We start from the raw sequence: 72,089 nt of genomic DNA on the forward strand, positions 1-72,089 counted from the left end.
TTATCAGTGGGTGGTTTCTGCCCAGGGCAAAAGGTCAAGGCTAGGACTGGGAATTTCAACTTTTTGCTCCTGTCTGGGGTTCAAAGGCAACACTTGGCCTCCAAAATTCAACAGAGAGAAATGTCAGCTTTGAGAACTTTTGCAAGCTGCATTTTGCCTGTGAACACACATGCCCTTTAGTGAGAATCCTCTCTGGTATGCCTTCCACCCAAGTGCTTTTTTTGTGTCTTTGTTTTTTGGTCCCTTAGAGATTCTTAGAGAAGTTTCCAGTATTGATAGACTTTTAAATGATGTTGCAGAAATGTCATGTTGCACCGCTTACACAGGGGATAATGTCGGCTGCTTCCCCAGTGTCCCATTTCTTCAAGTAAAATGCAGATAACAGCATACAGTATACAAGGAGATTATGTCCTGGTGAAGACAATTTAAATTCTTGATATTTTTAGTATTTGTACTGCCATAGAAAATGAGGGCTTTCTTTTTCTCACCAAGCCAGTTGTTCCCCTTGCTACCTTTCTGGCATAAACTACTAACCACAGGAGGACACCTGGTTGACGAGACACATGATATTTTGCTGTATGGCTGAAGAGTTCTTCCACACTTCAGTTTTTCCCCTGAAAAGTGCCCCATTTCAAGCTGTCTTTAGCTGTTCCTTCTGTGGATGGACCCATTTGCACCTGAGGTGTGTTGCATGGCACACCTATGAGAGGGGCCCCAAAGGAATGTCAACTCAGGCCTCACGCTGCTTCCCAGTTCCACTTTTATTGGAGAGGTGCAGAAGGAGTGGGGGTTGCCGTGGCCATCCTGCTGTGGGATCCCCTTTGCAAGAAACACCCAAATGTCAGCGGCTGACAGTGCTGGCGTGCAATGCCCCTAGACTGTCCTGGGGCTGCCTTACAGCCCTTCCCTTCAAGCAGGAAGCCCCCCACCCCCGACTGTGAGAATCCTCCCTCCTTGAGGCCTCCTTATTTCCCTTCCCTGAGGCTCTTTGTAAAGCTCTATCTGAGGGAATATGTAGAAATCCTCCCTAGATGGAAGAGGAACGAGGAAAACCAGGAGGAAGGGGGTGACCAAATAGAACCTCCATGTTCCCATGCATGCAGGGCAAATGTGGGGGAAAAGCAGTCATACCTCACTCCGTGCAATACGTGATTAGGCTTTTCTGTTTTGTCTGAAGTGTGTGCCTTCATCTGTAATCAGCAGTCCCCAAATTTTTTGGCACCAGGGACCAGTTTTGTGGGAGACAATTTTTCCACCGATGGTGGGGGGTGGAGTGGGAGGTGGGGGAAGTGATGATTTCAGGATGATTCAAGCACATTACATGTACTGTGCACTTTATTTCTATTATTACTATTACATCAGCTCCACCTCAGATCATCAGGCATTAGATCCCAAGGTTGGGGACCCCTGGTCTTTATGTTATTGTAAGGAAGTGAATCACCATTGAAGCCAGCGCTTGGGCAGCCCCTGGTGGAGGCTTTTAGAAATTCTCCACTTCCTGACTGACAGTACTAGGGTTGCCTGCTCCAAGCCTGTCTGCGCATCCAGAACTGAGCTGGCCAAATCAATGAATGGCAGCATTAAAAGGTCTGGGCTTGAGCAGAAAGGAAGGAAGAAGAGAGGAGAGGAAGGGGAGAGAACGGAAGGGAAGAGAAAATTCGTTCAGGATGATGCAAGGTGTTCAGAGACAAACGGGACTGGGACCAACTTGTTCCGTGATGAGCTGATCATCTCCCCTTATACAGGCCTTGGTGGAACATGTGACTTAGGGCAATGAAAGTCACTCAGTCATGTCCGACTCTTTGCGACCCCGTGAACTATACAGTATACAGTCCATGGAATTTTCCAGGCCAGAATACTGGAGTGGGTAGCCATTCCCTTCTCCAGGGGTTCTTCCCAATCCAGGGATCGAACCCAGGTCTCCCACACTGCAGGCGGATTCCTTACCAGCTGCACCACCAGGGAAGCCTGGAGCTCAGCAAATGTCAAGGCTGCAGTGGTGCCCAGTCCTTCTTCTGTGCCCTCATGTTCCACTGGGTTTTACTTCAGCAGTATCAGGTTCTGGTTGTAATTCAATTCATTTTCATTCCCTCCAGGAGTCTGCAGCTAGAAACCAGGCTGTGTGCATGCTAAGCCACTACAGTCCTGTCCTACTGTTTTTGACCCCATGGACTATATAGCCCACCAGGTTCCGCTGTCCATGGGATTCCCCAGGCAAGAATACTGGAGTGAGTTGCCATTTCCTATGATGGGGGATCTTCCTGACCCAGGGATCAAACCTGCGTCTCTCATGTCTCCTGCGTTGGTAGGCGGGTTCTTCACCACTAGAGCCACCTGGGAAGCTGCAGAAACCAGGCTAGTCCTGCTGTATCATCTACCTCCTGGCAGCCCAGATCCAGATCCATGCACCAGCCACTCCCCAGGCAGTTAGAGACCCGTCTAGCACATCCTGAGACAGTCACTGCCTGGAACGGGGCCCTTGGTGCCCAGCACTTGTGGTAGCAATTGCAGTCCACATCGGGCTCCTCAGATTCAGTTCACATGCCCAGAGACAAGGGTGCTGCCTGCTGCTCTGTGCAGGGTGAGAGCCCTCACTGGCAGCGCGCTGAGCACAATCTTGGCTGCTCTGCCTTCTCACTCAAGTACTTCTGATTGTGCTGCTCATCCCAGTGATTCCTTGAAATCCAACAAATTGTGCCAGCCATGTGCATACCCTGTGCACATACACAGTGTGTATACACTCACTGTGCATACAGCAGTGAGTGTAAGGGGCAGAGGCTGACTTTGAGGAGTACCCATCTGAGGACCCCAGATCTGTTTGAAACAAGCCTTAAATTCTCCCTGAATCCTCATCCTTCTGCTGTGGCAGGATATTTGGGGATGTTGACCAAGTTCCTCCATACTGCCTTTGGTTGCTAGAAGGCACCCTTAAGTAACCTCTTACTAAAGGATCAAGCAGGAGATAATTTTTTGAATTCTTGTATGTCTGAAAAACTTTATTCAATTCTCGTACTTGACAGTTTGGCTGTATATAAAACTTCACGCTGAAACTTTGTATACTTTTTTTTTTTTTAATCTGTACAAGCTTTTAGAATCTTTTCCTATCCTTGGTGTTCTGAACTTTCACAAACTATGCATAAACTTGGGTGTGTGTTCATTCATTGTGCTAGATACTTAATAAACCTTTTCAGTATGAACTGGTTTTTCTTTAGCTCTAAAGTCAAGATTGCCGGGAGAAATATCAATAACCTCAGATATGCAGATGACATCACCCTTATGGCAGAAAGTGAAGAAGAACTAAAAAGCCTCTTGATGAAAGTGAAAGAGGAGACTGAAAATGTTGGTTTAAAACTCCACATTCAGAAAACTAAGATCATGGTATTCGGTCCCATCACTTCATGGCAAATAGATGGGAAACAATGGAAACAGTGAAAACCTTTATTTCTAGGGGCTCCAAAATCACTGCAGATGGTGACTGCAGCTATGAAATTAAAAGACGCTTACTCCTTGGAAGGAAAGTTATGACCAACCTAGATAGCATACTCAAAAGCAGAGACATTACTTTGCCAACAAAGGTCCGTCTAGTCAAGGCTATGGTTTTTCCAGTGGTCAAGTATGGATGTGACAGTTGGACTGTGAAGAAGACTGAGCACCGAAGAATTGATGCTTTTGAACTGTGGTGTTGGAGAAGACTCTTGAGAGTCCCTTGGACTGCAAGGAGATCCAACCAGTCCATCCTAAAGGAGATCAGTCCTGGGTGTTCATTGGAAGGACTGATGCTGAAGCTGAAACTCCAATACTTTGGCCACCTCATGCAAAGAGTTGACTCATTGGAAAAGACCCTGATGCTGGGAAAGATTGAAGGCAGGAGGAGAAGGGGACAACAGAGGATGAGATGGCTGGATGGCATCACCAACTCGATGGACATGAGTCTGAGTGAACTCTGGGAGTTGGTGATGGAGAGGGAGGCCTGGTGTGCTGCGATTCATGGGGTTGCAAAGAGTTGGACACAACTGAGTGACTGAACTGAACTGAACCAAAAGTTATTTTTCTAATATGCCTTTAATTTCCTCCCCCTTAGTTTTTTTTTCCATTTCTATAACTTAGTAAGATCTTGCTCTTCTTAAATATCTCATATTTTATTGCACACTCCCTAGATTTTGTTTGCCTATGTTATTGAGGCATAACTTACATACAGTAAAGTGCACAAATCTTAGGTGTAGAGCTTAATTTTTTTCATATGTACTCACCCATATAATCACTAATCAGATAATATACTAGAACATTTCCATCACTCGTGAAGACTTCCTCATGGCCCACTCCTGTTCCATACCTTCCTCCAACTGCTGCTGCTGCTGCTAAGTTGCTTCAGTCGTGTCCGACTCTGTGCGACCCCAGAGATGGCAGCCCACCAGGCTCCCCTGTCCCTGGGATTCTCCAGGCATGAACACTGGAGTGGGTTGCCATTTCCTTCTCCAATGCATGAAAGTGAAAAGTGAAAGTGAAGTCGCTCAGTCGTGTCCGACTCCTAGCGACCCCATGGACTGCAGCCTACCAGGCTCCTCCATCCCTGGGATTTTCCAGGCAAGAGTACTGGAGTGGGGTGCCATTGCCTTCTTCGACCTTCCTCCAAAGATAACCACTATTCTGACCTTATCACCACAGATCTGTTTTGCTGTTCCAGAACTTCCTATAAATGTCATTGAACACTATATACTCTTTGATGTCTGGTTTCTTGCAATCAATGTTATGTTTTTGGAATTTAATTATGTTTTGCATGTATCAGTAGTTTTTTTTTTTCTTTTTATTACTGCATTGTATTTCATTTTGTGATGATATCGGTTTGTCTACCCAAATTATTGGATACAATCAAAGGACCTCTGGGTTGCTTCCAGTTGAAGGCTGTTCTGAATAATACTTTGAACATTTTTCTCTGTGTCTTTTGGTGGCCAGAAGTCTCACATCTGTTGGGCATACGCTTTGGAGTAGAATTGCCAGTTCATGAGATAGGCATACGTTTAACTTTAGCTTTTGGTAAATTCTGCCACAGAGTTTTCCAAAATGGCTGTATCAATGAACACTCTTACAATCAATGTGAAAGTTTGAACTGCTCTACGTTCTTGCCAGCCCTTGATGGTGTCCTTTACTGTATTTCTGCTCAACATTGTAAAAGTTTTTCTCAACTTGACTTTTCAATTCTTTTATTGAATGTTGAATTTTGCAACTATAGTTTTAATTTCCAAGTGTTCTTTCATGTTCTGTTGGAATTTTTCCATAGCAATGTATTCTTGTTCCATATATTCAATTGCTTCTTAAATCTTTCTGATGATGTTTATAAAAGGTATTTTTGTTTGTCCTTTCAAAATTATACTTGGAGGGACTTTCCTGGTGGTCCAGTGGTTAAGACATCACACTTTCACTGCAGGGGGCTTGAGTTCAATCCCTGGTCAGAAAACTAAGATCCTACATGCTGCACGGCATGGCCAAAAAACAAATAAATTAAACAAATAAAAAAACAAACAAATAAATAAATTAAACAAAAAACAAATAAATTATTTTCTGTGTCTTAGTCTTTTAGGGCCAGCTTTGTCGTTTGTTCTTGGTATTTCTCTGTCACCTTGTATTCCATCCTCAAATGTTTGACCTCTCTTTGTCACTTGATTACAATGAAGAATGAGGATGGCTGGAAACTCTGTGTACAGCGTGGGAACTATTCATTTGCAGGCTTTGTTTTAACATGAAGAGGCAGTGTGCTGAATGTAGAACAATTCAAACTTTTTGTTGTGGGTCCTCAAAATGTCATATTATGGAGAGATTTTTTTTGTGGTGGTGGTTTCAACACTCATTCCAGCTTTCCTAGCTTTGCCCCAGACAATTTATTAAATTTCTTTAGAGAAGAGCCCTTCTTTTTTTATGCTTGGGTTAAAGACTGATCTGGGGGCTTTCTGAGGGAGGTTACCATCCATATAGAAACCTTCAATTAATCTCTGGTTTATGTCCCGTGTCTTACCTTGCCCAGTATCATACCTGCTCTCTTGGAGTTGGGAGACTGACTAGGCTAAGTTTGTTCCTCATTTGTTGAAATCCCTTTGTAGGTATTCTAGGCTGTGGCTTAATTAGTCTCCATTGTGGCAGCTTCTAGAAACTTGGTGAAATTTTTAAGCCATTGCAGGTCCCCTCCTGTTTTGTTTGTTTTTACTTTTTAAAAATTGAGATAAATTCATATAATGTGAAATTAACCATTTTAAAGTAAACAGTCTAGTGCATTCACAACTGTTGTACAACCACTGCCTCTGTCTAGTTCTAGAACACTTTTACCATCCTGGAAGGAAACCCAGTACCCATTAAGCAGTTGCTCCCCATCCCCTCTCCCCCAATCCCTGGCAACCACCAATTTGAATTCTCTCTCTACAGATTTATCTATTTTGAAAATTTTAGAGAAATGGAATCATACAATACATGATCCTTTGTGTTTGGATTCCTTCAACTAGCAAGATACTTTCAAAAGTTATCCATGGTGTAGCATGCATCAGTATTTCATTCTTTTTATACGTCTATGTGATATTCCATTGTATGTATCTCCCACAATTCATTTATCTGTTCATCTGCTGATGGATAGTGAAAGTGAAAGTCACTCAGTTGTGTCCGACTCTTTGCAACCCCATGGACTATACAGTCCATGGAATTCTCCAGGCCAGACTACTGGAGTGGATAGCCACTCCCTTCTCCAGGGGATCTTCCCAACCCAGGGATCGAACCCATATCTCCCTCATTGCAGGCAGATTCTTTACTGACTGAGTCACCAGGATATTTGGCTTATTCTGCTTTTGGCTATTGGATGTGATGCATGAACATGTGTGTGTTAAGTTGCTTCAGTCGTGTCTGACTCTTTGACACTCCATAGACTGTAACCCGCCAGGCTCCTTTGTCCATGGGATTCTCCAGGCAAGAATGCTGGAATGGGTTGCCATGCTCTCCTCCAGGGGATCTTCCCGACCCAGGAATCAAACCCATGTCTCTTACATCTACTGCATTGGCAGGCAGGCTCTTTACCACTAGAGCCACCTGGGAACATGCATGTACTTGCATATATTTGTTTGGGCACCAGTTTAAGCTGGAATCAAGATTGCCAGGAGAAATATCAATAACCTCAGATATGTAGATGACACAACCTTAATGGCAGAAAGCAAAGAGGAACTAAAGAGCTTCTTGATGAAGGCAAAAGAGGGGAGTGAAAAAGCTGGCTTGAAACTCAACAGTCAAAAAAACGAAGATCATGGCATCCAGTCCCATCAGTTAATGGCAAATAGATCGGGAAACAATGGAAACAGTGACAGACTTTATTTTCTTGAGCTCCAAAATCACTGCAGATGGTGATTGTAGCCATGGAATTAAAAGACATTCCTTGGAAGAAAAGCTATGACAAACCTAGATAGTGAATTAAAAATCAGAGACTTCGCTGACCAAGGTCTGTATAGTCAAACTATGGTTTTCCCAGTAGTCATGTATGGATGTGAGAGCTGGATAATAAAAAAGTCTGAGCACTGAAGAATTGATGCTTTTGAACTATGGTGTTGGAGAAGACCCTTGAGAGTCCCTTGGACTGCAAGGATATCAAACCAGTCAATGCTAAAGGATATCAACCCTGAATATTCATTGGAAGGACTGATGCTGAAGCCGAAGCTCCAATACTTTGGCCACCTGTTGCAAAGAGCTGACTCACTGGAAAAGATCCCAATGCAGGGAAAGACTGAAGGCAGGAGGAGAAGGGGATGGCAGAGGACAAGATGGTTGGATGTCAACACAGACTCAGTGGACATGAGTTTGAGTGAGCTCTGGGAGATGGTAAAGGACAGAGGAGCTTGGTGTGCTGTAGTCTGTGGGGTCTCAAAGAGTCGGACACAACTGAGCAACTGAACAACAACCAGTTTTCAGATCTTCAAACCTTCTACCAAAGAGTCATATGGTCATTCCATTTAATTTTTGAGGAACTGAAATCTGTTTTCCACAGCAGATGAATCATTTGACATTCCTAAAAACAATGTATAAGGGTTCCAATTTTTCCACATCCTCATCAACACTTGCTAGTTTTAGATTTTTTTGGGGGGTGGGGATATTAATCAGCCTAGCGAGTGTAAAGTGCTACTTCACTGTGGTTTTGAGGTGCACTTCCCCAATAACGAATGAATTTGAGCATTTCTCCCATTCTATCTTGCTGTCAGGTTATATTATTTTGTTCTTTCATGATGATTTCAAAGGGCAGAAGAGATATGAAAACAGATATGTGCAACCTAAGACTCCTCTCAGTGGAAGCCTTCTTGCCCCAGTGGCTGAGAGGGTGGCGCTTCAGGGCCATATGCACCTTCAGGGCTTGCCTCAGTTACAGAGAACCTCCTTGCCCAAGGTCACAGCCCTCTGAGGGTAACCACATTCAATGACTTCTCAAAGTGATGTACAGATACTTGGACATCTGGCCGTAATTTGAGACAACTCTGAAGGCCAGTCCTAGCTCTAGACTGCCCCGTGGTATTTGCCCAGGCCTGTATCACTGCTCGATTGATCTTTCTGTCCACTCTTTCTGCCTTCCCACCCTTTCCACAGGTATTTTTCCTAAAAGCACTTCCTGATAAACATCCTGCACACTTAACTCTGTTTTAGAGTCAGCTTTCTGATGAACATATCCCATGCATGTTCAGTCACTTCAGTTGTGTCTGACTCTTTGTGACCCCATGGACTGTAGCCCACCAGGCTCCTCTGGTCCATGGGATTCTCCAGGCAAGGATATTGGTGTGGGTTGCCATGCTCCCCTCCAGGGGATCTTCCCAACTCAGGGGTCGAACCCACATCTCCCGCATCTCCTATGTTAAAGGTGGATTATTTACCCACTGAGCCACCTGGGAAGCCCAAACCCAACCCATACAAGACAATAAATGCATGTGTCTGGATAGTTAATTAGAGTTTGAAATTTAGTTAATTTAATTTGATAGTGTACCAATAATTATTTCTTTAATATTCCAGAAATGAATTTAAGATGTGCTTGTATAAACTATTTTATATAGAAAGATCTGGGGCTGTGTGCTTTGGATGCCCTTATGAAATCTCATGAGCTACAAAGTAGTGCCAATCTGAGACACCCAAGCTCTGATTTTATGTTTCCACCTAAATATTTTAGTTTTTAGAGAAACTAAGTTCAGTTCAGTCGCTCAGTCATGTCCAACTCTTTGTGAAACTAAGTCACTCCCTTAAAAACTGCTCAATGAACTGGAGCCACTGTATGAGTGCAGCTGATATGGAGGAGGGCATTTCACATTCTGGTCTGTTGGGGTGTTTAAGTGCTTAAAAAAATTAGTTTTGAAATTTTAAGTCATGAGAATCATTAAAATCAAGGGTGTCTACAGCAATGAAGGCTGCTTTGTGTTCCTGAAATTGGATTATGTGTTCAACAATGTCCGTCTTCAGCATTTGCTTTCACTTTCCTCCACTATCATCTCCCTTTACTTCTGCATTTCATTTTTCAAAGCACTTCCACACCTGCCTGAGTTTTTTTAGGGTCTCCCTAGGAAGGAATCTGACCTTGCAGTCAAAGGCCTATTCATTATATGAATGAACAATGTTGTATTTATCTTGTAATGTTTCACAAGTTACCACAAATTTAGTAACTTAAAACAACATACATTGGACTTCCCTGGCAGGTGAGTGGTAAAGAATCTGCCTCCTAATGCAGGAGACATGTGTTTGATCCTAGATCTGGGAGGATCCCACATGCTGCAGAGCAACTAAGCCCATACACCACAACTACTGAGCCTGTGCTTCAGAGCTTGGGAGCCACACTACTGAGCCCATATGTCCTAGAGCCTGTGCTCCACAACAAGAGAAGCCAAGACAATGGGAAGCCCACATACCACAACTAGAAAGTAGCCCCTACTTTCTACAACTAGAGAAAGTCCACGCAGCAACCAAGACCCAGCAGAGCCATACATAAAATTTAAAATAAACAAATAAATTTTAAAAAATTTAAAAACACCCCACATTTATTAGTTCACAGTTTCCATGGATCAGGAGTCCAGAAACAGCTTAGCTGGATCCTTTGCTCAGGGTGTCACAAGGCTGCATTCCCTTGTGGAGCACAGAGTCTTCTGTCAGGCTCACGTGGTTGTTGGCCAAATCCATTACCCTATGGTCCTATGACTGAGATCTTTTGGCTTCTTAATGAATGTTGCCTGGAGGTGGCCCTCAGGTGGCAATTTTCTAAATAGACACTGGGGTCCTTGGGTCGGCTCAGAGCTTCCTGAAACATTAGAGGCCAGACTTTGGGGAAGGAAAAGGCAGCCACCAATGCAAGGGCTACAAGGAGATCAAACCAGTCAATCCTAAAGGAAATCAGCCCTGTATTCATTGGAAGGACTGATGCTGAAGCTGAAACTCCAATATTTTGATCACCTGATGCCAAGAACTGACTCATTGGAAAAGACCCTGATGCTGGGAAAGATTGAAGGCAGGAGAAGAAGGGGACAACAGAGGATGAGATGGTTGGATGGCATCACTGACTCCATGGACATGAGTTTGAGTAAGCTCCAGGAGTTGGTGATGGTCAGGGAAGCCTGGCATGCTGCAGTCCATGGCATTGCAAAGAGTTGGACACAACTGTACTACTGAACTGAACTGAATGCAAGTGTAATGTCAGCATGCAGAGGGGCAGATGAGATGCCACCTCAAGCCTGGCAGCTTGGGCACTTGGCTGGGCTGGCCCATCCTAAAGGATTCAGCATGGTCTAGTCTGGTGAGTGCAGGTGGAAGCTGGCCCTTCCTAGGCAGGGCAGGCAGGGGAAAGCCAGCCAGGCTGCAGTGCGAACAGGTACCCTGCGGGGACCTGAGGAAACAGCAAAGCAGGTGCTGTGGCAATGGTAGCAGGCCTCCTGCAATGACTGCATTGTGGCTACCAACAGATTAGGTTCCTTATCATGGAAGTTCACCCTGTGCCTCCACTTCCTGGCTGTGTGATAGAGTGAGTGATTTAGCCCCTCTGAATTGCAATTTCTGGATCTGTGAAATGGGAATGATAGTAGCATCTAGCTCACAGTGTTCATGTGAGGAGAAAATTAGCACGTGTTCTGGGCATAGGAAACCCTCAGTAACAATACTAACATGTATGGATTATTGTATGCAAGAAAAGATCTCCAATCTGCCTGGCATTCTGCTAGGTTCTTACACTGGGAGAGGTGAGTCAGAGACAGAGAGAGGATTGTGACATCCTTCTCAACCCTAAGCCCCAGACAGACACTGAATGATTTTTGCCATCAAAGAGTTGTGACTGTCACTTCTCCCACCTCCTACCTGGTCCCCATCTCCTGTTTCCCCTCCAGCCACACCAACCACTGTGCCATTGGCTCACACTGTCAGCATGCTCTCCACAATGAATGGTCCCTCACTTCTTTCAAGTTTTTGTTCAAATGAGACTTTACTATTGAGGCTTTGCCTGGTCACCCCATAGAAAATAACACGAAATTCCCCATGCCCCCCCCCCAAATTATTTGGTCATTTATTGTCCACAAGCTCAACCAGGGTAGGGACTTAGAACTCACAAGCCGCCAACAGTGCTCAGGATACATATCTGGTGTACTTCATAAGTGTTGAACAAATGCATAGGAGAGGAGTCCTTTTAGATGGAGCAAGGTGGGCTCTCAAAGGACACTATGGAAGGAGAATGGCATTAGGGCTTATCTGCAGGGAGAAATATGACTTTTATAGACAGAAGAGGGAAGGGAAGGGCTTCTAGGTGAAAAGCATTGCAGGAGCAAAGGCAAAGAGGCGGGAAACTGCTGGTTGAGGACAGTGGTTGCAACGGAAATCTTTGAGGACACCTGGAAAGAGCCCCTGTGCTCCTGTCTTACAGGGGCGGTGGGCCACCGCGAGACGCTTGGCCAGGTGGGCGGGGCCACCGCTCCCCGCGAGGAGGTCCACCAGGCGGGCGGGGCCGCTGGGCGGGGCGGGCGCTGTGCTAGAGTCAGGGCTCCGCCCACTGTGGCCCGGATCTCGCGCAGGCGTACTCGCGCTCGCCCCGGGCCCGGCTTGTGCGGCGGCTACAACCGCTTCGCTTCTCTCCTGGGTTTCCGATGAGGGACAGGCGGCGGGGGCGGCCCGGCCCTGCCGAAACCTGTCGCCGTCGCCCTGGAGCGGCTGCTCTGGGGCAGAAATGCCGCCACCCAGCCGTTCCCTGCTATGGCTTGGCCTGGTCCTGGGTGCTGTCTGTGCCTCCCGCGGACCCGCGGCGCCAGGCAACGCCACAGGTGCGTCCTTCGTCCCCATTGCGCGGCTCGGTCGTCTCTCCTTCCCTGGCTACGTCCCTCCTTAACTCCCTCGCTCCTTCTCTCCTACCATTCCGTCCATGCTTCCTCCCCTCCCTCCTACGGACCATCGCTTCTCCCCTCCCTCCTGCCCTCCCTCCCTGTTCTTTCTCTCCATCCTTCCCTCCCTCCCTCATCCAGGCTTGAGGCCATGGCCAGAGCCTAACCTTGCCACCCAGGACTGGGGCTTCCACTGCGCGTCCGCTTCCACTCTCCCTGGCTTGGCTGACTGGGCTGTCAAGGCTCTGGTGCCAGCCTTAGGCCTCTTGGCACCCTAGCATCTGCCACTGGTGGGGGTTAAGTGTCAGTCCAGGTGATCTCACTGCAGCCCCTCCCCCGTGCAGATCCTCTGAATGTCCTTCTCATCATCGTGGATGACCTACGCCCCTCCCTGGGCTGTTATGGGAACAAGCTCATAAGGTCCCCAAACATCGACCAACTGGCCTCCCGCAGCCTTCTCTTCCAGAATGCCTTTGCCCAGGTATGTCTGGGCACCTCTGGGTGTGCCCCCCTCCCAATGTGCACTGAGGGTTGTGGGATGGCATCTCTTTATTAAAGGGGAGCATGGTCTGGAAAATGGTGGTTGAGAAACCTGGTTGTCCACTGGCAAGACAGCTGGTTGCCTTCAAGGGGTACTTCTCCTGGGGTGGAGGGTGTGCCCTGGTCCTGTCGTGCTCAGGCCAGTCCTGCTCAGCTTTCTCCCCCACATTGGGGATTGCCTGGTGCTGAGAAGGAGGGGGTGCTGCCATGGTGGTCCTCCCCCCTGTGCCCCCAAGACCCTGCCCGCTCCAGGCCCCCGAGAGACGCCATCAGGCAGGACACAGTCATCTGCTGGATGGAGGGGCTGAGGCCTTCCGTTCCTCTTGGGAAAGACTTCTTTCTGGCATGAGGCCCAAATCCAGCTGGTTGGCTTTGAGATTTGCATGACTCAGCCACCAAGCTGTTAGCTGAGGACCCGGGAGGTTGCCTGGTTACCTTTTAGCTGCCAGACGTTGTTTTCCTCTGAGGACGTGTCCTTCTGCTTCTGCTCCCTACCAGCAAGCCGTGTGCGCCCCGAGCCGCGTGTCCTTCCTCACTGGGAGGAGACCAGACACTACCCGCCTGTATGACTTCAACTCCTACTGGAGGGTGCACGCTGGAAACTTCTCCACCATCCCCCAGTACTTCAAGGAGAACGGCTACGTGACCATGTCGGTTGGAAAAGTCTTTCACCCTGGTACTGCTTGCCCTGCAGAGTCTGGGCTCTCTCTTTTTTCGTGCCTGGGGACTGGAGACCCCTCCTGGGGTTGGAGCTCTCTCTGCAGAGGCCTTTTTGGGCTCGGTGGACACCTTGTTAGTCACTGACATCTTTGTCCAAAGTAGCACTTCTCACCTTTACTTTGTGTTCTCACCCAAATGAGAAATGGTAGAAGAGCTTTTCCTTCCTTTCAGATACTGGTGATGGGGGGAAGGAAGCGGGGGCCAGCACTGCCTGTGAGTCCAGCTCTGCACCTGACCCCCTGTACTCCAGGCTCCCTGGCAGTAAAGTAAGATAAGGGCAGCTCTGTTGACTTGCCCAGTGAAGAGGCTGCAGTTTTGTGGGGGTTGTCTGCCCACTGTCTGTGAGTTAGGTCAGAAAGAGGAGAGTGAGCTGGTACCAGGGTCTCTGACTTTCAACACTACCTGGTGAACTAGCTCTCTTTAATGCCAAAATGAGAATGCTGAAGCACATACTTTATTTTTTTTTTTTACCTTGAAGTAATTCATGGTTATTTTGCAAAAAGTTGGGTGGAAAAGAAGGAAAGTATAAAGAATATAAATTACTTGTACTTGTGGCACATGGAGAAGAGCTGTATTTTGATGAGTGCATTATTTTTCTGATTTGAGATTTGCCTGTATATACAGTCATATACTGTGAGTGTTTTAAGCACAAACATTTCCCCACGTAGTGACTCTTCACACCATCATTTTTAATGGCAGCATGGTGGTCTAACAGAGACATGCACAGTAGTTTAGTCCCCCTTGTTTTCAGGTTCTCTCACTTCCACCTTCCATGGGATGAGCATCTCTGGAGGCAGAGTGAACTGCTGATGGGCAGTAGCACTGGGGTGCGGGCCCCTGGCTTCCAGTCCCAGCTCTGCGACTGCTTTGTTGTTGTTCCCTCATCCAGTCGGGTCCAAATCTTTGTGAGCCCATGGACTGCAGCACACGAGGCTCCCCTGTCCATCACCAACTCCCGGAGCCTGCTCAAGCTCATGTCCATTGAATCCGTGCTTCCATCCAACCATCTCATCCTCTGTTGTCCCGTTCTCCTCCTGCCTTCAATCCTGCCACTGCTTAGCTGTGCAGTTGACCTCAGGCAAATCATTCATCATCTTTGATCCTCCCATTCCTCCTCTGGGAAGCTGGAGTGGCAGCTGCCTTGATTCCCTTCCCAGGGGAGCATGGGGGTGCATTGGGAGCCCAAGCTCTGTCCCACGGAGCACTTATCAGGAGGGGCTGCAAAGTTGGGAGTTTTGAAGGCGAATCTGCCAGGAATCATGTTATGTGGCTGAAAGGCTCGCAGCACTAGAACTTTCTGCTCCCATCTTGACACCCTTGCCTGAGCACCACTGGAGGGAGAGTCCAGGAAAGGAGACACAGTGGAGGGGAGATGGTGCTTCAGGACGGGGGCCTCCTTCCTCCCAAGAATGAGCTCATGGAATTGTCTTAGTGGGGACGAGGAATGCAGCACTGCAGCCCTTCTGGAGACACATTTTTCAAGAGGGTCTTTGTTCTCAAGAACCTGTTCTGTCAGGGAGAGGCCTGCCCGAGGCTGACTTGGCCTCCTCGACTGAGTGCCTGGCCACCGCCCTGATCCTCTGGCAGGCTGGGGGCGGGCTTTTCTCATGGGTGTCACTTCCCCAGGGAGAAAACAGGCTGGGTAGGTCAGGTCACTCGCCCAAGGTTGCATGGGCATGGAGGGCAGCGCTGGGGTTTGGAGCAGGTCTGAGCCATGTCTCGGTGCCTGTGGTGTTGAGAAGCCCTCTGCCTTTGCCTCAGGCCCACCTTGCCCAGCTCGTCATGGCAGTCCCCTTGTGTGCCCGTGTTGCCCTCTCAACTCCTCCCTGCTGAGCCGCACAGGCTTTCCCTCCCTCCCTCTGTCCAGGGCCCTCACTGTGCCCCCTGCCCAGACCCATGTCCCGTCTGTGCCCAGGGCTCCCTGCTTCCACAGTGCTTCTCCTCCCCAGACGCCTGCCGTCCTTCCTGGGTGTTGCATGTTGTTATTTTGTTTTCCCAAATAGACTGTGGACTGCTGAGCTTGGGTGGGTTTCTGCGTCATGAATGAGCACTGGACCTGACGTCCTAAGGCAGGGGTTCAAGTCCCATTCCCCTCGCTTCCTGTCTGCTTGGCATCCAACAAGGCACCCCCTTCGTGGAACCTCCCCTGGCCTAGCCATCCCTGGTTATGCCCGTGCCTCTGCTGCCTTCCTCGTTGGGTGGGGAGAGGTGCCAGTGAGAGCTCTTCCGGGCCAGGTCCAGCGCTCAGGAAGAAGCCCAGAGGGACAGCTCTTGTGGGGACTTATTGTCATCTGGCCTAGCTCCTAATCTTATACATGAGGAGACTGAGGCCAGAAGAGGGGGTTGGCCCTTCCCCAGTTGTGTGCAAAGTGTACATTTTGGGTGGGGAGGGCATTGAGGGACTCGCTATGCTGTATTTAATGACTTTTCCTTTTCCCCCCCAAGGCATATCTTCCAATCATAGTGATGATTCTCCATATAGCTGGTCTGTTCCACCTTATCATCCCTCCTCTGAAAAGTATGAAAACACCAAGGTGAGGCTCTGAAAGGGGTACTGTTTTGAAGAGGAACCTCTTGTTCTCTGTTTAACAAAGTCAACTATTGCATGTATTCTATGTTCTTTCTAGCTGGTTCTATGGTGAGCTTTGTGGCTTTGGTTGGTGATCATGACTTGACAGAGACAAGTGTTAGGATCTTTGGCATTAGGTCCAGTGGAGAGGTGGCTGAGTTTTTAGAAGCTGGCTGGGATGTGTCACTCTAGAAGCTTCTGCTCTAATGTTCAAGACTTATTTAATGGCTCTTTTGTGTTCCTGGATAAAGCTCTGTGCAGAGGATTAGAGGAGATGCTGAGACATGGAAGGGAGAAGACAGACCTGTGCACTGAGTGTCTCAGCCCAGATGGGGAGAAAGGCTTTCCAACTGTCTGTCTTCTCTGTCTCGTGCCTAATGGATGTGTTCTGGTGCTGATACCTTTGATAGGGGCTTTAAAATTTTAGAGCATTATGAAAAAAAGGACTCTATAAAGAAACTTAATGATGGTTCAGAGGAACCACCCCCCCCCCCATGTATAAATGCAACTAAAACTCACATTTAAGAAATTCAGAACATCAGCTAGAGCACTGAGAAATGACATGTTTCTCAGAGGTTTTTAGAGCCACCATGTGGGAGAAGGGTATGGATTGGCGGAGATTGGTAGGGTGCAGAAGAATTTTCTAAATTTGTGACAACTTTTATTTCAGAATACAGTGAAAGCCAGAGGGCTCTGACCTTTGGCCGGTGGCTTGAGTGTTAACAGAATGAGGTTGAAAGACTGCATCTCAAGCCTTCTGTTGCCTGAGATCATCTCCCTCCTTTTAGTGGTCTCACAAATGCCAGGTCCCTGAAGCCATCCTTCATATCATTCTCACAGTGATGGGTCTGACTGCACCACATCCCCAGGGGTGCTGCAGACCATGTGAGCATGGCGGCTGAGTGGGTGCTGAGAGGCAGGTGGCTTCCTGGCAGGGCGGCGTGGGCAAGGCAGGCCTGTGAAAGGATGCTCTCCAGCGAGATGTGGCAGCAGCTGCCACTGCCTCTGCGTGTTTGTGAGGTAGAAACCATGGTCCAAACTGAAATTGGCCTTGTGGCCAACGTGGCCGCTTTAGGAAATGAAGCAGTAGTTTCAGTTCCATCCTGTGCATGATGTACATGAGGACCTCGAAATTCTACCAACTATCACTTTATCCAGTTAAGTGTAGCTCTGTCACTTAGAAGCTTTAGTCTGGCTTTGAGATTGAAAACTTTTTTGTTTTCATTTCCCTAATGACATTAAGTATCTCTACATGTAATTACTTTGGGGAAATATGTATTCAAGTCCTTTGTCTATTTTTTTTGTTGAGTTGGAGACAGCTATTTTTTTAATCGTTAGTTTACTTGGGTTTCCTTTAATTAATTATGGTGTAGAGACAGAAGATATACAGCAGGAAGCTAAGTGCTGGTGGACTTCTGGCCTCTGCCTGGAAAACAAGAAACACTTCTGTGTTTCGGTACTGCTTCCTGTGTGCCTGTCTAGTCTGGATGACTAATACTTAATGTTCTGGAGGTAAAAAAGCTGAATTGGTTGTGTGAAACTCTCATGGCTTCTGTTTCTTGCATTTACAAAGCTGATTTTGTATGTTTTGTTTTGAAAGACCTGTAGGGGACCAGATGGAGAACTCCATGCCAACCTGCTGTGCCCCGTGGATGTGGTGGATGTGCCTGAAGGCACCCTGCCTGATAAGCAGAGCACTGAGCAAGCTATACAGTTGTTGGGAAAGATGAAAACATCGGCCAGTCCTTTCTTCCTGGCTGTGGGGTACCATAAGCCACACATCCCCTTCAGATACCCCAAGGTGAAGAGCTGGCTGAGGGCTGGTCCAGCACAGCTGCAGTAGCTGGGTCAGCGTAAAAGTGGCCACATCTGGCTGTCCCCAGTCACCAGGGCTACCTGATGGCACTGGTGTACTCAGTGGTGGGATGCTGGGTTTCAGAGGTCAAGGCTAAGAAGTAGACTTAGGGTAGTAATCTAGTTGGAAACGCTGGGTCTTCTACTTCCTCCACTGGAGGGTTTTTTCCTTGGATACAGTGAGTCATGTAGTGGTGGATGGTGAAATCATCATGGAGAAGGGTGGCAGAGCCGGCCACCCTAGCCCGTGCTAAGCAATGATCCCTGAGACACCCCTCCAGGGGCTGTGCAACCCTGGTCAACTTAACTGCCTTTCCACCGAGCTTTGAAACACAGGGTCCTGTGTGGTTTGTTTGAGCCTAAAATCCTGTGCTTACATGCATATTATTTAGAGTATTTAGTCACTTCTTTTGTAGAATATTTTTCAGTTTTCCCTATCATGTTTTCCCCGGGCTTAAGCAGCCCATCCTTTTGGTTTCACAAAGCATGCCTGTCGTTTGCGATGGGAGTGGAGACCAGAGGCTGCTCTCTGATGCTGTGGTTGTCTGCCTTTGACTGGCCAGGGCATCGGGCCTTCCTCGCAGGACCTGTCAGTCCCCTTGCCAGAGGGGGACTCACTTCTGTGTCCCGTGGAGAAGGAGTTAGCCTACCCCTGGGCCTGCTCGTGAGGTTGGACCTTGGCCCAGCTTTGGGGAACCTGGCTCCTGGGAGTGAGTGTTCTCCCCTCTCCCAGAACTGCCAAGTTGCTCCCTAGGCCTGGACTGTCCACAGAAAGCTCTGTTTTCCTGCCTCAAGTCTGGGATTTTGATCTGTGCAGGCAGAGGGTACCTGGGTGACCAACCTCGTCAAGGCCCTGGGCCCTGAGGCTTTCATGAGCCTCCGCTTCCCAGCTGGCAGCGTGGCATAAATGTCAAATAACTCATTGCTGGGGGAATGACTCACATCCTGTGTGACTGAACTAGGGCTGTTCCTGGTGTCCCCCAGACTGTCCCCTTTGCTGTGTCTCATGTGCTTTCACTGTTATAATCGTAACCTGTGAGCTCTCCCAGTGACTGTCTGAACACGAGAGTGGTTCGGGGAGCTGGCAACACCTCTCCACATGTTTTCTAGTTGGAGGGGAGGTGGTGACAGAAATAGGAGGGCATCGGTCCCTATGAAGGAAGAGAGCTGTTACTGATTGGTTTGCAGGAAACCAGTCGAGTGATTTCATTAGCACTGGCATCTCGTGACAGTGACTTTCAGAGGGGGAGACACCTGTGTCAGTGCATCACAGATTGAGAGAAGACGTCCAGCATGTGCCTTTGCCAGAAGAGTGACATCCTGGTGGCTTTGTGTGCTTTTCCCCCAAGGAATTTCAGAAGCTATATCCCTTGGAGAACGTCAGCCTGGCTCCTGACCCCCAGGTCCCCACTGGCCTTCCTCTGGTAGCTTACAACCCCTGGATGGACCTCAGGCAGCGGGAGGACATCCAAGCCTTAAATCTCAGTGTGCCCTATGGCCCGATTCCTGCTGACTTTCAGGTACCAAGTTTCTATGTGTGAAGCATCCTGTGGAGCACAGGGGCCAGGGATGGATGTGCTGGGTGGATCAACAGATCTCCCCTTCAGCATCCCCATTCCAAAGAAGGGGATTGTTGGGAGACTTGGGAACTCACTGGCTGGGGCCCCAGGGTGGAGATAAAGCCTGGGTGACCCTCACTGATGGGAGATGATGTTGAATCCAGCTGACAGTCTGTCAGGTGGAGGGTGGTTGGCGACTCCTGTGCCAGCTGAAACTCTGGATTTGCTGGTCCTGGTGAGTCCCCTCTGTGGGAAAGCTGACACATGTCCCTGTTGGTGTCAGGAGGTGGCTTAGTGAATGGGGCCTTGGTGCAGAGGGAGCGGGGCACGTACACGGCCAGCGCTGTCCAGCTGCTGTGTCTGGGGTCCATTTGTCATGATGTGGGGGTAGAGCAATTCCAGAGTTAGAATCCTTGTGCTGACTTTCCAGCCCCCCTTCCCTGAAGTGCAAAGTGGATGTTGAGGACACTCTTTCTGGAATATTCCATATGTGGCCCTGCCCTTCTGTTACACATGAACACTCCAACAGGTCCTCTACATGGGAAGGCAGACAACAGTGTTTTCACACTGTCTTCCTGTTGGAATTGCCAGGTGTGCTTTGTGGGAAATGCAGGTTCTCGGACTCCACTCCCAGCTTCCAGCTCTCTGAGTCAAAGTGGGGCGAGAACACCATGCAGCCCACAAGTTTTTATGGGAATTCTGATGCAGGCGGCCCAGGAAGACACTGAAAACACGATCTCCTTCCTTCCCATGAAAAAGGCAGGGGCAGAGTCAGGCCAGCAGACACTTTCTGCTCCAGGAGCCACTTGGGCTGAGAGTCTGGGGAGGGTGCACCGTAGGCAGCTTGTTGGAGAGAATGTGGCTATGATCTCCTGCCAGGTGACAAACGGCCCAGAGGAGAGGCCTGCTCATGGCCGCCCTTAGGGTTGAGTTGTATCCCTCAGGAAGATCCGTGACAGTCCTGACCCCCAGGTCTTCAGAATGTGACCTTGTTTGGAAGATGTAACATGGGTGAGCTCATGCTGCCATAAGCCAGGCCCACATCCACTGTGACGGGTTCTCATTAGAAGAGGAGAGAGACAGGAGAAGGACTCCATGGGTGGCTAGGGCAGAGGCTGGAGCCCTAGAGATTGCAGCCACCACCCTAAACTAGAACATCCTTCTCCTGGAGCCTTCAGAGAGAGCCTGGCCCTTCCTATACGTTCAGTTTAGACTTCTGGCCTTCACAACTGGGAGACAATCCGTTTCTGTTGTTTCAAGCTACCAAGTAGGTCATACTTTGTTAGAGCAGCCCAGGATATGAATACAGCTTTATGGCATCTTTGGCGTGACTCTCAGAGTTTGGGATGGTAAAGCATCTGTCTACAATGCGGGAGACCTGGGTTCGATCCCTGGGTTGGGAAGATCCCCTGGAGAAGGAAATGGCAACCCACTCCAGTATTCATGCCTGGAAAATCCCATGGACTGAGGAGCCTGGAGGGTTATATTCCAGCTTTCCCACAAGGCTCCTCAGTCCATGGGGTCACAAAGAGTCAGACACGACTGAGCGACCTCACTTCACTTCACTTCAGAGTTTGGGAGGCTGAGGGGTCAGTTTCTGTGTACATGGTCATCTCCTGGGACTCATAAGGATATGTGAAGGAGACAGAAAAGAATAGTAAGAGGCATATCCATCCACTGTGATCTGTGCCCAAAAGTGAAAACTGATTTGGTGATTTGCCCTGAAAGTGGGAATTTGGCTGTGGCTGTGGAAGGCACTAGTGGTGAAGAACCTGCCTGCCGATACAGGAGACATAAGAGGTGCAGTTTCAATTCCTAGGTCGGGAAGATCCCCTGGAGAAGGGAAATGGCAACCCACTCCAGTATTCTTTCCTGGAGAATCCATGGACACAGGAGCCTGGAGGGTTATATTCCATGGGGTCACAAAGAGTCAGACACGACTGAGCAACTTATCACACACACATGTGGAGGCGAGGGTATGGGGAGGGAATGAGGGTTCTGTTCTTGTTGAAAATGTCACCAAGGGCACCAAAGGGCTGGGGCTCAGAGGGGCGCTCAAACAAGCACTGTATCTGGGTATGCCATACACATTAAATCGTAGTCACTTGCATTACTATTTTTATCTGCAGCGGAAAATCCGCCAGAGCTACTTTGCCTGTGTATCCTATTTGGATACACAGGTCGGCCGCCTCTTGAGTGCTCTGGACGACCTTCAGCTGGCCAGCAGCACAATTGTGGCATTTACCTCGGATCATGGTAAGTGTGTTGAATGGCCCTGGCAAGTCACTCAAAGCATCTGAACTTGTCTGTGAAAACTTCCCTAACTTGCGTGAAATAGGTGTATATTCTCTTCTGTGAATCAGGAGTGCCCTGAGTCGGCAGTCTTGGGTGCTTTTGTGTCTACCTTGTTAGACCCAGGACTTCTCTCCATGGAGGCCAGGCCTCTTTTGAGTCGAAGAAGTATCTTGGCTGGTGGAGGTGGGTGGGCAGGATGGACCTCATACTAACCTTTCTTTCTTGGTGAACTCAGCAGGAGCCCCCATTTCTCACTGAGAGGGTTGGAATGACTCTTAGTTTGTCTGAGGAGGGTGCAGAACAATGCTGGCAGAGCCCAACATGGCCTTCAGGCCTGAGCCTCGCTGTCCTCTCTGCTGGGATCCTGGGGTTCACTACTATGGGTCTCTAAGGCAGTTTCTCACTTGTTCCAATAATGAAAATATATTTTTAAAAGAATTCTTTTCTGGGGTGTGTTTGGGGCCAGTGAGCTCCTTTCCCCATGTTCCTGTGCTTCAGTTATCCACTCACAGCAGTCTTGTTGGTCTCATCCTCACCCACACGCCCATCCCCAAATTGTTTTGAAGCCAGGCTCAGGTAATTAAGTTTTCTAAACAGTATCTCTAATAAATTTGGCTCTTTTGAAGTTTGACTATACTACTATTGTCCTACTTAGAAACAGGAAAATAATTCTTTAATATTGTCAGATATGAAGTGGGACAATTTTAGATCATAGCATGTGTTCACTGTGATGAGAAAGAAGCACACAGAGCACACTGCCCTTTATCCTACTTGCCCAGAGCTAACTGGTGCTGACGGATAGCCATCCATCCTTCAGTCACGCATATACGTGGGACTCTATGTCATGAGTGTGTATGTGCATAATGTATAGCTGTAAAACATGGCAAGATCAATTGTGCTTGTGTCCTGTTTTGTTCCCTGGTTTGTTTTTTCCACTTAATGTCATAGACAGTTCTCTATGTCATTTCTCACAAGCCTACCTTACACCTCATAAAGACCCATATTATTTTGTTAAGTATGGAGGTGTCATAAGTTTTCACTGTTTCCCTAATGATCTGCCATCAGCTTCAGAACCCCCTTCTCAGTGCCCAGTTTCCTCCTCCAGTGCTACCATGGCCCCTGCAGCCCTGTGAAGCCCAGGCCAGCTGGAAGCTAGCTTCTGCTCTGAGGCAATTGCACTTGATGACAAATGGCCCTTCCCAAAGGGCCCTCCTGGGACTGCCTACATCTGAACCACAGAAGCCTTCTTGAACCTGTGCATGGCAGCTTGACGTGATTTTGTTTATTTTTTAATATGAAATACTTAATGTACTGCTGCTACTGCTAAGTCGATTCAGTCGTGTCCGACTCTGTGCGACCCCATAGACGGCAGCCCACCCAGCTCTGCCATCCCTGGGATTCTCCAGGCAAGAACACTGGAGTGGGTTGCCATTTCCTTCTCCACTGTGTGAAAGTGAAAAGTGAAAGTGAAGTCGCTCAGTCGCATTTGACTCGTAGCGACCCCATGGACTGCAGCCTACCAGGCTCCTCCATCCATGGGATTTTCTAGGCAAGAGGACTGGAGTGGCTTGCCATTGCCTTCTCCAACTTAATGTACAGTCTCTCTCTTTTATATTTTTTATATCAAAAATAGCACTCAAAGTGATTGGAAATTGCCAACTTGGGGTATTCAAGCTGTCTTTTACAAGAGGTATTTTAAAGGAGGCTTAGGAGTTGTTTTTAAATCAAGGTTAAGCATGTGGAACCAGAAGTTATTTTCTTTGGTCTGTGGTGTGTCGTAAAAATTGAAAAAGATACGCATGTCTTTTGAAATGTGAGAAACTGTGCTCCAGTCTCACAGATCTTGTTTTTGTGGTACACACTCACAAGTGCAGATCTGAGCTTGTGTGATTTGAGTCAACAATGACTCCACCTCCTACCTTTCTGTGTGGTAATTCTAGCAGAATTTCTTCTAGATGGTGAGTTTTTACTTCCTCTGGCTTTTACAAGAGGGAATGAAATGGTGTCTAACTGAAGTGAGCAAGCCGTGAGGTGCTGATTCATTTCTGTCATGCTCTGATTTTTATGACCAGGATGGGCTCTGGGTGAACACGGAGAATGGGCGAAATACAGTAATTTTGACGTCACTACACGAGTGCCTCTGATGTTCTATGTTCCCGGAAGGACAGCCCCGCTTCCGGTGGAAGGCGAGAAGTTTTTCCCTTATCTCGACCCTTTTGATTCCGTCTCAGAAGTGCCAGAGCCAGGTATGGAAATGCAGAAGTGATGCTACTTGACAGCAGGGATGCCTTTAGTTGGTACAGAAACCCCCTCACCACCCAGCACAGGCCTTTCTACCTAGGGCAGGGGAGCGGCAGTGCCAGAGTTGATGAGGGTGGCCCCTGTTCATAGGGGGCTTGGAAGGGAGAGGGGTAGAGCAGGGGCCACCCCAAGATGGGGAGAGCCATCATGGAGGTGACAGGAGTGTGCTCTGAGCTCAGGGCAGGGGGCAGGGGCTTCCCCCTTACAGGTGAGCAGAAGTTCATTACCTGCGTCCTTCTGGCTGGGACTCAGCCCTCTGCAAGGGAACGTTAGCCACCTCAGCTCCTCCATCTGGTGTGGTGCCAGGTCTGTCCCATCAGTGGCTCTTGTTTAAATTTTTCTTGGTTTTAGTCCATCCTTCTGGCCTTTTTGGATCTTTCCAAGTTTGCTCTCTACTGCCCAGTTTTTTCCTGAACCTTTGATTTCTGTGTGTTGCATGCACTGTCTTCTTTCATGTCATTGATAAAAATGTTAAACAGTTTGAAAACATGACCATAGCCCTTTATTTGCTGGGAGAAATCTTCTGACACGTTGAGAATCCTTTTTGAAACTTCAGAGGGGAGGTGTTGAGCAGCTTATAGATTGATGTTGCTGCACTGTCATCCCATTTCTTTCCAAATTTTCTCTCAAGCCTGTATATCTTCTTTGATCATGGACTTGGATTTCCAATAGCCAGTCTAACATGCTCAAAGCTGAATATTTGACCTTTGACTTTAAGCCTTTGACACTCTTCCCCTTCTCAGGAAATGGCAGTGGTTGCCCGGGCCAGAAAACCATGCTGATAGTGGCCCATCAAAATCATGCTGATAGTGGCCCGTCTTTTCTCTTACGGTCTGTACGTGATGAGCAGTCTTTCAGCCCTCCTGCCACCATTCATTCAGAATCTGTCTACACCATTTCTCCCACTTACCGCCGCCATCATGCACCACGCTGCCACCTTCTCTTGGTAAAACCTCCTGGCTTGTGCCCTTGATCCCTAGAGTTTTTCCTCAGTGAGCCTGATGTTAACAGCTTCAGTGAGCTTGTTAAATCCCAAGCAGGTGGCTTCAGAACCCTACTCTGGGGCCTCCTACACGCCTGTCTCAACTCTGAGTGAAAAGTTATTACAATGGCCAGCTGTCACCTGGGCTCCTTGTATCTCCCTGAACTCATGTTTTTCAAGTATCCAGGGCAGCCATCTTGTACAGTGTTCCGCAGTCTGGGTTTGTCTGACTGCTTTCTGAGAATTAGATTCAGGGTGAACCCTTTGGACACATGCTGCACACTGTGAGGTTGTGGGTTCCACCTGTATACCACTGGGGACACTTCATGGTGGCCTGTGCCCTTATTAGTGAAGTCAAGCTGGACTGTCTGGTTAAGGTGGTTGTGTTAGACAGGCCTCGCCATTGTAAAGGTATCTTTTAAAAAATATTCTTTACCTTTATTTTTATTTTACTTACAAACCAAATATGTTGGAAATAAAATTGAGCCATATAAAGCAAACTCTTAAAGATCCAAAAAGGCTAGAGTTATGGCCCAGAGTAACAGTAAATTTTAACAGGAGTCACAATAAAGTACAAGATTTAGCCTTTAAAGATAAATCGACAACAATGAGATATCATTTCATACCTGTTAGAATGGCCTTTATCAAAGCAGACAGAAAATGGCAGCACTGCCAAGGGTGTGGAGAAACAGGAGCCCTCAGGCCTTGCCAGTGGCGATGTGAAATGATCCAGTCCCTGTGTAAAAGTTTGGTGGGTCCTCAAAAAGTTAAACATAGAACAGTCGTGTGACTTGGCAGTTCCACTCTTAGGTATGTATCCCACAGAACTGAAACCAGGTACTCCAAGAAAACTATGCATAAAAATTTTCATAGCATTATTAGTAGCCCAAAGGTGGTTGCAACCCAAGTGTCCATTGACAGATGAATGGATAAGCAAAACATGGCACATCCATACAGTGGGCTATCATCCAACCTTAAAATGGAAGGAAACTGATGTGTGCTATGACCCGGGTAGACTTGGAAGACATGATGCTAAATGAAAGAAGCCAGGCACAAAAGGACAAACACTATGTGATTCCATGTCTGTGAGGTGCCTAGAGCAGTAGACACACAGAGACAGATAGTAGAAGGGTGGTGCCAGGAGCTGGAGGTGTCATTTCACAGGGACAGTTTCAGCTGTGCAAGGTGAAGATAGTTCTGTGCTGGGTGGTGGGCATGGCTGTACAACAGTGGGAACATCCTGAGTGCCCCTGACCTGGGCACAAAAAACTGGTCACAGCAGTAAATTTCATGTTGTTTGTAATTTACAATAATAAGAAGGAGATGGATGAGATGCAGATATCCAGAAAGGAGGGATCGGCTGGGCAATGCTATGAGGCTGGGAACAGACTGTCCTCAACAGACTTTCCCCAGCAGTCTGAGCCTTGCCTGAATCACCCAGACACTGGTGGGTCCTACATTTAAATCTTTGCTAAAAGTGCCAGCAAGCTGAGGGCACCTTCATTCTGCCCTGCTGTTGGGTGAGGACCTGAATTGGTTTTGTTCCTAAAGCTCTTGGGCTAAAAATAAATGCTGTAAAAGAACACAAGTCAGCGTGTGGGGCTGTAACCTGCTCCATGGGGTGGCTTCTTCTTTCAGGCCGGCAAACTGGGGACCTGGTGGAGCTGCTCTCTCTCTTCCCCACACTTGCTGGACTTGCGGGACTCCGTGTCCCTCCACGCTGCCCCATCCCCTCGTTTCACATGGAGCTGTGCCGAGAAGGCCGGAACCTCCTGAAGCTCTTTGAAGACCATGGTGAGGAAGAGGAGCCCCATGTCCGCAGTAATCCCCGGGAGTTGGTGGCCTATAGCCAGTATCCTCGGCCCGCAGACTCTCCTCAGTGGAATTCTGACAAGCCGAGCTTAGAAGATATAAAGGTCATGGGCTATTCCATACGCACGGTAGACTACAGGTATACTGTGTGGGTGGGCTTCAATCCCCAGGAGTTTCTGGCTAATTTTTCAGACATTCATGCAGGGGAACTGTATTTTGTAGCTTCTGACCCTTTGCAGGATCACAATGTGTATAATGATTCCCAGGGTGGAACCCTTCCCCAGTCATTCATGCCTTGAGTTCGCTAACCACAGAGACCATATATAATGCCAGTGAGAGAAGGAATTAGAGCTGGTTTTTCATGATTACCCATACTATTGGAATCAACCCCAGGGGCAGGGAGTTAAAACCTGCATCAGTAATTTGGCCTAAGAATATGTAACAGCCGCAACTTTTGATTTTGTCATTATAATCGGGCTGAACCTTTACATTTTATTATTATTATTTTTTTTTGGTAACAGTCATAGCTTATTTATTGAATGAATAAGCACAGAGTGAGCAAGTTGAAATTGTCATAGCTTCAGCTATCAGGAGCATAGTGACTGAACATAGCACTCTACTCAAGAAATATAATACTTCAATTATTTGTGAAATGTAGTACATTTCAAAATGTAACCACATGTCAAATTAGGTTTGACACTATAAATTCCTGGTTCTTTTGTTTATAATTTAATAATATATCTAATTTAGCCTGATATACTCAAAATATTATATCAACATGTACCCTAGGTTTTTTAATGTAAACTTAATAATGCTAGATGCCAATACCTGAAAGTCTAGCTCTAACTTTTCCAAGATTGCAAATCTTCAAATCCAAAAACAAAATATGCATGAGGTGATTACTGTGGAATTTCTATATCAAATAATAAATAATGCTAAGTAAACTAGAGGCATGCCATGTATGAGAAATTTAGTTAAAAATTTTCAGAGACTTTCTGGCACAGACAATAATTTGCTAGCAAGTAATATGACCCTTGAACACCACGGCCATCTTTAAAAGGCATCTTTATTCACAGTGGAAAATAGTTGAAGGCATAACTGTATCCCTGAACTGAGACATTCAAAACCATTAGTGTTCTTCTTCTCTGGAGATTGTTGGTTGCAGACATGTATTTATCCAGGAGGCAGGAAGGAAATAATCACTGTTAGTTGCTATTACAAATAGCATTAATTTTAGTAAATTCTAAATTCTTTTGAGAACTGTGAAAGCTATTCATTAATATCATATTAGGTGATTTCTAATTCCCCAGATGGTAGTTCTGTATTCACTAAATAAAGTTACCAGGAAAAGCAGGTGGTAGTAATAAGCTTAGCCTATGTCATCTTAAAAATAATGGAATATTCACAGGTCGTGTTCACTACATGTTGATCAGTCATCAGTAGTCATCAGAAGAGTGAAGCACTCTGTTAATAAACATTAATGTACTCCTGTATCAAAGTAACTTCTTGTAATTCTTTACATGTGCTGCTTTGGTGTTTAAAAGGTAAATGTGAACCAAAATACAGCAAATTAGTTTACTGCACTGTATTACATTGTAACCAAAAAGGCAAGATATTATAAGATTACTTCAAATCAGTAAAATTTCAAATACAGATTTTTGTTTTTACTAAGCCTACAGTGGACGCATATATGGTGGCAAAACAGTCTTCTAATTGAATCAGTGACTTCATGTTCTGCCAACAGTTTGTACTTGAGGAGTGAAGGGCCCTGTTCCTCTCTGCTGATCCCATTTCTCTTCTGGAAGCCTCCACTTTTGTGGATGGTGTCCGTCAGCCTTTTCTTTTCCCTTCTCCATCCTCTCTATTGCTCACATCACTTCGATGCAGAATTTTACAATCCAGTCCAGTTTCTCGTGATGTCTTTTCAGGGTACTTAGCTTTATCTCCTACTTTACAGTTACAAAGCTTTTATTTTGAAGCTTTTATTTCCAATTCCCGGTTGACTATCATCTGTACACTCATCGTTTTTTCTCTTTATTTCTTGAAGCACATTTTAGTATCAGAAAATCTCCAAATTGTCCTCTTGCTGAAGTTGTAAGCTGAACTGTGCTGAAAAGAGCAGAGTGACTGGCATTCTGGCTGTCTCTCACCTGCGTGACAAAAGCCTCTGCTGGGTCTGCTTGGGGGCGTTTTGCATGTAGATCTGACTCTGCAGGAAGAGCTTCTGTCTTCTCTTTTGTCGGTGAGGGTGCACACTCAGAATGCTTCTTCCCTCCTTAGGTCTTAGCTTTCCTTGGCCTCCCTTTACATATGTCTCCTTTTAGAAACTCGGCTGCATTTCACATGCAGGGGCATGCTCTTCTAAATCAGCTCACAGGTGATGGTTGCTTTTTGTGTTTTTGACACTGATGCCAGGGTGGGGCCATTTGTGCACATCTCCAGCATTCATCAAGACAAGCAGCTGCTCTCTGGTTTTCACATATCAAAGCTGACCACATTCCTTATCTTGACCAGGCTTAGGGAAACCACATCTTTGTTGCATCACGTAACTTTTCTCCAATGCTGCTGAACTGGACACATTTTATGAATGGTTCTCTAGTCATTCTTTGTGGAAATCCCTATTGCACTTGAGCCAGGGGGTCTTTCATGCAGTTTACTTGAAACCCAGACCAGTGATCTCAGAAATCTTGAGTGGCCCTAATTCAGAGGCTCAGATACATGAGGGGGCAGCTTTTGCTTCAGGGTGTCTGGGCGGGGGTCTGAGAGCCTGCACTTCTGACCTTCTCCTCCAAAGAGTGCCCTTTGAGAACTATGCCACGTGTGTGCTGACCAGTAGCCACTAGGCCCCAGTGACTCTAAATTTCAGTGAATGAAATCACAACCAACATTTTAAAAGCAGAATCTCTGTTGCACTTGCCCTATTTCAAGTGCTCAAGAGCCAGTGTGGGTAGGGCATTGGGGCACTGTATCAGACAGATGCTACAGCCTTTCCGTGTGGCAGAAAGTGAACTGAACAGAGGTGCCCTAGGTTAACTCTGAACTGGTTGACTTGATCCGCCTAGCTGTTGACAGGTTCCTCCTGTGGGCTGATTGTCTCCTGTTTGCCCGCAAAAACTTGTCCAGCAGGAGCCATGTGTGTTTGGTGTAAGTGCAGAGCAGGGAGTTCCCTCTGCCAACTGACCTCTTCCTCTCTACCACCATTGCTATCACCACAGCCCTTCCCTCCTCCTTCCCAAGTAGTTTACCTCCCCCCCTCTTTCCTTCCCTGCTCCCCTCAAAATCCATGTGTCTTCCTGAAATCCCTCTTTGATCCTGCCCTTTGAGAACACCGTTAGTGCCTACTTCTGGGTCTACACAGACCTCCGCTGAGCAGTCAGAGTCTTCCCTGACTCCACAAAGCCCCTTTCCTTGGCTGGCCAGTCTGTGAGCTGGTGCCTGACTCTCCTTTGCCAATCCCTCCCTCCCAGCCCGCCCCTAGGTTCTTCCCTCCCCCCTTCACCATTCATCCATACATAATCATCTGCCTCAGCCCCCTTCTATGCCTCTACTTCCAAGAGAGTGAGGGCTCTGAACTCTCTTGACTGCGTTCTTGAATGAGATGAACATCATTGAAGAATCTTGTGGGCACCTTACTTTAATAAAAGGTTTTTTTTTCTGATTGTAAAATTAATGTGTTAAGTTTAGAAAAAAATGGAGAACAGAAATGTAATAAAAGATAAGGAAACATCAGTATTTTACACCAAGATAGTCGCTAAATATCTTGCCTTTTTGGGGTGTAAATTTTTTACACTGTTGTAATCATACCATGTGCTTTATCATGCAGTTTTATATTCCTATTTTCCTATGTGGTTATTACAGATACTTTATATTGGTGGTGGTATATTGTGTGGTGTAGTTTTATCTTAATTTTCTAAACTTTCTTTCAGTTATTGGCAATTTAGTCAATTTCCAGATTTTCAGTATTGTAAATAATGTTGTGATAAGCAACTTTATGAATAAAATGTTTTTGTGTGTTTCATATTAATCCCTTAGGATGGACGCTTAGTGCCAAGTTGCCGAAAGCATCTCCATTTTAGTCCTCTCCTGCTCCCTTAGGATAGTAAAACTGAAAATAAAGCAAACAAGGATACAGATAATACAGACCATAAAAACAAACAAAAAAACCCACCCTCCCAATAATAGCTGAAAGTAGAATCCTATTTGAGCTTTGAATTCTTTGCTTATTAATGGCCTTGATCATTGTTCTCTGTGTACATTTGTTGGGCATTTGTATATCTCATGTGAGTTTGCCTTTAAATTTCGGGTTTTGCTTTCTTAAGTAATCAAACAAATTGCTCTTTTCCTATGTGATTTCTTCCCTGTCTTTTCCTATTAAACATGAGACCCATCCCAATCTAGAGATTTAATAAATATTCATATTCCTCTCCTTTTCTTGTGGTTGGTTTTTGTACTTAATTTACCCTGTCTCTCCACCCCATGGTCAGAAGAGTATATATGCTCATTTTGTAAAATCGGGAAGACATGGGAAATGGTGAGGATGACCAGTAGCCACCTCCAGACACCTGGACACCTACCACATTAAATCCTGTGTTCAGGTGTTTTGGTCTAGGGTAATGTTAGCCTGCTTTTTCACATTGCCGGCAGTTCTTAGTTAACAGTTGTCATGACTGCACCACCCTTCCTACATTAATCTTTTTTTTTTGACAGAAATTATCAACTTCTGTATGCTTTAAAAAACTGTAGTAAAATGTGTATAATGTCCGATTTACCATCTCACACATTATTAAGTGCACACACCATGGATTAAGGACAGTCAGTGTTATGCCGCTGTCACCAGCATCCATCCTCAGAACTCTTGCAAAAATGAAACTGTCCCCATCCAACAGTTACTGCCCATTCTTTCCTTCCCCCAGCCCCTGGTAGCCACCATTCTACTTTTTGTCTCTGAATTTGATTCCTTTGTGAACCTCATATCAGTGAGATCATGCATTTAGTTGCATTTTGTGCCTGGCTTCTTTCGCTCAGAATATCTTTAAGGTTCACCCGCATCGTAGCAGGTACCTTAATGTCCTTCCCTTTTAAGGCTGAATACTGTTCCATGGCGTGGATAGACTGCATTGTGTTTATCCATTCATCCCTGAGGGCACTTGGGTTGTTTCTACCTTTTGGCTGCTGCAAATAATGCTGCTGTGAATGTATGTGTACAAATACCCAGCCCATGCTCACCTCTAAGCAGTTAAAAATGGTGGGGTGTGCTGAGAGACAAGACTCAGCCGGCTACAGAAGGCAGGATTTCTCCAGACCCTAGCAAGGGGCTGGCCCTCCTCCTTCAGGCCAACTTCAGCGACACCTGCCAGGTGTCCAAGCTGTCCCACCTCACTGTGAGAACGAGAGTGTACACATTCCCAAATGAGGCTCAGCTTCTTCCCCAGTGCCCAAGTCCAACCGATTATAGCTCCTCCTCTGAGTCTCAGATTCTGACTTGGGCTCACATTGAGCTGGAAGCCAGCTGCCCATGTCGGCCTCTGCCCATCGTCTCTTTGGGCCTTAGGTACAGCCCCTTGTGGTTGAAGCTGCTGTCAACCTCACCCCTCCCACCCTGGGCAGTCTCTCTTCTGTGAAAGAGACCTTGAAGCTAAGAAGGCTGTCACTGATAGGGGCGCTTGGGTCACCATACTGTTGTGATGCTCAGAGCCTTCACTTCTGTTGGGGACTTGTGCTACCGAAGCTCCTTGGGTGTCTCTTCCATGTACTCACTTGCTGGGGCAGAGGCTGCCTCCCTGTCGAGTCTCTGATGTTCTCAAGAGCCCACCCTCAAGGGCTTTTCTTTGAAACAGAGTTTCCTGCCCAAGATGGCTGGGAGCCAATGGCCCTAGTCACCAGATGATGGCCATACTTGGCTCTGGATTCAGGGCCATGATTCAGGGCCTCTGATGGAGACAAGTACAGGCTGGAGAAGACAGTTGTGGTTTGGCTTGGCTCTGGATGAGGTACCCACACAGGATCACGTGGCACAGCCTGGGCAGGAGGAGCAGAGCCCTGGGAAACAAAGACACGAGGTCTAGTGTACTTGGCACTTGCCAGAGAGCAAGAATTAGGATGCAAACAAAGGCCAAGAGTTAATAAGGGCTTTTGCTTTTTCCTGCCTGCAACAGGCACTGGGATTTATGCAGGGGAGAGGGTTTGTAGCAGGCCCTAGGCTGACATTTACCAAACCCTTGTCCTAATTTATCCTTGTTTCGAGTGTTTTGGAAAGAACCTTTTGCGAGTGATTTATATTCAAAACTCATTATTTACTTAACAGGTTTTATCAATTAATCTCTTCCACGCTATTGAAAATGTGGCCTTGTCTGTGTGTTAAGTGCACCACGAGTTATTGTATGAATAAATCATATAAATTTGCCATTATCAGTGTGTGCAATTCTTACTGCTGCTTCAAGATGGCTTGCTGCTGCCCTTAAATGAATGAGGCCTTCAGCAGCTCTCAGCACCACAATCCAGGTGTGCCGTGGGGTGGCTGCAGGAGCTGGGTTCATGGTGAGAGGGGTGAGTTGCACCAGAGTGTTCTAGAAGCATCTTTCTGGGTGGTGATACTTCTACCAGCTTGCCCTGCAGTTAGAGACTTCCCAGAAAGAAGGAGGAAGCAAGCAAGGTGGCCAGTCGGTGGGTCTCTGTTTAGGGAAACCAGATACACAATAGTAATGACTTAGAGGAGGGCCATTTTGTTTTCTTGAATGAAATGGGTGGAATCCTGGGGTCCCAGCTGCAAAAGTCACCACTCAGTACCTTGATTTAAAAGTACCTTGGTGAGCCTAGCCTTGTCTTTTTCCACCTGGCCTCATGGATGGCTTTAAGTGAAGAATTGGAAGGTGTTTGAGGATGAAAGTGAGGACTCTGGAAGATCCATCATCCCTTTCCAAATGGGTCAGGACAGATTGGATGGACTGGGTGACCCTAAGCAGGTGAAGTATGTCCCATGGATCTATTTGCTGGCTTGTTTACTGTGACCAGGGAATACATGCATGCAGCAAAAAAGTTTTAAAAGCACAGATGTATATGCAGTCTTCATTGTGTGCAATTCAGTTCCTCTTCCATCCCGTCCCTGGCCACCTTGCTGTCCCCTGAGACAAGCACGGTTACAGACTTCTTGTGAAGTGGTGAAATTTGAGAAGGATAAACATAGTCCTAATGAGGCAGGGGGAGGGTGTGGGTGTGGAGAGTGACCAAAGAGAATGGTGTCAACACAAAGAGAATGGTGTCAACACAAAGCTTCAGCGTTTTGGCCAGCAGCTCAGAATGCTGTCCTGGTGTGACAGCTGCGGACTACATGAACGAGCATCCAAGAGGAGGGAGGTGATCACTCCACGGCCACCCTGCACCTGAAGCATCATATGTAACTGAGGACCTGGAGCAGTCATGGACCCACAGAAGATCCAACGTGTCCTATTAGGGACAGCTGAAGGCGGAATGCTCAACTTGGGAGAGAAAAGATTTGGCAGCAGGTGGAGGGGGACAATGGGGAGCAGAGCAGGGCACTATGTTGATCTCTGCAGAAGCATCATAGGAAAGGGAGATTGGACACAGTTGCTACTGGCCCCAAGGAAAGAAGCTGGAGGGAGACAGATGGTCGCTCAGTGAAATGCTGAACTCTCCAACAGCAACTCCGGGTTGGAAAAGCTTGCTTATAGGTGTGGTGAGGTCTCTGTCACCTGAGGTATGTAAGCAACACTTAGGCCAGTGGTTCTCAGTGTGGGTTATTCTTCCCTTGGGGACATTTGGCAATGTCTGGAGTCACTTTTTGTTGTCACAAGTTGGGGGAGGGATGCTAACATTGAGTGGTGCGAGGCCAGGGAGGATAGGAAGCATGCACAGGACAAAAGTCAGCTGGTCCATGTGGCAGGAGTGCCAAGATCCAGAGACCCTGGCAGGTAATCATTTGCTGGAGCACAGCTGACTCCAAACACCCCTTCTGTCTCTGGAACTTTTATGATTTGGGGAAGTCACATTCAATTATTAAATAGTGTGCTGGCTATATAAGGGGATTGGCCCTTTGCATATAGCTTTGAAAAAAATCTTTCAAGAGGGCAAGGAGTTTTCAAATAAAGATGAACATTTTCAAACACAGATGAACATTTTCAAACAACAACAACAAAAAAAGGTTTCTATGGTAGTAATTAATTGGATTGCTCCTTTCTTCCTGTCCAGAGATTTTCCCATCTCAGCTTCCTCTCTGATAACAAGAGTCATATATATACTAGGTAATTTATTTTAAAAAATAAGATTGAATTCCTCCCTTATTGCAAAAGTATTTACATATTTATCACAAAATATACAAAGGAAAGATAATCTAACACCACAGTGAACTCGATGTAGCCCTTCCTGTGCCCAATATATGCAACGACTGGACCTTGTTCTGCATCCTATTTTTCTCCATATTTTACAACCTGCTTTTCGCACTGTATGATCTCCAAGGGCTTCCCTAGCCCCAACTTTCTGACATGCAATTCTGACACATTTCCATGTGAGCACGTGATGCTGTTTCCTGGAGGACAAAGCCTGAAAACTTGGTGTGTCCTTTCTCTCTCATGACTGCTAATCCATGTGGCTATTTCTACAAAGGTTAACACCAAGACTGCTGCTCAGCCCAGCCTTGACCTTCATATTGTCTGTGCTGCCGTCTCCAAACATTTGGATGCATAACCACTTCCTTGGGTTTCCTGCTCCTTCTGCACCCCAGTCCAGTTCACACAGTTCTGATCTTTGCAAAATGCAAATCTGGTCATGTCACCATTTGTACATCCCTCACAGGCTTTCCTGGTGGCTCAGTCAGTAAAGAATCCACCTACAGTTCAGGAGACCTGGATTCGATCCCTGGGTGGGAAATCCCCTGGAGAAGGGCATGGAAACTCACCCCAGTATTCTTGCCTGGGGAATCCCATGTACAGAGGAACCTGGCAGGGTACAGTCAATAGGGTTGCAAAGAGTCGGACACGACTTAGTGACTAAACCACCACCACCACCTCCAAATGTGTCAATGGCTTCCCAGTGAAATGAGGGCAAGCAGAAAATGATTTAACCTGGCCTTTCTTTAGGCCCTTCATGGTTTTGTCCCTACAGACAGGCCTCCAGGTCCTGATGCCTCCTCCTCTGTCTTCAGGGCCAGCTGGACCCTCACCTCCCAAGAGCCTTCTTCCCTGCTGCCTCTGACTGGGCCAGGTGGCATCATGCCCACCCGACTCCTTCATAGCCCTCAGCTCACTTGTACTTTCACTCTTGCTTTGGGACTGATTTCATTTATATCTGTTTCCCCAGGAAGCTCCATGGGGGCACAGAGTATCCATTTTGTACTCTTATCTCCCAGTGCCTAGTACATGGTAATATATACAACAAATATTTGTGGGATAAATGAGTACCTATGAAGTATTAACATAATTCTAAATGATTAAAATGTAGAAATGGAATTTCCAGGTCAAGGTGTGTGTGGAGGACATTTGTCATGATTTTGGCCACCAACATCACCATCCTGTGGGGCTCTACTTTTGGGTGGAAGGCATAGCCCACTTGCCATTGTGGAAGCACAAAATGTTGGGTGCCAACCTTCCCTGTGGCTCCCTCGAGTCTAGAGAGCAGGTGTGTGACGTCCACCCAGCTAGGCAGACACCCTCCCCCCATTTGGCCGTAGGAGGTGATGGTGGCGCAGCACACAGGCTCTGCACCCACAGCAGGCAAGTGGCGGCCACCAATACCCAACTATTTTGTAGTGCGATTTTGGCTATGGTCGTGGCAGCTGCCTGCTCACGTATGTCCCTACCTGAGCCTGAGACTGCAGCCTCCCCTGGGACCCTGTGAGTTACTCCATAGCCTTAAGAAAAAAAAAAAAGCCAACATCTTTTATGCTTTTAAGCAACCAGGACTCCTGACTCGTATAAGGTATGCATGTGACAATCTGGAAGCTGATTCCAAACTGGCCTCTGAAGGAAGGCCCAAATTTGCACTCCCATCAGCAGGGCAGTGCACCAAGCTGATCCCTCTCCTCAGGTATACTTTCTGTCACTTTGCAATGACCTTGTTCTCAGGAAAGGGGCATTCCCTATTCATTTCCCTATGTTAAGCCTCTAACCCAGTGCCTGGCACACTTTAGGCACACTCATGTTTGTGAATTCCCATCTCTTTCAGAATTTTCCAGTTTATTGTGATCCACACAGTCAAAGGCTTTGGCATAGTCAATAAAGCACAAATAAATGTTTTCTGGAACTCTCTTGCTTTTTTGATGATCCAACAGATGTTGGCAATTTGATCTCTGGTTCCTCTGCCTTTTCTAAAACCAGCTTGAACATCTGGAAGTTCATGGTGCACATATTGGTGAAGCCTGGCTTGGAGAATTTTGAGCATTACTTTACTAGCATGTGAGATGAGTGCAATCGTGTGGTAGTTTGAGCATTGTTTGGCATTGCCTTTCTTTGGGATTGGAATGAAATTAAAAGATGCTTTCTCCTTGGAAGGAAAGTTATGACCAACCTAGACAGCGTATTAAAAAGCAGAGACATTAGTCAACAAAGGTCCATCTAGTCAAGGCTATGGTTTTTCCAGTGGTCATATATGGATGTGAGAGTTGGACTATAAAGAAAGCTGAGTACCGAAGAATTGATGCTTTTGAACTGTGGTGTTGGAGAAGACTCTTGAGAGTCCCTTGGACTGCAAGGAGATCCAACCAGTCCATTCTAAAGGAGATCAGTCCTGGGTGTTCATTGGAAGGACTGATGTTGAAGCTGAAACTCCAATATTTTGGCCACCTGATGCGAAGAGCTGACTCATTTGTAAAGACTCTGATGCTGGGAAAGATTGAGAGCAGGAGGAGAAGGGGCCGACAGAGGATGAGATGGTTGGATAGCATCACCAACTCATTGGACATGGGTTTGGGTGGACTCTGGGAATTGGTGATGGATAGGGAGGCCTGGCGTGCTGTGGTTCATGGGGTCATAGAGTCAGACACGACTGAGCGACTGAACTGAACTGATGTTTGTGAAATGAATGAACAAAAGGAATTAAAAAAAACAATTTGAAGAAGACTAAAGGCATCTTGGGGCTCCTCAGGTGGTGCTAGGGGTAAAGGATCCTCTTGCAGTGTGGGAGACTCAGGAGATGCGGGTTCAATCCCTGGGTAGGAAAGATCCCCTGGAGCAGGAAATGGCAACTCAGTCCAGTATTCTTGCCGGGATTACCTCATGGACAGAGGAGCCCAAAGAGTCGGACAGGACTGAGCAACTGAGCAGACACACATGCACAAAGGCTCCAGTGCATTAAGAGACACTAGACTTGGGAGGACGCCCAGGCAGCTCGTTATTCCACGAGGGGGTGCTGAAGCGCAGAGCCTGGCAGCCTCTGGGCCAAGGACTCGCAGGTGCCCCAGGGGGCAGGCCTCGGACCCAGGTTCACACACTTCTCCCACCACCTGTGATCCAGTTCTCCGTGGCCCCCCTGCAGGGGCTGCTGCAAGGGTATCAGCTCCTTTCCTTGGGTCTCCCCACCGAGGAGGTAGATTTCAGCTGAAATGATGTGCAAACGAGCCGGCTCAAAGCTGTGGCGCTGCCAGAATATCACACTGTGAAAGGGGAAAGGCTGGTGACCACCCGTTCGGAAAAGTGCCTTTGTATGTACCTGGAAGATTCACGTGTATGTGTGCGTGTGTGTGTTTAAGGATCAAGAGCCGGCCCCTCTATGGCCATATTTTTCATTTCCCTTTATTCTTTGTATTGCTTTCAAATCAAAGGGAAGCTGCAGCAGAGAACCCTTTGCCCCGAGCTGCATATATGAAAATGAACAAGGTTCTGGGAGTCGTGTGTTTTCAATAATGGATCGGCGGTGCAGCCCTTGCTCGGAAATGAAGCGAGACTGTTGCTAGGTTGGAGGTAAGAGGCAAGGGGTGGGGTGGGAGTCCTCATTCCATTGGTTTTACTTTTCCCACATCCTCCAGCTAGCTCTTTAAGTATCACCAACTGGTAGAATAAGAATCAATTCCGAGGCCAGTCTTCCCTCTATTTAAATGATTTTTTTTTGACTTTTCCGTCATCAGGGCTTGATAGTTAAAGAAGATTCACAAAGCCGAGTCCATTTGGAAGAGAACGACTGTAAAACTGGGTCAGCAGACGCGTTCCACGTTGGCACGCAAGATGAAATATAACCTTGGTCGGGTCGGAGCTTCACAGCCACAGGCAAGAGCTTTGTTTCCACGTGGCGCACTTGGATTTGTGCCTTTCGGCTGCGATCCTCCCACGCATCCCGGCCCCGGAGGTGTCTCGCCTACCGCACTTGCGAGGCCGGCCTCGCGTTCTGGCCGGCGGTGGAGACCGACTGCGGTTCCTCGATCGACCACTGGAGGCCACTGTGGCACCAAGAACGCGCGGAGGGCGCGCAGTTGGCGGAGCGAGAGTCCCTTAGGAGGACTGGCACACTCACGCACCAACAGTTCTTGAATTCTAGTCCAGGATTTAAAAGATGGTGTTATGAATTAACAAGAAGAAAAGACTCGGCAGATGAAGTGCGGGTCTCAGCTTCCCTGGGGTTGTTTTCTAGCTACTTTCTAACTTATTTTCCCTCTCTGGGACTGGGTCTCATCTGCATCCCACGAGATGCATCCTTTCTGTATGGTGAAAACGCCCTCCAGAAATGACACAAGGGGAAGAAAAACCGCGGCTGCAGCCTGTAGTATTTTATCCCCCAGTACTTTTGCAAAGCAGGATATTTTACTGTTTCTCCAGCAACCATTTTGGCGGCAGGTGCCAGCCACCAAGTGGGCTGCAGGAGTAGCACTACCTGATAAATCCAAGATGCCCGGTTAACTATGAATTTCAGATGAACAGTGAATACGTGGCTTACTATCAGTACGTCCCACATGTCACATGGGTCACGCTTACGTAAACAATGATTTGTTGTTTACCAGAAATTCCAATTTGACTGGGCATCTGGGATTATGATTTGCCCATTCTGCCCACCCTCCACTGGCAGGATGACTCCGGTGGGGTAGCAGTGAGCTGCCCTGAGGGGACTTAGAGCCTGGGAGTAGTTAGGGCTGAAACCAGGCACTGAGAGTTCTAGTCCAAGCTGAGCAGTGATGAGCACCACGTGGTCATTCAGAGAACATATAAGTCCTTAGACCCACCTAGCAGATGGGAGTCTCAATGAGCAGAAACAACTAGAGGTATTGGTTGACTTTTCTCTTTTTGTTTACTGCCCTCGATTTAACACCTACACAGAGACACCAGTTTCAGGGGACTTTATTCTGAGCTCAACCGAGTTCAACCACTGATCACCCAGTTATGGCTCCGGTAGGCCCTGTGCACACAGGACGCACTGCTACAGGCCCTGCCTCTGGCATGGACACCAGCACTGATGTAAACCTGGGTGGCCTGAGAAGGAGGCGAAACCTGCCAAGGGGCGATTGCCTGGTATTACAGGAAGCAACAGCAGGCATTTTGAACATGGGGCTTCTGAGATCACTGGGGTCCCAGCACATTCCTGCTCACATCTCCAGACTCTTCACAAGGCTGTCCCATCTGACTGGAGGGGTCCAGGACTCAGTGGGGATGTGCCATGACAGAATTTTTGTCTTCTGATTTTGGCAAGTACATCGGATTCCCAAGGAGCACCCTGTCTCTGGACCCCTCTTTTGGTTGGCTTGAGCCTTTAGATATCTAAGCAGAAACCCTGGGAAGGTCCAGAAGAGCCCACACAGATCAGGGTTGATTCCATTCCACCACGTGGAGGCTGAATGACCTTGTGCAAGCTATGCCCCCTCCAACGTGTCACACCCCCCCTCCCCATCGCCCAACTCCTGGCAGTGTCTGGCCTTTTTTCCAAGCTCCATGAGATCAGGGACCCTCTTGAAACTGAGGAATCTGCGCATTCCAAGCTGCGACTGCTGGCATAGGAATAGTAAGAGGGAAAGGGGTCTCTGGTCAGAGGATACTTTTGCAAAAAAAAAAAAAAAGCTAGGTAATAAAATTACTCTAAGTATTAAGGTCTATGGCAATTATTTGAAACATTTCTTCATTGTTTGTCTGGAGGTTAGGGACTGTGTTTCCATTTCTACCCTCCCAGTACTGACACTGAAACCCTGACCCTGACCCTGCCCATGACCTATGGGGTGACCTGGGACAGATCTCCTTCCTGGGCCTGGGTCACCCCATCTGGGGCTGATCCTGCCCAGCTGTCACCTTCAAGAGTCCTGTGAAAGGCCAGCTCTTCTCCCCACAAGAGCTGTGTTTATTATGAGCAACAACATGATCTCTGGGGTTTATTTTCCTTCTTTATAAACTAGGGTTGGATGAGTTTAGCCTCAAACCAAACTCTCTCTCTCTCTCTCTCTCTCTCTCTCTCTCATACACACACACACACTTCCTGACTTCCTGGGGCCACAGGGTCCAGGGCTGGCCTGACACCAGGTCAGCCTGCAGCTTGAGGGCCACTTCCAGGATGGGCTCCCAGCCTGGGAGAGGCTTTCTGGCAGAAGAGGTGGGGTCACAGGGTTATCTTTTGGGTCCTCAGCTCCAGAGGCCAGCCCCTGATCTAGACAGCCCAATTGCCCGCTTCCCTGCCTATCCAGTCTTCAGACCTGCTGCTACAGATTTCTCTCGTCTTATTTGGCTTTGCTCTTTTTGAACTTGTTTTGTTCTCACGAGTGGGTCATTGTACATTTCGCTCACTGGAATATCAGATCCAGAAAACAGAGACCTTGTGGTATCTCCTTTACCATGCCTTCTCACAGTCAGCACTCAGATCAGGGCCTCGAGGGTGCTTGAGGAGTATTGGGTTGGCCAAGAAGTTTGTTCAGGTTTTTCCATAAGATGTAACAGAAAAATCTGAAAAAACTTTCTTGATATTTGTTGCATCAATTTTTGATCACTGTCTGAAAGCTTATAAGAGAAACCATGGCAGATGTGAACAGACCTGATTTGAGAGTGAATTCTGAGTCCCCTACCCCAACTAGCTGTGTGGCCTTCAGATCAGATCAGATCAGTCGCTCAGTCGTGTCCGACTCTTTGCGACCCCATGAATTGCAGCACACCAGGCCTCCCTGTCCATCACCAACTCCCGGAGTTCACCCAGACTCACATCCATCGAGTCAGTGATGCCATCCAGCCATCTCATCCTCTGTCATCCCCTTCTCCTCCTGCCCCCAATCCCTCCCAGCATCAGAGTCTTTTCCAATGAGTCAACTCTTCGCATGAGGTAGCCAAAGTACTGGAGTTTCAGCTTTAGTATCATTCCTTCCAAAGAAATCCCAGGGCTGATCTCCTTCAGAATGGACTGGTTGGATCTCCTTAGGTAAGTGCATTAACCTCTCTGAGCCTTAGTCACTTCATGTGTAAAATGGGATGATACATCTTCCTGTCTTACTGGGTTGCTTCCAGGATTTGCTCAGAACACTGACGTGTACAGACTTTCCAAACCCAAAGCCTTAGAGAGGTTCTGCTACTGTGACATCACCCGGCACGTGGACAGTCCTTGACACCGTGTGTGTCAGCTTGGGGGTTGGTGGCCATGCTGACACTTGGACCCTGGTCTCCTAATCTTTCATCCAGGTGGGTTTTGGTTCACTGCTCATGGTCTCATCAACGTGACCTTGACAAACTATGTATATGTACCCAGGTAGGAGAACAGCTGAATGGTTTTCCCACTGGGAACAGGGAGCCTCAACTGGTGCTGATCAAAGCAGGTCAGACAGGGGCCGGTAAGGGCTCAGAGGCCCGGCCTTGTTTGCTAAAGTATTTCCTCTCATGGAAGGTTCCTGCTGTCCTCATCATCATGTCCCCCTGGATCTGCCGCTAGAGCCCTTTCATTTTCTTCTTTTCCTCTTTATGTGCTGCAGCTGTGTGTGCTGCCCACCTACAGCCTGGATGGGGGAGGGGCCAGCTGTTTCCACACCTACCTGCATCTTCCAGGAGTGGCCCAGACCACGTGGGCAGTCTTGTCTCAGGGGGAAGTTGGAAGATTCTCTGCTGGGCCAGGGGTCCCTGCACCAGCCCCCTTTGTTTTGCTGCTCTTAACTCCCTAGGGTTTGCCATCTCTGCTGAGTTTATCTTGTGAATCAACTTGCCCAAATCTGTGGCCTTAGAGTCCATGACAAGAGAAGTTGAAGCATCTGTAAGCACTTGGGCAAATATTTGAACGAGCTCTAGGCTCATGAGTGAGGACTTGAGAAGAATAGGATCAGCTCTGTGATACCAGTTTGTTCTTTTCTTAGCTCTCCTAAAGGCCACAGGAGGGGGAACCTTGGAAATAACTCTCTGTGTTTGTTCCTTCCTGAGTTGCTTTTCTCAGCCCATCAGTGTACAGTACCACCTCTTCCTGTCAGGTCCACACTAGAACCCCACTCTGCATGGACTGTCAAATCTGGGCTCTGGGTGTGCTAAGTCGCTCAGTTGTGTCAGACTCTTTGTGACTCCAAGGACTATAGCCTGCCAGGCTCCTCTGTCCATGGGATTCTCCAGGCAAGAATACTGGAGTGGGTTGCCGTGCCCTCCTCCAGGGGATCTTCCCAACCCAGGGGTTGAATCTCCATCTCTTGCATCTCCTTGCATTGGCAGACAGGTTCTTTACCATGAGTGCCATCTGGGCTCTGGGAATGTTACTTCATCACAGTTCAGTGTCCTGGGCATGGGTATTCAGGGGGGAATATCAGGAAATGGAGTAGGTTTGAATGGGCATATAAGTGTGTGGTGGGGGTAGGCAGGGTAGGATGGGGCTGGAAGGCACCATTGACTCCAGTTTCAAGTTACTGATGAGGCATCAGAGGCAGGGAGAACTAGTCAGACTCTGCCAGCTGCTGCCAAAGTCAGAAAGCACGGCCATGTGTTTCAGAGAGGTTCTGAATGCTGTCTGAAGAGGGATGGTGAACAGTCTCTTCTTGTACACCAGGCCCTACCGACTGCAAAAGGCTGTCCAGAGTGAAGCTTGAGAAAGTTTCTGAAGATGCGACTGGGCCTAGAGGAAAAGATCAACTCATAGTGTCTGCAGGGAAACAGGAAGAGGTGGGCTAAGCAAGCATTTACCAAATCTTCATAAGTTGAAACAATGCAAATGAGGAGATGGGGTTGCTTGTCTGAGCTCTACATCAAAAAATTTTGTGGCTTTACTAAGTCACTTAGTTCTGTTTATCTATCCAAATATATATGTGTGTGTGTGTGTGTGTACATATGGATATAGCTATAGATTTATGATGTATTTTAAGGATTTGGGGGCTGGAAAGTCTGAAATCTGCAGGACAGGACAGCAGGTCAGAAATGCAGGGAAGAATTTTTGTTGGAACTCAAGTCTGAAGGCCATCCAGAGCAGAGTTCCTTACTCCTTAGGGGAACCTCAATCTTTTATTCTTAACACCTTCAACTGATTGAATAAGGCCCACTGACATGGGGGGTACAATCTGCTTTGCTCAAGGTCTACTGAGTTAAATGTTAGTTACATCTAAATAATACCTTCATAGAAAATGTAAAGTGGTGTTTGACCAAACAACTGAGCACCATGGCCTAGCCAAGTTGACATATAAAATTAACCATTAGAGAAGTAATCTCAGAAAACATCTACAGAGGAATAAAAAGAGGATACAGGGAAGGAAAGCAGCCACCAAAGGGTATGTTATGAAGTCAGTTATCACTGAACAATGGGAGCTTAATCCTTCTGGAGTTCTCTAGGTTTTAGAGTAGAACACCTGTCTCCAAGTGGTGCAGCCCATGAGGTGAAGGACTAGGTCATTCATATACCGACTCCCACCAGTCATGGGTTCAGAGTTGCTCCCAGCATAGGGTGAATTCATCATCCTTCAGGCCTGCCCCATGGGCAGGTGGAGCAGATGCTAGTGGTCAGAGACAGTGCCCAGGCAAAGCAACTGGCAGCTGGAGGCAGGGCCAGTGTGCATGAGGGCTGAGGGACAAAGAATAGAACCCTGAAAATGTCTACAAAACCAGAGAAAATAATAGTCACATTCTCAATCACCTTAAGTGAGAGTTTATAACAGTAAAATGAGAAAATAGAAATGAAAGTACTGGAATTTTAGTCTTTATGAATGAGGTACCAATATAATTAATAATTTAATTTAAAAGCTAGAAGTTTCAATTTACCTAAATCTATTATTCCTTGAATATTCCATTTAGTCAAGATTTTACTGACAGATGCCATGTCAGGCTAATTCCTATTCATCCTTCTGATCTCAGAGAGAATGTCTTATTTACTCTGTCCCTTCTGGGTAGGTCAGGTCCCATGTGATATACTCTCAAACCACCCTATTCTTTTCTTTCAGAGCACTTCCCAGCCTGGAAGAAGGAACCATGTCTCTCTCTCTCTCTCTCTCTCTTTTTATGCTACTGATACCCCATCACCTAAGAGAGTACCTGAAGCATAGTAGGTACTCAATAATTATTTGATGAAAAAAATGAAGAGGATATAGTGGAAAACCTTTCTTGGAATCCATTACGGATCAGCAATTGTTGTAAAATAAGTTCATTCAATAACTCAGACCAGGATCAGAAGTTATCTTTGAGAACTCGCTTTAATGAAGAGACACTAAGGACTTCTTATCAACATGGCAATTGTTGATTAGTAAATGGGTAGTCTTAAAGTTCTCCAGTGAAGTCCAGAGCTTAGACTTCTTAACTCCAAAGAAATTAAAGCCCACAATTTCTTCTAATTTCTGAGTCTTCTTGGTCTCAGCCACAGGCTTTCTTCAGCAGCTGCTGCCTAGCTGCCTTCCCCTGGAGTGGATATTGTTCCTTGGAAGTTGAATTAACCTCTCGTGTGCTCTGCTTTTAAGAATGCCACAACTGTGGCCATGCTGGTCTTCTCAGCATACACTGAGTTGGCCACACCATGGTAAAGAATTGGTCTTTGTTCCAAGTGCAGCTCATCCTTTGAAATGTTTTAAGAAGGAGATCGACACAGTGATTGATATGAATTTTACACAGATCCTTTAGTCTACGGAGTGGAGTGTAATTGGAAGGGGAGTTGAGACAGATGGAAGGAAGACCGGTCGTCAGACTTGAAGAGGTGAGGCTGGAGTGGATGACAAGATGGTGGTAGTGGCAATAGAGGAAGTGGAGGAATGGGTTTAAAGATATTGGGGAGTAAAATCAGCAGAATTGATTTGATATGCAGGATAAAAGAAAGTTCTCTTTTTCATGCAATGACTATGCAGTGCTTTTTCTTTTTCTTCCTTCCCTCCCTCCTTCTTCCCTCTCTCCCTTCCTTCCTTTCCTTCCATGCTTTCATTAATTCTTTCATTGAAAAACATTTACTGAATGCTGCCTGCTGCTGCTGAGTCACTTCAGCCGTGTCCGACTCTGTGTGACTCCATAGATGGCAGCCCACCAGGATGCCCCATCCCTGGGATTCTCCAGGCAAGAACAATGGAGTGGGTTGCCATTTCCTTCTCCAATGCATGAAAGTGAAAAGTGAAAGTGAAGTCGCTCAGTCATGTCCGACCCTCAGCGACCCCATGGACTGCAGCCTTCCAGGCTCCTCCATCCATGGGATTTTCCAGGCAAGAGTACTGGAGTGGGGTGCCATTGCCTACATTGACTCGATTTTTCCTGAACTGTGCTCTGTACAGCAGGGAGATAGAAAGAAGTATCTTCTCTCAGGAAACTCTATCCAGTTGAAGACGCTTGTAACAGTTTCAGACAACTATGTGGTCATAATAATGTCTACCATGTGCTGACTCCTCTGTACTGTGCCAGGCACTTGACATATTCAGTAGGACTTTGGCATTTAGGGGTATATATATTTTATGTCGTTTCAATGACTGTTTCCGAATATGTCAGCATTTGGAACTCTAATGGAGGCACTGGGAGGTTGGTAAATGGAAAGGAGGCTAGCCCAGGATCCAGCATCTGCAGGTTCACATGGTTTTGCCCTTCTCTACCCATCCCTGCCCACAGAAAAGCTCTAATTAAGGATTCAAAAATGCCCATTAAATTTCCCAGTGATACCTCTTTTTTCTGGGGACTCTATGATTCTATGTGTTGCAGTCATCTTTGAACCCTGATTCTGTGATGGCAAGTCTTCTGGGAGTCATAAGTATTCATCATCACCTCTGACTTTCTACTTGTCCCTAGTGGGAGACCAGGATCATGAAAACACTCTTGTGCAGGGAGTGACTGTGATTCACTGGGCAGGAGGAGAGGACCGGATCCCCTCCTTTATCCTAAGCACACCCTGCAGATATTTCACTACTGGAAAAAAGAATGAGGAGGTTTCATTCCCACAGGCTCCACACGGACTTGAGACCATTGTTCTGGCCCCCTAACAATAATGGACTCCTTCTTTGGAGTCTGGACCCCAACTGGCCCAGCTGCTAAGACTTCTGGTGCCCTCATCTTTCCCTTAGCCTCCTCTCAGCTCCCCTTTCTCCCTTCCTCTCTCAATGCACTGAAACCTTGATATTTAGAAATTGTCTGAGTAATGAACTTTGGTAACAACCAGCCTCGGGTAGAATCAACCCAGTGACCTCAAGGGGAAAGAATTTTTTTAAGTGACTTTTTTCTTTTATGTTTTCAAAGGAACAAGTACTGGACTTTTCATTTCACACATCACAAATTTACATCTTCAAAAGCAGGGAAACGTCAACACCTCGGAAAAATGGAGTGGAAAATCTGTGGACATCTGCTTGCGTGGAGTGGCAGTGATCACAGAACTGTGATCTTCTGGACCAGGGCATGACTAGGCTTCAGGGCCTATGACCTAACTTAGGGCCATCTTCAAGCTTCTTAGCTTCGTATAACACGCAAGGCCAGGCATCACATTCCCTGAATTAGGCTGCTCGTGAAACCAGAACCTTATTTCTATAGAAAGTCAACAATGAAGCTGTTGTGTTTGACTGGAGTTAGACAGGCTCAGAGGAGCTCCACTTCCCACGGTGGGGTAGCACGTTCAATGGGGCCTTCATCTCCAGTGCAGCCCACGGAGATGGGAGTCAGAATTTTCAGGTATTTCCTGAGGGCCCCTGTCACAGTTCCCTCTCAACGTGTGCATTCATGGCCAGGTCATTTATCCTGCCTGCCACCTTGGGCTGATGAAAATGTTACTTTGACTTATGGCTTGAGCACTTCCTCAGAAAGTTGTGGACCCCGAGTGAGTTCCACTCTGGACTTTCTTCATGGAAAGGTTTTCATTGTTTATAGTCTGTGAATTTTGGCTGGCGGCCAAGGCCCAAGCCAGAGGAAGGCATTCTCTGTGGGATTTTGCCTGCATCCACCACTATGATAAATATGTGACGTTATTATCAGTATATTTGACTTTCTATAAATGCTTTCTTTGTCTGAGAGGAAATGTGTGTGGTTTGCAAGTTCATACATTGTCCTCTGCTGTTCACTGGTCATCACAGATTCATTTAATTGTTAGGAAATTACTGCAAAAAAAGATAACTGCAAAAAGATTACCTCTTTTTGAGCTCAGATACATCACATGGTGAAGAACACCCAGACCTTTTTGGATTAAGAAAAGCTATTCTTCCAGTAGACCTCTCATATAATTCCTAGAAGATGAGTCCATTGTGCTAAGACCCAGAAGTATAGAAAAGACAAACTTTCTGTGGAGTGAGGCTTGGTAACAAATAATAGAATTATTATTTACTTTGAAGACAATTGTTTTTTGGGATTGTAACTGAGAGAAGTGATAGAATCTTTTCTGACAGTTTTTAGGACTAAAAGACATGGTCCCGCCTGGTATGGTTTAGGCATTGTGTTGTTGCAGTTTAGGGGGAGGCAGTGATGCTGTCTGGGAAAGATCCCTTGAAGGAGGAAATGGCAACCCAATCCAGTCCTCTTGCCTCGAGAATCTCATGGACAGAGGAGTCTGGCAGGCTACAGTCCCTAGGGTCGCAGAGAGTCAGACATGACTTAAGCAACTTAGCATGCACTGATGCTGTCTAGATACCTACGTGCCATCTAGGGGGATGGCTAGTGGTGGTGGGGTTCCTCAAGAGCAGCTTCTTGGTTGGGTCACCCCATTATAGAGAAGTGATTTTTTAAAAGCTTACTATTACTAGTTTCTTATAAAGGGCCCAACTCAGAAATAGCCAAATGAAAGAGATGCATAGGGTAAGGTATTATTGGTGTAGGGTGTGGCATGGACCTTCTATATTCTCTCTGGGCAAGCCATCTCCCCAGCACCTACATGTGTTCATCAACTGGGAAGCAACAGATGTGTTTTTTAAATCAGTTTTGTTTTGTTTTGTTTTGTTTTTTAACTTTCTGGCCGCACTGTGTGCCATGTAGGATATTAGTTCCCTGACCAGGGATTGAACCTATGCCCTTGCAGTGGAAGCATGGATTCATAACCACTGGACCCCCAGGGATGTCTCAAGAAGTGGTTTTGACCCTTTTTTGAGTCATGGGCCACTTTGGGAATCTGAAAGAATTTTTTTTTTTTTTTTTACTTTATATCACTACATGCTCATATGCACCTGTGTACACATTTATACATGTAACTTTATGGAATTCCTTGAACTCCTAAAGACCTCTCCTAAAAGGACATGAACCCTACATGTAGCCTACAGTTGCTGCAGTCTAGTTCTCAGTCTGAAGCTGTCACATCAGGGTGCCAGAAATGAGGACAGACTTATGCAAACTGAAATATCAGCAAGAAGTCAAAGAATCTATAATGGCATTTCCGTCTTTATAATAACCAGTGTTTTTGTGTCTCCTTCTTGGTATCCAGAGACCTGAGGAGCAGAATCATTATGCCAAATATTGCTTGGAGAGGTGGGTGGCTTGGGGTGGGCATTTTATTCCAGCACTGAGGGACCATGCTGCTCTGTTCCTGTCTTGAGCAAAGACCATCTCTTTACCAAGCTCAGATACAGGATCTCTGTCCTTCCAATGGTGCTGGATATACATGACAATCTGCACTTCTTTGAACTTGATTTTCCAGGCTGATAAGTCCCCTCGATGGATTCATTTATTCTTTAGAAATTTCCTGTTTCCTGGAACCCTGGAGCCGTGTGTGTTGTCCAACTAAAGGATGCCCACAGTCTTAGCTTCAAGATCACAGGTATGGAAAGTTCATGAGAGCTGAGGATGGAGTCCATCCCTTGTGTTCATTGGCTTTAGCTGTTCTAGGTGCTTACAAGAAAACTGGAAGGAGCTCCTGACAATTTGATGTGGTTTGTGGCCTTCGTGTTTCCTTTGTGTCTACCTCAGCCCTGCAGTAGAGTTGCACTTGGGACAGGACAGGACAGCAGCCTGTGTGGTCAGGGAGGCTGTGATCTACCATTTTCCCCAGATGACTGATTCAGAGCACATATATGCCTATTTTAATGTGGTGTGTTTGTACTGCAGACCATATTTCCAGCTACTTTGCCAAAAATCCATCTGAACAGTGTGCCCCACTGGCTTCCATATTTGAAGATCCAAGGGGCCTGCAAAATGAAATAGTTGAATGCCAACTTTGGGGGTTGCATAGCCTCCTGAAACACTGATGTTTGGGTATTCTTTGATATCCAAAAATACCTTCATTGACTCTTGTAACCTATGATGGTAGAAGGATGCCTTTCTAAGCCCACATAAAGACTCCCTTGGCCTTTTCTGAACCCTTAAGGGGCAAGGTTATTTTGGCATACAAGGGCACCTGGGAGAATTGGTCTAGTAGCAATGCCTGAGAAGGGAACCACCAGCCAAGGCTTTTATTCATCAGTAGGTGAGCTGGCCATCTGGAAAGATGATGAGTATCTTAGAACAGTTATTACCTCCCTGTCAAAACCTTGACATTTGAGCCAGGGCCTAATATTTCTAACAATAAGAGCAAAATGTTGCAGACTAATGACTGGTCCTGGAGAAGAAGGAGTATCGCGGCACAGAGCACTTGTCCCTGAGGCACTGCCTTGTATTTTCATTCTGTAGACTAGCCTTACACCTCATAAATCTGTCAGTCTTTTCAAATAAACTTTCTGTTTGTGTTGGGCAAACAATTTCCAGCATTTTATCAGAATGACCTGGCAAACTGGTGAGTCAAGGAAGATTGTATTCCATGCTGAAATGAGGAGAATAAATGAGTTTTTATCTTAACTGATCATTTCTTTGCTACCTCTAATGCTGCACACCTATTAAAAAGCTAGTGTCACATTTCCTTCAGATTGGAGAATTTAAGTTGAATCTTCTCATTTGGATTGCCATCTGGTGTGCTACTAACAGTCTCAGGGAGTAAGAGGCCATCTGTTAATACTTTTTCCAGGAAGCTTTTTATAGAGCAGTGACGTGGCAACTCTCAAAAACACATTGTAATGACTTACAAGATTTTGGCTATCTGTACAAGTTTAGGCTGATATTTTGTTTCTACCAACAGTATTTTCTTCCACAGAAGAGAGACAGAGGAATCAGTAAATATAGTACATTTTCATGCAAAAAAAATGTTTATCCCTGATATGTGGAGAGCATAAGGCTACCAAGTTATCAGTCTTATGGAATTTTAAAAGGAGGATTGTAAATATATACACAGAAGTGATAATAATGATGATGATGATATTGATAGTCATTGAACATTCACCATCTTCCACCCACTGTGCCAAGTGCTTTAAATCCATTGTCTTCTTTTCTCCTTACGAGAGCCCTGAGAGGGGGAAGGTCGAAGATGGCAGAGGAATAGGATGGGGAGACTACTTTCTCTCCCACAAATTCATCAAAGGATTATCTGAACACTGAACAAATACCACAAAACAACTTCTGAATGCTGGTGGAGGATACCAGGCACCCAGAAAGCAGCCCATTGTCTTCGAAAGGAGGTAGGACAGAATATAAAAGAAAAAAGAGAGACAAAAGAGTTGGGGATGGAGACCCATCCTGGGAAGGGAGTCGTAAAAGAGGAGAAGTTCCCAAACACTGGGAAACCCTCTTACCAGCAGGTCTGTGGGGAGTTTTGGAATCTCAGATGGCAACATAACTGGGAGGAAAAAATAAATAAATAAAACCCACAGATTACGTGCCTAACTGCAACTCCCAGCAGAGAAGTAGCCCAGACGCTTGCGTCTGCCACCAGCAAGTGGGGGCTGAACAGGGAGGCACAGCTGCATTGCTTAGGGTAAGGACCAGGCCCGAATGTCCTGAGGACAACCTGAGGGAGCTAATGTGAGATAGCAACCCAAACTGTGGGATAGCCAAAGAGAGACAGGGAAAAAAAAAAAGGAAAGAGAGAGAGAGAACTTTGCTGTGAAAAGCTGTAACCTAAGACACTGCTGGCCTGCTCACAGAACAAAGGACTGAGTGAATACCAAGGAGAGCTAGCCAGCAGCAGACTGGCCCATCCACTGCCTGCTGGAGGCAGGCGGGCGACAGCCAGAGCTGGAAGGCAAGGGGCAAACTCGGCCCCAGAGACGGCATCCTCTACCAAACTGCGAGCAGGCTCCCAGTTGCTAACCAAGTCTTCCTAGGATCCTGGACAGTCGACATACCCCAGGAGCGTCACAGCCAGAGATCAGCTCCCCAGAGGAGACACAGGGCACACCTCAGACGGCGCTCCTGCTGCTCACCCAGGAAACTGAGTGACCCGGACAGGGGAAGTGATAAGACGCACCACACCTGGGGAGAGTGCACTTGCCAAGCACCTGGTCACCTAAGCTGCTCAGACCTGGGAAGGGCACAAAATGCAAGCCCAGCCGAGTCTGTGCCCTTGTGGAGTACCCGAGAACCTGAACCTGAGCAGCACAGACCTGGTATGTGCACACAACCCAGGCCCCACCTTAGACAGTTTCCCTGCAGAGCAACCTGGAGCCTGAGCAATGTAGACTGGGAAAGAACACATGCCATGAGCGGTGGCAAATCCAGTGTGGCCCAGACACTGTGAGCACTCCCCACATATGCCAGTGACATTGGTTTGCAGTGTTCCTCCCTCCCTGCAGCACAATTGAACCAAAATAAATGAACAACTTCGCCCTCTTGTGCCAGGGTGGAAGTTAGATACTGAAAGTGAAAGTGAAGTAGCTCAGTCGTGTCCGACTCTTTGCAACCCCAATGGACTGTAGCCTACCAGGCTCCTCTGTCCATGGGATTTTCCAGGCAATAGTACTGGAGTGGGTTGCCATTTCCTTCTCTAGGGGATCTTCCCAACCCAGGGACTGAACCTGGGTCTCCCGCATTGTAGACAGATGCTTTTTTAGATACTGAAGAGACTTGCAAACAGAGGAAGCCAAAATAAACAAAGAAGAGGCTTTGGAAGTGACAGGTGCAACAGATTAAAATCCTGTAGTTAGCACTGGCTACATTGGAAGGGACGTATAGACCTTGAGAAGAAGTATAAGCTGGAACAAGGAACTATCTGAAACTGAACTGACCCCACACTGCCCTCAACAGCCCAGAGAAACTCCTAGATATATTTTACTCTTATCATTTTTAATTTTTTTAATTTTTAACTTCTTTATTACTCTAATTTTCATTTTAAAACCTATTACCTTGCAAAAAAAAGACCCTATTTTTATTTTTTATTTTTTCCCAGAAAATACTTTATTTATTTATTTTTTTATCTCTTTATTTTTTTTATTTTATTTTTTAAACTTTACATAATTGTATTAGTTTTGCCAAATATATAAAAATGAATCCATACAGGTATACATGTGTTCCCCATCCTGAACTCCTCCTCCTCCCTCCCCCATACCATCCCTAAAGACCCTATTTTTAAAGTAAATGTCATATTTTATAACTTTTATAACTTTTATTTTATATTTCATATTTCATATTTTTCATATATTTTCATAATATTTCATATTTTATAACTTTTCTGATTTTGTTTTATTTTTTTAATATTGTATTTTTGAAAGTCTAACCTCTACTCTAGATTTTTAATCTTTGCTTTTTGGTATTTGTTATCAATTCTGTACCTTTAAGAATCCAATCTTCAGTATCCATTTTTACTTAGGAGTGTGATTACTGGCTTGATTGCTCTCTTCCCTTTTGACTCTCCTTTTTCTCTCCCAGGTCACCTCTATCTCCTCCCTCCCCCCTCTCTTCTCTACTTAACTCTGTGAAGCTCTTTGGGTGTTCTGGGCTGTGGAGAACACTTAGGGAACTGATCACAGGCTACATTGGTCTCTCTCCTTTTGACACCCTCTCCTCTCCTCCTGGTCACCTCTATCTCCTTCCTCCCTCTTCTTTTCTCTGTGGAATTCCGTGAACCTCTGAGTGTTCCTGACTGTGGAGAGTAAATAGGGAACTGATTACTAGCTAGATTGCTTTCTCCCCTTTTGAATCCCCCTCTTCTCCTCCTGGTCACCTCTATCTCCCTCCTCCCTCTTCTCTTCTCCATGTAACTCTATGACCCTCTCTGGGTGAGCCCCACTATGGAGAATCTTTTCACCATTAACATTTTATCATCAGTGCTGTATGGATGGAGAAGTCTTTAGGCTACTGTAGGAATAAGACTGAAAGCCAGAGGCAGGAGGCTTAAATCCCAAACTTGATAACACCAGAAAACTCCTGACTCCGGGGAAGATTAACTGACAAGAGTTCATCCAAAAGCCTCCATACCTACACTGAAATCAAGCTCCACACAAGAGCCAACAAGTTTGAGAACAAGTCATACCAAACTAATTCTCTAACAAAGCAGAAACAAAACCCTAAGCACAAAAATACAGGAGGCCAAAAGTCACACCAAACCCATAGACACCTCAAAACTCACTACTGGACACTTCATTGCACTCCAGAGTGAAGAGATCCAGCTCCACCCACTAGAACACCACAAGATTTCCTAACCAGGAAACTTTGACAAGCCATTCATCCAACCCCACCCACAGGGAGGAACCTCCACAATAAAGAGGGACCACAAACTTCCAGCATACAGAAAAGCCACCCCAAATACCGTAGCCTAAACAAGATGAAAAGGCAGAGAAATATTCAGCAGGTAAAGGAACTGATAAAAGCCCACCAAACCAAACAAAAGAGGAGGAGATAGGGAGTCTAACTGAAAAAGAATTCAGAATAATGATAGTAAAAATGATACAATCTTGAAAACAAAATGGAGATACAGATAAATAGTTTGGAGACAAGGATTGAGAAGATGGAAGAAAAGTTTAACAAGGACCTAGAAGAAATAAAAAGAGTCAATCAATAAAGAATAATGCAATAACTGAGATCAAAAACTCTCTGGAGGGAACCAACAATAGAATAACTAAGGCAGAAGATAGGATAAGTGAGGTAGAAGATAGAATGGTGAAAATAAATGAAGCAGAGAGGAAAAAAGAAAAAAGAATTAAAAGAAATAAGGACAAACTCAGAGACCTCTGGGACAATGTTAAATGCCCCAACATTCAAATCATAAGAATCCCAGAAGAAGAAGACAAAAAGAAAGGCCATAAGAAAATACTTGAGGAGATAATAGTTGAAAACTTCCCCAAAAATGGGGAAGGAAATAGCCATCCAAGTCCAAGAAACCCAGAGAGTCCCAAACAGGATAAACCCAAGGCAAAACACCCCAAGACATATATTAATCAAATTAACAAAGATCAAACACAAAGAACAAATATTAAAAGCAGCAAGGGAAAAACAATAAATAACTCACAAGGGGATCCCCATAAGGCTAACAGCGGACCTTTCCATAGAAACTCTTCAAGTCAGAAGGGGATGGCAGGACATATTTAAAGTGATGAAAGAGAAAAACCTACAACCCAGATTACTGTACCCAGCAAGGATCTCATTCAAATATGAAGGAGAAATCAAAAGCTTTACAGACAAGCAAAAGCTCAGAGAATTCAGCACCACCAAACCAGCTCTTCAACAAATGCTAAAGGGTCTTCTCTAGACAGGAAACAGAGAAAAGGTTTATAAACTCAAACCCAAAACAATAAAGTAAATGGCAATGGGATCATACATTTCAGTAATTACCTTAAATGTAAATGGGTTGAATGCCCCAACCAAAAGACAAAGACTGGCTGAATGGATACAAAAACAAGACCCTTATATATGTTGTCTACAAGAGACCCACCTCAAAACAAGGGTCACCTACAGACTGAAAGTGAAGGGCTGGAAAAAGATATTCCATGCAAATAGAGACCACAAGAGAGCAGGAGTAGCAATACTTATATCAGATAAAATAGACTTTGAAATAATGGCCATGAAAAGAGACAAAGAAGGACACTACATAATGATCAAAGGATCAATCCAAGAAGAAGATATAACAATATATGCACCCATCATAGGAGCACCACAATATGTAAGGCAAATGCTAACAAGTATGAAAGCTGAAATTAACAATAACACAATAATAGTGGGAGACTTTAATACCCCACTCACACCTATGGATAGATCAACTAAACAGAAAATTAGCAAGGAAAGACAAAGTTAAACAATACAATGGACCAGTTAGACCTAATTGATATCTAAAGGACATTTCACCCCAAAACAATGAATTTCACCTTTTCTCAAGTGCACACAGAACCTTCTCCAGGATAGATCACATCCTGGGCCATAAATCTAGCCTTGGTAAATTCAGAAAAATTGAAATCATCTCAAGCATCTTTTCTGATCACAATGCAGTAAGATTAGATGTCAACTACAGGAAAAAAAAAACTATTAATAATAAAAACATATGGAGGCTAAACAACACATTTATGAATAACCAACAAATCACAGAAGAAATCAAAAAAGAAATCAAAATATGCATATAAACGAATGAAAATTAAGACACAACAACCCCAAACCCATGGGATTCAGTAAAAGCAGTGCTAAGGGGAAGGTTCATAGCAATATAAGCTTACGTCAAGAAACAGAAGAGAAATCAAATAAATAACCTAAAGCAACTAGTAAAAGAAGAAATGAAGCACCCCAGGGTTAGTAGAAGGAAAGAAATCATAAAAATTAGGGCAGAAATAAATGCAAAAGAAACAAAGGAGACCATAGCCGAAATCAACAGAGGTAAAACCTGGTTCTTTGAGAAGATATATAAAATAGACAAACCACTAGCCAGACTCATCAAGAAACAAAGGGAGAATAACCAATCCAACAAAATTAGAAATGAAAATGGAGAAATCACAACAGATGACACAGAAATACAAAGGATCATAAGGGACTACTATCAGCAGCTATATGCCAATAAAATGGACAACTTGGAAGAAATGGACAAACTCTTAGAAAAGTATAACTTTCCAAAACTGAACCAGGAAGAAATAGAAAATCTTAACAGACCCATCACAAGCACGGAAATCGAAACTGTTATCAGAAATCTTCCAACAAACAAAAGCCCAAGACCAGATGGCTTCACAGCTGAATACCAAAAATTTAGAGAAGAGCTAACACCTATCCTACTCAAACTCTTCCAGAAAATTGCAGAGGAAGGTAAACTTCCAAACTCATTTTATGAGGCCACCATCACCCTAATACCAAAACCAAAGATGCCACAAAAAAAGAAAACTACAGGCCAATATCACTGATGAACATAGATGCAAAAATCCTTAACAAAATTCTAGCAAACAGAATCCAACAACATATTAAAAAGATCATACATCATGACCAAGTGGGCTTTATCCCGGGACACAAGGATTCTTAAATGTTCGCAAATCAGTCAATGTGATACATCACAGTAACAAATTGAAACATAAAAACCATATGATTATCTCAATAGATGCAGAGAAAGCCATTGACAAAATTCAACATCCATTTATGATAAAAACCCTCCAGAAAGCAGGCATAGAAGGAACATACCTCAACACAATAAAAGCCATATATGATAAACCCGTGAGTTTGAGTGAACTCCAGGAGTTGGTGATGGACAGGGAGACCTGGCGTGCTGCAATTCATGGGGTCGCAAAGAGTTGGACACAACTGAGCAACTGAACTGAACTGAACTGATGATAAACCCATGGCAAACATTATCCTCAATGGTGAAAAATTGAAAGCATTTCCCCTAAAGTCAGGAACAAGACAAAGGTGCCCTATTCAACATAGTTTTTGAAGTTTTAGCCACAGCAGTCAGAGAAGAGAAAGAAATAAAAGGAATCCAGATTGAAAAAGGAGAAGTAAACCTTTCACTGTTTGCAGATGACATGATCCTCTACATAGAAAACCCTAAAGACTCTATCAGAAAACTCTAGAGCTAATTAATGAATACAGTAAAGTTGCAGGATATAAAATCAACACACAAAAACTCCTTGCTTTCCTATACACTAACAATGAGAAAACAGAAAGAGAAATTAAGGAAACAATTCCACTCACCATTGCAATGAAAAGAATAAAATACTTAGGAATAAATCTTCCTACAGAAACAAAAGACATATATATATATATAACTATATATATATATATATATATATATATATATATAACTATAAAACACTGATGAAAGAAATCAAAGAGGACACAAATAGATGGAGAAATATACCATGCTCATAGATTGGAAGAATCAATATAGTGAAAATGAGTATACTACCCAAAGCAATCTATATACTCAGTGCAATCCCTATCAAGCTACCAACGGCATTTTTCAGAGAACTAGAACAAATAATTTCACAATTTGTATGGAAATTGAAAAAACCTCGAATAGCCAAAGCAATTTTGAGAAAGAAGAATGGACCTGGAGGAATCAACCTGCCTGACTTCAGTCTATACTACAAAGCTACAGTCATCAGGAAAGGATGGTATTGGCACAAAGACAACAATACAGAGCAATGGAACAAGATAGAAAGCCCAGAGATAGATCCACGCACCTATGGACACCTTATCTTTGACAAAGGAGGCAAGAATATACAATAGAGAAAACACAATCTCTTTAACCAGTGGTGCTGGGAAAACGGGTCAACCACTTGTAAAAGAATGAAACTAGAACACTTTCTAACACCATACACAAAAATAAACTCAAAATGGATTAAAGATCTAAACGTAAGACCAGAAACTATAAAACTCCTAGAGGAAAACAGGCAAAACACTCTCCGACATACATCACAGTAGGATCCTCTATGACCCACCTCCCAGCATATTGGAAATAAAAGCAAAAATAAACAAATAGGACCTAATTAAACTTAAAAGCTTTTGCACAATGAAGGAAACTATAAGCAAGGTGAAAAGACAGCCTTCAGAATGGGAGAAAATAATAAGAAATGAAGCAACTGACGAAGAATTAATCTCAAAAATATACAAGCCACTCCTGCAGCTTAATTCCAGAAAAGTAAGCAAGTCAATCAAAAAATGGGCCAAAGAACTAACAAACATTTCTCCAATGAAGACATACAGATGGCTAACAAACACATGAAAAGATGCTCAATACCACTCATTATCAGAGAAATGCAAACCAAAATCACAATGAGGTACCATCTCACACTGGTCCGAATGGCTGCTATCAAAAAGTCTACAAACAATAAATGCTGGAGAGGGTGCGGAGAAAAAGGAACCCTCTTACACTGTCGGTGGGAATGCAAACTAGTACAGCCCCTATGGAGAACAGTGTGGATATTCCTTTAAAAACTGGAAATGATATATCTTGTGACCATGTATAACATATAGCAGCTTTATGACAGTAGATAAATTGCTCATTCAGTTAATGTTTCCTGAAACTAAGTTTCCTTGTTTGTAAAGCAAGAATATTAATATCTATTTTACAGTGTTTCATGATGTCATTGTGAAAAATAAATATCATTAAAACATCTTGCACCATGTTTGACACCATGAAAAAAAAAAACAAAACTGGAAATAGAACTGCCATATGACCCAGCAATGCCACTGCTGGGCATACACACCAAGGAAACTAGAATTGAAAGAGACATGTGTACCCTAATGTTCATTGCAGCACTGTTTACAATAGCCAGGACATGGAAGCAATGTAGATGTCCATTGGCAGATGAATGGATAAGAAAGCCATGGTACATTTATACAATGGAATATTACTCAGCTATTAAAAGAATAAAGCATTTTAATCAGTTCTAATGGTGTGGATGAAATTGGAGCCTATTATACAGAGTGAAGTAAGTCAGAAAGAAAAACACCAATAAGGTATATTAACACATATATATGGAATTTAGAAAGATGGTAATGATGACCCTATATGCAAGACAGCAAAAGAGACACAGATATAAAGAACAGACTTTTGGACTCTGTGGGAGAAGGCGAGGGTGGGATGATTTGAGAGAATAGCATTGAAACATGTATATTATCTGTGAAATAGCTCACCAGTCCAGGTTCAATGCATGAGACAGGGTGCTCAGAGCTGGTGCACTGGGATGACCCTGAGGATGGGATAGGGAGGAAGGTGGGAGGGAGGGTCAGGATGGGGAACTCATGTACATCCATGGCTGATTCATGTGAATGTATGGCAAAAACCACCACAATATTGTAAAGTAATTAGCCTCCAGTTAAAATAAAGAAAAAAAATAAATGCAAGAAAAGATTAAAAACATAAAGAGAAAGGAAACACACACACACACACACACACACAAAACCCCTGAGAAATAGTTGCCATTACTATTCAATTTACAAGATGAAAAAGAATTTGTGCTTGGAGACATTAATGACTGACCCATGGCACAGAATAAATAGAAATATCCAGGACTTGAATACGGTTTTCTTATTTTTTTAGGCTCTAAAGTCTGTGCTATTAATTACTAGCTCTTCTTTCTCATTCTCCTGTGAAAGTTAGACCAGTGTCATTTTTGTAACTGGCTAGATAACAGCAACTCAACTTTCTATTACAAGAAATAAAGGTTTAGATAAATTGATCCAAGACATCTGATGGTTTGGATTAATAACTGTATGGGTCAGCATGGGTTAGGTTTTGATGTAGTTACATATAAGCCTCAAACCTCAGGGGTTTAGCATAAAAACAGATTTGTTGCCCATGTGCCTTGCCTGACAGCTCACAGGAACTTGGCTCTATCCCTGTACAGGCATCTGTGATCACAATGGCACTAGTATCTTCTTACTTCCTTGCACATTTCATTGGCCAAAGCAATGACTTTGTCAACCCCAATGGGAAGTTCAGTTCAGATCAGTCGCTCAGTTGTGTCTGACTCTTTGCGACCGCATGGACTGCAGCACGCCAGCCTTCCCAGTCCATCACCAACTCCTGGAGCTTCCAATAAGAAGATACAACTTAAATTCTCCAAAGGTGTCGAGTAATTTCAGTCCTACTACATGTGTGCCTAGAAGCTTGATTTCTAGCCCTTTGTTCACTGAGTGTTTCTCAATTTGAGACTGAACCCTCAAATTAGAACCCTCCTGCCAATGCAGGAGATGCAAGAGACTTGGGTTTGATCCCTGGGTTGGGAAGATGGCCTAGAGGAGGAAATGCCTACCCACTCCAGTATTCTTGCCTGGAGAATCCCATGGTCAGAGGAGCCTGGCAGGCTCTAGTCCATGGGGACATAAAGAGTCAGACATGACTGAGTGACTGAGCACACACAAGGATACATTTGTATTGGTTGGACAACAGTGTATTTCCATTTTCCACCTAATGTCATTAATTGTTCCTTAGGGATCACACTTTGTCTGAACCAGCCCCCTTTCTCTTTTGAATGTATATCCTATAAACGTCAGAGGATATCTAAATACACAAAAAGACAGTATCTTTTCCATCCAATTGGAGTTTACTTCAAAGATGGCTTCAAATCATATGATTTAATTTTTTGTTATTAATAATATCACAGTATTTAAATTTCAACTATGTATAAAATTTTTTGCTCTAGATTCCCAGTATATTCAGAAGAGACTTTCTTTTTGCATTTCAGATAAGCCAGTGGTGGTGATATCAATGTCATGACCAAGTTTAAAAGACAACTTGAGGGGCAGTTGGGACAAGGCTCAGGTGTCCCTTTGTGTTCATCAGGGCACAGTGGGGAGATGTCCACAGGGACAATTTTTAGGCAAGTCAGCTTGTCCTTGTTAGACAGTATGACTTCTGGAGGATTGGAAAAGTAAGCATTAATATTTAAAATATCTGGGGTTTTTTTTTGGTAATGCCACAGGGCATGCAAGATCTTATTTCCCTCACAAGCATGGAGTCTTAACCGCTGGACCACCAAGGAAGTCCCTAAAAAAATCTGTTTTATTTTATTTTTGTTATATTTTATTTTACACCTACTGTTTATGTCTTAAATCCTTCATTGGGGTCTGATTGGCATTAAAAGCTGTATATATCAATATTTAATATAAATAACTTGATGAGTTTGGAGACAAGTATACACCCATGAAACCATTACCACAATCTATGTCATAAACATATCTGTTACCTCCAAAAGTTTTCTACCACCATCTTTATTTATTATTTTTTTGTGATAAGAACACTTAACAAAAGATCTATCTTCTTAGCAGATTTTAAGTATATAATATAGTACAGTCAGCTTCTGGAACAGTGAGAAATGAATGTTTGTTGTTTAAGCCATCTAGTTTATGGTACTTTGTTATAGCATCCTGAACTGAGACAATACCGTGTTTTCTTTATCCATTCATCCTAATGGGTGTGAGGTGACACCTCTCTGTGGTATGGATCTACTTTTCCCTGGTGATAAGTGATATTGAACACCTTTTCATGTGCCTCTTGGTCATCTGTATGTTTTCTTTGGAGAAATGTCTATTTAAGTTCTTTGCCCAGTTTTTAACTGAATTATTTGTGGGTTTTTTTTTTTTTTTTTTTTTGCTATTGAGTTTTGAGTTCCTTCTATATTTTGCATATTAACTGTTTATCAGATACATGGTTTGCAAATATTTTCTCCCATTCTGTAGGTTGTCTTTTCACTGTATTGTTTCCTTTGCTGTGCAAAGGCTTTTTAGTTTGATGTAATCCTACTTGTTTATTTTGCTTTAGTTGCATGGGCTTTTGATGTCCTAGCCAAGAAAATCATTGCTGAGACCAATGCAAAGAAGCTCTTTCCCTGTGTTTTCTTTTAGGAGTTCTACAGTTTCAGGTCTTGTTGTTGTTCAGTTGCTAAGTTATGTCTGACTCTGCGACTCCATGGGCTGCAGCGTACCAGGCTTCTCTGTCCCTCACCATCTTCCAAAGTTTGCCCAAGTTCATGTCCGTTGAATTGGTGATGCCATCTTACCATCTCATCCTCTGTTCAGGTCTTACATTTAAGTATTTAATCCATGTTGACTTTACTTTTGTGTATGGTGCAATAGAAGGATCTAATTTCATTCTTTTGCATGTAGATATCCATTTTCCCCAGCATCATTTATTAAAGATACTATCCTTTCTCCATGTGTATTCTTAGCACCCTCTGGAAGATCAGTTGACTATGTAGTTGTGGATTTATTTCTGGCTTCCTTATTCTGTTTCATTGGTTTATATATCTGTTTTTATAGCCATGTGATACTGTTTTGATTACTGTAGCTTGTCATATATTATGAAATCAGAAGGTGTGTTGCATCCATCTTTGTTCCTCTTGCTCATAATTGTTTGGGCTATGCGTAGTCTTTGGTGTTTCCATATGAATTTTAGGATTGTTTTTTTCTATCTCTGTAAAAATTGCTATTAGGATTTTAATAGTGATTGCACTGAATCTGTATATGGCTTTGGATTACATGGACATTTTAGTCCATGAACACGAGATATTGTTCCATTTATTTGTATCTGCTCTAATTTCTGTCATCAGTATTTTATAGTTTTCAGTATACAAGCCATTTGCCTCCTTGGTTAAGTGTACTCCTAAGTATTTTATTCTTTTTTGATTACAAAAGTAATACAGGTTCATTGTTAAAATTTAGGCAAAAAAAACTTGTAAAAAGGAAAAATCACTAATGATTACCAGTGAGATCCCATTAAAATAATAATCACTTTCAATGTTTAGAAAGAAACATAGTTCTTTTATATGCTCTTCTAACTACCCCCACCCTCATAACAAAGCAGTCCCCCTTTGTGTTCTAGAGTGCTGTGCTGTGTTTAGTCACTCAGTTGTGTCCAACTCTTTGTGACCCCATAGACTATAGAAGCCAGGCTCCTCTGTCCATGGGGACTCTCCATGCAAGGATACTGGAGTGGGTTTCCATGCCCTCTTCCAGGGGATCTTCCCAACCCAGGAATTGAACTGAGGTCTCCTGCTTTGCAGGCGGATTCTTTACCAGTTGAGATACCAGGGAAGCCCATGTGCTAGAGTATTAACCTGTAATATTTCTTCAAGATACTTACTGAAATCTGTAGTTGTATATTTATTTGTGTATTTGTATGTCAAATACATCTGCTGCAGCAGTGTCAATGGCACAGATCAAGTTTATGGCTGAGTAGTATTCCATTGTACATATATACCATATCTTCTTTATCCATTCATCTGTCTATTGGCACCTAGGTTGCTTCCATGTCTTGGCTATTATAAGTAGTGCTGCTGTGAACATTGGAGGTGCATGTATCTTTTCAAATTAGGGTTTTTGTCTTTTCCAGATATATGCCCAGGAATGGGATTGCTGGATTGTATGGCAACTTTAGTTTTTTAAGGAAACCTCCATACTATTCTCCACAATGGGGGCTCCAGTTTACATTCCCAGTAACAGTGTAGGAGGGTTCCTTTTCCTCCACACCCTTTGCAGCATTTCTTATTTGTAGACTTTTTGATGGGGCTTCCCAAGTGGCTCAGTGGTAAAGAATCCACCCACCAAGAAGAGATGCAGGTTTGATCCCTGGGTCAGGAAGATCCCCTGGTGAAGGAAATGGCAACCCACTGCAGTATTCTTGCCTGGGAAATCCCATGGACAGAGGAGCCTTGTGGGCTACAGTCCATGGGGTCTCAAAGAGTTGGACATAGGGACTAAACAACAAAAATAGCAACAGACTTTTTGATAATGGCCGTTCTGACCAGCATGAGGCGGTGTCTCATTCTAAATTTGACTTGCATTTTTTCTAATAATCAGCAATGTTGGGCATCTTTTCATGTGCCTGTTGTCCATATGTATGTTTTCTTTGGAGAAATGCTCTGGCAATGTGGGTTCTTTTGTGGGTCAATATAAATTTTAGGATTATTTGTTCTAGTTCTGTTTTAAAAAATGTCATGGGTATTTTGATAGAGATTGCATCAAATCTGTGGATTTCTTTGTGTAGTATAGACAAACTAAGAATATTGAGTCTGCCAATGTAAGGACACGAGATATCTTTCCATTTCTTTGAATCACCTTCAATTTCCTTCATCAATGTTTTCAATCTTTCACCTCCTTGGTTAAGTTGATTCCTAGGTATTTTACTGATATTTTATTTTTTGATGCTTTTTTTTTTTTTCAAAGTAACTATCTTCTTGAGGCAATTGTAAATGGGATTTTTTTTTTTTTTGGTTTCTCTGTCTGCTATTTCACTATTAATGTATAGAAATGCAACAGAGAGCCTTCCCTGGCAGTCCAGTGATTTAGACCTTGTACTTCCAATGCAGGAGACACAGGTTTGACCATTGTTAGGGAACTAAGATCTCACATAGTGCTGGACATGGCAAAAAAAATTTTATCAGATTTCTGAATATTACTCTTGTATCCTGTATTCTTTGCTGAATTTATTAGCTCTAATAGTTTTGGGGTGGAAACTTTAGGATTCTCTCTTTATTCTGTCCAAGTCTTTTTTCCTGCTTATTTGTAAGCTCTCTTTACATATTAAGGTTACTGATCCTTGTCTTTCACATATATTACAGTTTTTCACCAAATTTGTTACTTCTCTTATTATTATTTATGGTCTTGTTGAGGTAAATAGATTTAAAACTTCAATGTAGTCAAAACTACCACTCTTTTCCTTTATAGCTTCTACCAACTTATGCTTTAAGAATTATTCCTTCCCCTGGGATTAAATAGTCACAGATGGTGACTGCAGCCATGAAATTAAAAGACACTTACTCCTTGGAAGGGAAGTTTTGACCAACGTAGATAGCATATTGAAAAGAAGAGACATTAGTTTGCCAACAAAGGTCCGTCTAGTCAAGGCTATGGTTTTTCCAGTAGTCATGTATGGATGTGAGAGTTGGACTGTGAAGAAAGCTGAGTGCCGAAGAATTGATGCTTTTGAACTGTGGTGTTGGAGAAGACTCTTGAGAGTCCCTTGGACTGCAAGGAGATCCAACCAGTACATTCTAAAGGAGATCAGCCCTGGGTGTTCTTTGGAAGGAATGACACTAAAGCTGAAACTCCAGTACTTTGACTACCTCATGTGAAGAGTTGACTTATTGGAAAAGACACTGATGCTGGGAGGGATTGGGGGCAGGAGGAGAAGGGGACGGCAGAGGATGAGATGGCTGGATGGCATCACTGACTTGATGGACGTGAGTCTGTGTGAACTCCGGGAGTTGGTGATGGACAGGGAGGCCTGGCGTGCTGTGATTCATGGGGTCACAAAGAGTCGGACACGACTGAGCGAATGAACTGAACTGAATGCTGTGTAGCTTGTTTTCCCCTAATGGTTAAGTAGTTCACATTTAACTATTTATTTCATAGGATATTTATAATGGTGTAGAGGAGGAACAATAATTTTCCCTCTACCCTTCTAGATTATTGACGGAGACTCTCCTGCAATACAAAACAGATTAAAAGGAGAAAAACAAGCAATTTTAATTACGTATGCACATGTTTATATACAGGAGCCCTAGAAAGATATGAGTCTCAGAAAGGCAGCCAGGCACTTCAGGCTTATGTACCATCCTGGGTTAAGGAAAGGGACACTGCTCTGGGGCTTCAAAGGGGAAGAAGGCCACTCACAGGAAGGTGTGAAGAGGAAATCTATAGTGAATAGAAATTTCCCTGCCATGTAGGAAAGTGTCTCAGATGAAAATAATAATCTTTGGTAACAGCTCTCTTCCTGGCTCAGACTGCTTTCTAATGTAAATGTCTCTACAAAAGGGTAGCTGCTACTCTGCTTACAGAACTTTTCATGTGTCTGCAGTTTCTGAAAATAATCAGCTCAAAACAATCCTCAACAAAGAGTCACATTTTGGGGTGGCATATTCTTCTGTTCTTCAATGGCATATAGTGTAGGACATTGATTCACTTTATTTTTCCCCATTTTTAACTGATTCTACCAACTCCGTCCAAACTCCTTACTAGCTTAGATTTCAAATCCCTCTTGCTAAAATCTCAATTTATTCCTAATATTCTAAAAGTTTTACTTGTGAACTGTGAGTTTCTTTTAAAATTGTATTTTCCAACTTGTAATTGCAGACATATGGGATACTCTAAATCCTATACATTTGTTTTGTAACCACCTCATTGAATTCTCTTGAGTTCTTATAGTTGATTCTCCTGAATTTCTAAGTAGAGTATGATAACATCTGCAAATATGACCATTTTGTCTCCTTCTTTCCAGTATTACCTTCATTTTTCTTGCTTTGCTATTTGTATATCTATGAATAATTATACAGAATTGGGATTATACAGAACACAAAATTTACATACATGGCATATCTTCATTTAATATAGTGTGAACATTTCCTCATTGGTACCTTATTACTTTAAGAAAACCCTAAGTTTAATACTTGCATAAAATTTCTATTGTATGATATACAATATGATTTTAAAACTTTGAGAGGGCTTTTTCAATTTATTTAACTTTTGACTTTGAAATAATTTCAGATGTACAAAAATTTGCAAAATAGTACAAAGGATTCTCATATTCCCTCCATCCAGTTTCCTCAAATGTTAGCATCTTACATAATTATAGTAAAAGTGTCAAAACCAGAAATTAGCACTGATGCAATATTATTAAGCAATCTACATATCTTATACAGATGCTTCAATTGTTACATTAATATTTTCCTTTTTTGGTGTGAATGAATGAACATGTGTGCATGCTCAGTCATGTCTGACTCTTTGCAACCCTATGAACTGTAGCCCACCAGTCTCCTCTGTCCATGGGACTCTCCAGCTAAGAATGCTGGAATGGGTTGCCATGCCCTCCTCCAGGGGATCTTCCTGACTAAAGGGTCGAACCCCCTCTCTCCTGCATTGCAGAAGATTATTTATCACTGGACCATTGGGGTTTTTCTTTTTCGGTCTAGAATCCAATCCAAGATCACACATGGCATGAAGTGTTCATGTCTCCCTCGTCTTCTATAATCTGGGATGGTCCTTTAATCTTTATTTTCACTGTTTCTGAAACTTTGAAGAAAACTATCCACTTCTTTTGTAGAATGTCGTTGAATTTGGGTTTGTCTGAGGTTTCCTTTATTAAACTCGTATTTTGCATTTGGGGCAAGAATATGCAGAAGTGATATTGTGCCCTTTTAGGGCATCATATCCGGAGAAGGCAATGGCACCCCACTCCAGTACTCCTGCCTGGAAAATCCCATTGACGGAGGAGCCTGGAAGGCTGCAGTCCATGGGGTCACTGAGGGTCGGACATGACTGAGCGACTTCACTTTCACTTTTCACTTTCATGCATTGGAGAAGGAAATGGCAACCCACTCCAGTGTTCTTGCCTGGAGAATCTCAGGGACGGGGGAGCCTGGTGGGCTGCCATCTATGGGGTCACACAGAGTCGGACACGACTGAAGTGACTTAGCAGCAGCGGCAGCAGGGCATCATATCAGGAGGTGGATGATGGTGTTATGTCCCATGCTGATCATGTTAACTTTGATCATTGTTTGCTAGCTTTTTTCACTGTAAAGTTTCTTCTTTTCCCTTAGTAATTCTAAGTATCTTCTGGTAAAATATTTTGAGACCATGTAAATATTCTGTTGTTCATCATACTTTAATGTACTAATTTTAGCATCTGCTATTGATTCTTCTTGAAAACTGTGATGTTTGCCAAATGGTGATTTTCTATTTTCATTATTCTGCCTATATTTATGAGTTGAAACAGCTTTTCTTTCTACCTCATTTATTTATTCAATCAAGTATTAATTATTTTATACTTTGGGTTGTACTCCAATACTACTTTATTTTGTTGCTCAGATTGTTCCAACTTTAACCATTGACTCCTGTTTCAGGTTGGCTCTTAAATTCCTTTGGCATGTCTTCATGCTTTTATTCCTCGAACAGTTGCTACTTTCTCGTATATAAGATGCTTCAGGCACATCTTGTACATTTACTGCACCAGTCCATTTCTCCAAAAAGAATGATATTCAGAAATCAAGATGTGGGCACTAAGTGTGGTCATTGCCATTCAGGTCATTGCTTCCAGGTCTTCTCAGTAGACAGAGCTAGAAAGTTCACATGTGTATACACAGACACACATATATACACATTCAGATGTATATTGTATGTCCTATTAAGGATGTATCTTTAAAATCACACTTTATTAAGAATGATTATTAAGAACTCATGTGGATTTTAACATGCCCTCTTAACATCTATCAGAATGGTCATATGGCTTTGATTCTGATGTGATGAATACTAATCATAGAATTTTCTAATGAATATCTAAGATAAAACCTACCTGGTCTTAGTAAACTAGTCTTAAAAAATTATTATTTTTCAGGAATTGCTTTGCTGATATTTCTTTTAGAATTTATGCTTCTATATTCACAAATTAGATTTTTAGTTCTCCTTTTTGGTGGTTTGTTAGGTTTGGATATAAAAGTTAAGGTGGTTATATTATTTTCCAATGGTTGCCGTAACAGGTTATCACAAACTGGGTGGCTTGAAACAACAGAAATTTATTGTCCCACAGTTCAGAAGGCCGGAAATCTGAAATGAAGGTGTAGATATGGTTGGTTCCTTCTAGAGGCTCTATGAGGGAATTGGTTCTATGCATCTCTCTGTTAGCTTCCAGGGGTTGTCAGTGATTCTTGGCATTTCTTGACTTGCAGACGCATCACTCCACTCTCTGCCTTCATCTCCAGGTGGCTTTCCCCGTGTGTCTCTCTGTGTCCTCTTGTCTTCTCATAAGGACTGCCATTGCATTTAGGACTCACACTAAATCCAGAATGGTTTCATCTTGAGATCCTTAACTAATTATAACTGCAAAAACTCTATTCCCAGATAAAATCACAGTCTGAGGTTCCGAGTGAACATGAATTGGGGCTGGTGTGTGGGAGGGTGCAGCACTATTCAACCTACTACAATGGCCCAGGAAGGTTAAGCGGATAAAATCTTTTATTTTATTTTTCTGCAACTTGGAACCAGAGTTTCCTTGTAGTCATGGTAGCCTAAAAGCTAGATGTGAGGTTCTTACGCACAACATTTCTCACTTTAAATCACTGATGCTTGCATTTACCGTAGTCTAATCTTTGGCATTCTTTTGCTGTTTAGACTATTTAGTGCCTCAACCATCTTCATAGCTTTTCCCTTGGTTAATTGTATTTTCTCATCTATAAATCTATAAATCACATGTAATCATGTCATTCAAAAGTGTTTCTGTTAATCAATGCAGCAGGGTATGTGTATAATATAGAGAGATAAGATTATAAACATTGGCATCTGGCAATAAGCTGACATCTGGTGTGGAGTACCACCAGATACTTCTTATTAATTGATTTATCTTTATAATTGATTTATGCATACTACATAAATACCACTTTTATTTTTATTAAAAAATTAACCATACATTTGTGATGGCTTTAATATGGATTAAACTCTAATCAGCTCACATCATATTAAAGAGCTGCCATTCTCACCATATGCCATAGAAAGGCAGCCTCAACTGTTAGTCCTGCTAGTGTCTCCAGAGGGGCCATTCAAACTCGCAAGATGAGTTGAATTTCAATGGGCATATAAAGTCTTCTGCCAGACCTAGGGAATAACCGAAGATGCCAAGAAGATCAAAGAGTAGGGGTCTGGCAGGATCTGCAAGGAGCCTGTGTGACAGATGGGGAGGTGGGAAGGAGAGTCAGTGGGCAAGGTCATTCTGTGCGGGAAGGGAGTGCAAGCCCCACTTTCTCTTGTCAAGACCACTTGAATGGCCAAAATCTTTTCTGCCCTCAGTTTGGTTTCTATCCAGCCTCGTTTGCAACACCAGTGAGGCTTCCTTCACACCCCGACTTCCTACCAGAGCATCAGGTCCCAGTTTGTAGCCTTAGCTCTGAACTAAGAAATACAGGAGAGAAACATATGATAGTTAGAGGCTCATCTGGCCAGTAGGGTTATTTAATCCAACCTCACCCAAGCCCTTCCAAACACAAGAGAACCAGTCAAGATTGGGAAACTGAGTCATGTGCTTTCTTTGGACACCCTCATCTCCACTTTTTAAATAAATACATGGTAGGTGATCAATTCATGTTCAGTGAGATTTGCTATATAGTTCTTGGCACAAAGCTGAGCATGCAGGAATAACCGGCCACCATTTTCTCGAATACCCTACTACCTACCGGTCACCTACCTGAGTTATCCCTCTTAATCCTCACAATGAAATCAGATGACACCAACCTCTGAAGTTGCTGTGAGCATTACAAGATAGAATCCATGTAAATCACTTACCATAGTAAATAGCTATTAAGAGACTAATTTTATAGGTGAAGAAATGGAAGACCGGAAAGGTTAACAACTTGTCCAAAGTCATACAGTTAGGAAATCATAGAATTCAAATGGTAGCATGACTTTATCAGGCTCAAAGCCCAGGTCCCCACTGTCCTATGCTAGAGGGAGTTTAGTTAACTGCTATGAAATAAAGAGCCTCTTTGAAGGCTGTCCATCCAGGAGCTCACTGAACTGGTTATCTGGCTACACAATTTTACTAGTGAATTTAGTACTTACTTAAAACCACTAAAAATTACTATGGTAAAGTTTCACAGTTTCTGGAGAAAAGGTGATTTCATTTTGGCACAGAGGCAGAAGTAGGGGAGAGGCAAAGAGATGGAGGAGAAGAGAAGCAGAAGCCTGCACTGGCTTGCCATGTGCCTGTTTTTCAAATTAGACATTCTTCCATCAGAGTAGTTTGGTGTGTCCTTCTAGGCAGATTTCCATTGCTTGGAAAAGACACAAAAGCTTTTGTTCATCATGAAAAAACTTTCTCCTTCCCACCTATAGTAATTGCCAAGAATGAGCTCTGTTACAGTCATTGTAAAGAAGAATGATGGCCTGTCCCTGCCTAATGCCACGTCTTAGAATCAGGACCAGCTTGAGACACTGTAAAAGCAGCAGTCTCCTGTGTGGGTCAGCGGTGCTGTGGTTTGAGTAGTCTTTTAGATCACTTCTCTCCAGGGAAGGTCCAGAATGCTTCAGCCACTAGAAACAATTGTGTGCTTTTTAAAAGGGCCACACACTCCCTTGTGTTTTGGATGCAAAATCTGAACCCTAGAGAGAAGGGAGAATTTGGTCCATGTTATGCAGTAA

The 72,089-nt window shown here is 44.5% G+C and overlaps 1 protein-coding gene across 1 annotated transcript; it reads left to right on the plus strand.

Annotated features, from left to right (window-relative positions):
- Window positions 1-12,040: 12,040 nt before the first annotated feature.
- IDS (iduronate 2-sulfatase) lies at window positions 12,041-31,402 on the plus strand. The gene is made up of 9 exons (XM_070366469.1): window positions 12,041-12,287; window positions 12,689-12,825; window positions 13,383-13,560; window positions 16,050-16,138; window positions 17,774-17,974; window positions 19,377-19,547; window positions 21,716-21,842; window positions 23,954-24,127; window positions 26,803-31,402. Exons 1-9 carry the CDS (start codon window positions 12,194-12,196, stop codon window positions 27,273-27,275), a joined length of 1,644 nt encoding a protein of 547 aa, XP_070222570.1. The 5' UTR covers window positions 12,041-12,193; the 3' UTR covers window positions 27,276-31,402.
- The last annotated feature ends 40,687 nt before the right edge of the window (window positions 31,403-72,089 follow it).

The sequence above is a fragment of the Bos mutus genome, chromosome X (genome assembly GCF_027580195.1).
Source record: "Bos mutus isolate GX-2022 chromosome X, NWIPB_WYAK_1.1, whole genome shotgun sequence".
Lineage (NCBI taxonomy): Eukaryota > Metazoa > Chordata > Mammalia > Artiodactyla > Bovidae > Bos > Bos mutus.

Bases quoted from the DNA above. Each gene is read 5' to 3' on its own strand.
- IDS (XM_070366469.1), top strand. From the start codon at position 12,194: ATGCCGCCACCCAGCCGTTCCCTGCTATGGCTTGGCCTGGTCCTGGGT. The intron at 17,975-19,376 runs GTGAAGAGCTGG...TTTTCCCCCAAG, and splicing joins TCCCCTTCAGATACCCCAAG to GAATTTCAGAAGCTATATCC. The intron at 24,128-26,802 runs GTATGGAAATGC...TTCTTCTTTCAG, and splicing joins CTCAGAAGTGCCAGAGCCAG to GCCGGCAAACTGGGGACCTG.